The 72,089-nt window shown below is 43.4% G+C and overlaps 2 non-coding genes across 2 annotated transcripts; one reads left to right on the plus strand and one right to left on the minus strand.

The window, feature by feature from the left end:
• Positions 1 to 44,453: 44,453 nt before the first annotated feature.
• LOC119936055 lies at positions 44,454 to 44,581 on the plus strand. Its single transcript, XR_005453636.1, has one exon. It is a non-coding gene; the product is annotated as a U6atac minor spliceosomal RNA (small nuclear RNA).
• Positions 44,582 to 60,224: 15,643 nt separating this feature from the next.
• LOC119937557 lies at positions 60,225 to 60,362 on the minus strand. Its single transcript, XR_005454157.1, has one exon. It is a non-coding gene; the product is annotated as a small nucleolar RNA SNORA7 (small nucleolar RNA).
• Positions 60,363 to 72,089: the final 11,727 nt, after the last annotated feature.

Genomic DNA, 72,089 nt, shown 5'->3' on the forward strand with positions numbered 1-72,089 from the left:
TTATTAAAAGTTGAGGAACAGAGCAAAAAGATAGGCCTATATTTGAATGATGGGCCAATATTTGTCAAGAAAACAAAGATCATGACAACTGGAAGTTTTAACACATTTGTAGTGGATGGAGAGAAGATTGAAATAGTTAATGCTTTTTCTCTCCTGGGATTGATAATCAGTAATAAAGGAACTAGTAGCCAAGAAATACGCCAAAGATTAATGTTAGAAAGACTTGTTATGAAGAGCCTGGAAAAAGTCACGAAATGTGCTGATGTAACTATTGCCACAAAAATGCAAATTGTCAACTCTATGATATTTCCAGTGACAATTTACAGACCCTAAAGTTGGACAGTTAAAAACAGGATAGAAAGAACATCGACTCTTTTGAAATGGCTTTTGTGAATACCATGGACTGCCTGAAAGATAAACAAATGGAGTTTAGAGTAAATTAAACCAAACTGGTCTTTGGAAGGCCAAATGACTCGACTTAGATTAGCATATTTTGGACACTTAATCAGGAGGACAAATTCTCTGGAGAAGACACTAATACTAGGAAAACACGGAAGAGGCAGATGGGCAACTAGATGGATAGAGACCATAACAACAATAATGGAAGACCATTAGAAAGGTTGCAGATTAAGGCAGAGGACAGGACATAATGGAGACATTATATCCCTGGAGTTGCTATGAATCAGAAATGACTCGACAGCACTTGATAATAACCTCAGCACTTAGAACAGTTCTTGTCACATAGTAAGCACTTAACAAGTACTACTATCATTATAAGTTAATTGACTTGCCCAAGATCATCCAGCAGGCAAATGGCAGAACCAGGATTAGAATCCAGGTCTCCCTACTCCCAGTCCTGTGTGTTTTACAGTAGGCCACCCTGCTTCTCAAGCACTGGATGTCAACTGTATTTTTTTTTTTTACCATCCCTGTTTTTCAATAAATTACTGCATGCCTTGTGAGTGCCAAGTGCAAATCACTGGCCCCATAAGCACTCCCAAGAGTACAACAGAAGCAAGACATATGTTCCTGTCCCAAGGAGCATACAATTTAATGTGCAAGACAGACAAAAATACGTACAAATACAAGGAGCAGGAGGAAGAGCAAGGATCCAAGCAGATATTGCCCCATTTCCTTCCTTCCATTCCTCTCCAAGCTCCTTGAATGAGTTATCTATACCTTCTATCTTGTGTTTCTCTCCTCCAGCTCTCTCCTTGACCTCTACAATCTCCATCCCCTTCACTCCACAGAAACCATCCTCTCAAGGTCACAAATGATCTCCTTCTTACCCAAATCCAAAGGTCTCTACTCCATCTTAATCCTCCTCGACCTCTCAGCTGCCTTCTATACTGTCAACCAATCCTTTCTTTTGGAAACATTACCTAAACTCAGCTTTACTTTCACTGTACTCTCCTGATTCTACTATCTCTCTGGCCACTCATTCTCAGGCTCCTTCAAAGGTTCCTCCTCTGCCTTCCATCCCTCAACTGCGGTGTCCCTCAAGGTTCAGTTCTGGATCACTCTCAGTTTTCCATCTACATGTACTCCCTTGGAGAACTCATTCATTCACATGGCTTCAAATACCACCTCTATGCAGATAGTTCTCAAATCTACACCTCCAGCCCTGATCTCTCTCCCTCTCTGCAGTATCGCATTTCCTCCTGCCTTCAAAACATCACTACTTAGATGTCCTGCCGTCACCTCAAACTTAATGTGTCCAATACAGAACTCCTTATGTTCTGTTCTTATGTTCTTAGGCACTCAAACCCTGTCCTCCCCATGATTTTCCCATCACGGTGGACAGCACCACCCTTTTTCCTGTCTCACAAGCCCATAATCTTGAGGTTATCCTTGACTCTGCTCTCTCATTCAACCCATATATTCCATGTATCACTAAATCCTGTTGGTTCAACATTCATAACATCACTAAAATCTACTCTTTCCTCTCCATCCAAACTGTTACCATGTTAATCTAAGCATTTATCCTATCCAGTCTTGTTTTCTGCATCCTCAATGACCTCCAGGCCCCCTGTCTCCCCCCACTTCAATCCATACTTGACTCTGTTGCCCAGATCATTTTCTTCAGAAACATTCAGTCCATGTTTCCCCACTCCTGCAGAATTTCTAGTGCTTGGTTGGCCACCCACCTCCACATCAAACAGAAACTCCTTACCATTGGCTTTAAAGGATTCAATCACCTTGCCCCCTCCTACCTCACCTCACTACTCTCCTATTACAACCCAGTGCACACTTGGCTCCTCTATTGCCTGTCCATTTCCTGTATCTCTATCCTGTCTATCTCACACCCATTCTTTCAGCCATATCATGCCTCTGGCCCGGAAGACCCTCCCTTTTAATATTCAACAGACAATTGAAGGCCCACATCCTCCAAGAGGACTTACTTGACTCAGTCCTTATTTCGTCTTTTCCCATGCCCTTCTGTGTCACCCTGACTTGCTCCCTTTACTCACCACCATAGAATGTGTCAGATATATTGTTGTTTGGTACTCTTCCAAGCACTTGGTGCAGTGTGCTGCACACAGTAAGCACTCAGTAACTACAAGTGATTTATTAATAGGTACTGGACAGGGAAATTAACTACCAACGCTGTTATAGTTTACTCTCCCAGGTGCTTAGTACAGTATTCTGCACACAGTAAGTGCTCAATAAATACCACTGATTGATTCATTGAGGTAGCAGTACATATTTAGTGACTTGCTTAGTGGATAGAGCACAGGCCTGAAAGGCAGAAGGATGTGGGTTCTAGTCCTGATTCTGCCACTTGTCTGCTGTGTAGCTTTGGGCAAGTCACTTAACTTCTCTGTACCTCATTACCTCATTTGAAAAATGGTGTTTAAGACTGTTAGCCCTATGTGAGACAGGGAATGTGTCTAAATTAATTTGCTTGTATTCACCCCAGTGCTTAGAACAGTGTCAGGCACTTAACTAATGCCACAACTATTATTGTTATTATTATTATTGTTATTATTATTATGTCTCCATTCATTTTTGTTCCTACCAAAAAAATGAGTCCCTGCACCATGTTAACCCCAAAAGAGTGGTTACTGATAATAATAATAATGATGGCCTTTTTTAAGCACTTACTATGTGCAAAGCACTGTTCTAAGCACTGGGGAGGATACAAGGTGATCAGGTTGTCCCAAGTGGGGCTCACAGTCTTTAACCCCATTTTACAGATGAGGTAACTGAGGCACAGAGAAGTTAAGCGACTTACCCAAAGTCACACAGCTGACAATTGGCAGAGCCGGGATTTGAGCCCATGACCTCTGACTCCCAAGCCTGTGCTCTTTCCGTTGAGCCTCGCTGCTTCCCTGATGCTGAGAGAAGTGCTTCCAGGTTTCCTTTTTTTCCTAAATCTAAAATCTGAAAATATGGATTGTCCCCCAACTGGAAGTCAAAAAGATTTTCAATTTCTCAATTCCCACAGCCCTGCTTTACTGACACTGTTTCAACCCTGACACACAATTCTCCTAGTGGATACAAAAACATTCAGGTACAAATCAATAAGCAAAGAGATGTCTAGGGATCTTTTTAACAGTTGGATAACTATTTAGACAAGGTCTGTGGGTATTTAGGGTGGTCCTTTGTCCAGTCTATCCCCTCTGCCATCCTGATATAGCCTTTATGTCCAGAAATTTTATTTTAAGTGCCCAGCCTCCCTCTGCCTCAGCTCCTGCTGCCAATTCCCATGGCCCAGAAATGGTGCTTCTGCTTACAGGAAATGCAGTGGGTCCAGAACAATGTAAGAGGAGGAATCAGGTGCTCTAAGCTCTGTGGACTTCAGTGAAAGGTTCCACATTACATCATTACACTAAGTTGCATCTATATAACTGTTATTCTTGGTTGGCAAGGTGAATCCGGGATTACTGGAATCTATGGCTTCCTTCCTTCCTTCCTTCCTTCCTTCCTTCCTTCCTTCCTTCCTTCCTTCCTTCCTTCCTTCCTTCCTTCCTTCCTTCCTTCCTTCCTTCCTTCCTTCCTTCCTTCCTTCCTTCCTTCCTTCCTTCCTTCCTTCCTTCCTTCCTTCCTTCCTTCCTTCCTTCCTTCCTTCCTTCCTTCCTTCCTTCCTTCCTTCCTTCCTTCCTTCCTTCCTTCCTTCCTTCCTTCCTTCCTTCCTTCCTTCCTTCCTTCCTTCCTTCCTTCCTTCCTTCCTTCCTTCCTTCCTTCCTTCCTTCCTTCCTTCCTTCCTTCCTTCCTTCCTTCCTTCCTTCCTTCCTTCCTTCCTTCCTTCCTTCCTTCCTTCCTTCCTTCCTTCCTTCCTTCCTTCCTTCCTTCCTTCCTTCCTTCCTTCCTTCTTTCCTTCCTTCCTTCCTTCCTTCTTTCCTTCCTTCCTTTTCCTTCCTTCCTTCTTCCCTTCCTTCCTTCTTCCCTTCCTCCCTTCCTCCCTTCCCTCCCTCCCTTCCTTCCTTTCTTCCTTCCTTCCTTCCTTCTGAGATACAGAGCAGGCTATTAATTGTATCTCCACCTTTTCTCTGCCAACCTCTGGGCACTGTACTGGGAGAACTGCAGGAGTTCTCAGAAATGTGCTGTCTTCTTGTATTTCTCAGTTTTCCACTAATTGATAAAGGAGCTGCCACCAGTGAGAACCAAGGGAGTGAGGCTGCTGCCCAGGGGACTATTAAAATGTTCATAGCTTCTGAATGGACATTTCTTTGATCCACAGCACTGGAGATTTCTCTGGGCTGAGAAGGGCAATGTTTCCCCAGGGAAACACAATGTCGGAAGAGAATTGTGGATATTGAAGTGAGTCATATCCTACTGATACCTTAGGGGATGGGAAAATTAGCATTATTCTTTATTAATAAAGACACCTAAAAGTAAGCACTTAACAAATAGCATTATTATTAAAAGGAAAGGATAAATCCATACTATGTGGTACATACTTGAATACCACAACTCAAGAATAAATGAAAGTAGGCCAGATTACAGATGTTGCTTTACCAACAATGACCTGTAACTAACTCTAATTAGTATCCTTCTAGACTGTAATCTCACTGTAGACAGGTAATGTGTCTATTATATTATTGTATTGTACTCTCCCAAATATTATTGTATTGTACTCTCCCAAGCATTTAGTACAGTGTTATGCACACAGAAAGCACTCGGCAAATACTATTGACTGATCGACTGGTTAATATTAAATTCCCAGTACATGGAGCAATTTGAGTTCAAAATCAGAATTAATGGAAGAAGGGATAAAGAATGAACAAGCTGAAGCCAAAAATAAAATTCCTTTTCAAATCGTATATAGAAGCTGTTAGTGGTATGCAGTGTGGTGTGCAGATACTGTAAAAATAGACTAAAGCAAGCTACCATGTAAACTGAGGTTGATGAGGAGAGGATGATATAAGTAGGGAAGCAACACTTTAACTTTTATGATCAACCAATCATAAACCAATCAAACCGATCAAATAATGGAATTAACAAAGTGCTTGCTGTGTGTGGAGGATTGTGCTAAGTGCTTAGGAGAGTATAATAATAATAATGATGGCATTTGTTAAGCACTTACTATGTGCAAGGCACTGTTCTAAGGGTGGGGGGGATACAAGGTGATCAGGTTGTCTCACGTGGGACTCACAGTCTTCTTCTCCATTTGACAGATGAGGGAACTAAGGCATAGATAATTGAAGTGATTTGCCTAAAGTCACACAGCTGACAAGTGGGGAAGCCTGGATTAGAACTCATGACCTCTGACTCCCAATCCCAGGCTCTTTCCTCTGAGCCATGCTGCTTCTCCAATAATACAGTAGGTAGACATGGTCCCTGCCCTTAAGGAGTATATAGTTTAACAGAAACTTTAGGATGTGAGGAACCTGGCCTGGGGGACAGGGCATCGAGGCCAAGGCAGCCGGCTCCGGCACACAGAGGGACCCCAGGCCACGGGGAAGGCACTACACCAGGTCAGGGACAAAGGGAGAGACAGTCTCTGCCCCTGGACCAGAGGGATGGAGAGGGAGAAGGAGAGAGAAACAAAGGGACAGGCAGGACCCAGAGACGCAGAGGGACGGGCGAGGAGACAGTCCGAGAGCCAGCAGGAAAGAAAAAGCGTTGCCAGAGGAGAACACAAAGAGCGAGGCAGAAAGACATGGGCACCGGGAGATGCCAAAGATGGGCCAGAGAGCCACAGCTAAAAAGAGAGAAGCCATCCGATGTCTCTCCCAGCACAGGACCTGTAGAAGTTCAGGGGACAAAGGAAAGGTCTAGTGGCGGGGGGCAGGAGGGAAGAGCCAGGACACACACTGGTCGGAAAACAGCCTTGTTTTCCTCTTCCCCAGTCATCTTCCCCTCCCTCTTCCTGGCCTGGGGTCCTGGGGATAGAAGCTTCTCCACCCAGTTCATGGACTGACCATAATCCTTCACCTCCCGGAGCTGCCAGGGGGCACAGGGTGGGATATCTGTCTGTCCTTCATCTTGGTTCAGGTGTTCCAGTCCCCCTTGAGAAACCATGTCAGGGAAGGGGTTGGGGCCTCGAGAAGGGGAATCGGGAGAAAGACAGCAAACAGCATCAGTCCTTGGAGGTCTCCTGCCAACTCTCCACCCCAACCTGGTCCCCCGTCTCAACCCGGTCCCCCAGCTCAGCCTCCACTGTGACCTGGTGGGCGACACTCATGGCACTGTGAGGGGTCATAGGAAGCCAGCTCCCTGGCTCAGGGATGTGGAGTCACTTAATGAAGGTCTTGCCACCCCCTAAGGATGGTTTGGGAGCCTCCACCTCCTCCACAGGCCCTACCTGCTATTTGGCTTTGGCAAAACTCCTCTGGAGCTGGGCGCACACACCCTCCCACAGGTTCTTCTTGGCTGCCATGTACCCCAAGATCCTGGTGGAAGGGTTGGGGGGGTGTCTGTCAAGACCCTTCCGGCTTTCGCGACCCTTTCGTCCTGGCCCTCCTGTCCACCTGGTCATCCCTGCGGGTGCTTCCCCCCAACCCCCCACTCCAATCTCCTCCAGGCCCCTCCAGGCTTCCTCACCAGACATGGCCGAGTGCTTCCTGGGCCGTGATGCGTTGGTCCTGATCGATTTCCATGAGCCTCATCACCAGCTTCTTAGCTACGGATCTTGTGGAAGACAGTGCGGTTGCTGTTGCCGCCGCCGCTGCCGCCCTCCTCCTCCTGCTCATTGTAGGAAGGAGGATTCCCAGACAGCCTACGGGGCAGAGGGGAGTCCCAGGGGTCAGGTGTCCTCCAGGAGAGCCACCCATGGATCAGCAGGTTACAGTGGTCTGTGAGCAGGGAGGTCTCCAGGGTAGGTGACCAGCCCACCCTCCACTCCTCTGCCGCTAACCTCCTCACTATACCTCGTTCTCACCTGTCCCATCGTCGACCTGTGGCCCACGTCCTCCCCCTGGCCCGGAATGCCCTCCCTCCACACATCCGCTGAGCTTGGTCTCTTCCTCCCTTCAAAGCCCTACTGAGAGCTCACCTCCTCCAGGAGGCCTTCCTAGACTGAGCCCCCTTTTTCCTCTCCTCCTCCCCATCCCCCCGTGCTACATCCTTCCCCTCCCCACAGCACCTGTATATGTGTTTGTACAGATTTATTACTCTATTTTACTTGTACATATTTACTATTCTATTTATTTTGTAAATGATGTGCATCTAGCTTTAATTCTATTTGTTCTGACGACTTGACACCTGTCCACATGTTTTGTTTTGTTGTCTGTCTCCCCCTTCTAGACTGGAAGCCCGTCGTTGGGTAGGGACTGTCTCTATATGTTGCCAACTTGTACTCCCCAAGTGCTTAGTACAGTGCTCTACACATAGTAAGTGCTCAGTAAATATGATTGAATGAATGAATGAACTTGGCTATTTCTTGGACTTGGACAAGCGGAAGAGGTGAGGACAAGGAATAGCACATTGTTAGAATACTTATTTAGACGATAACTGGCTTATTGTTTTGGTGTGTGTCTTTTCCTACTAGATTAAACTGCTTCCTTGTGGGTGAAGTCTTCTATAATCAGTGTTCTCATGCTCTCTAGGTAGAAAATGGTTAGGCAATAAGGGGGTGTTTTTCCAAATCATATGTTCTCCCAAATCAAGTCACTGTCCACAGCATGTCTCTCTGTGGAGAGTGTGATGAAGAGGGGGAGAAGTGGTTATAGCCATGCCTGCAGCATCAATCACGAGGGGGTTTTATTACACTAGTCCTGCTACTGGTCCAGCGGCTCTGGGAGTCAGGACACCTGGGTTCTAGTCCCACTTCTACTGTTGGGGCTTTGCCCTCTGTGGTGAAAGCTTCTCAGATTTAGATTCAATCATTTATTGAGTGCTTACTATGTGCAAAGGACTGTACTAGATGCTTGGGAGAGTACAATACTAACAACAAACAGACACATTCCTGCCCACAATGAGCTCACAGTCTAGAGGGAGAGAGAAACATTAATATAAATAAATAAATAGATAAATAAATTACAAATACATACAGATACATGCGTGCTGAGGGGTTGGGAGGGAGGATGAATGAAGGAGCAAGCAAGAGCAGCTCAGAAGGGAGTGAGAGAAGAGCAGAGGAGGGCTTAGTCAGGGTAGACTTCTTGAAGGAGATTAATTCATTCAGTCATATTTATTGAGCGCTTGTGTGCAGAGCACTGTGCTAAGCCCTTGGGAAGTACAGTTCAGCAACAAATAGAGACAATCTCTGGCCACAGTAGGCTCCCAGTCTAGAAGGGGTGAGACAGACATCAAGTAAACAGGCATTAGTAGCATCTTTATAAATAAATAGAATTATAGGTATATGCACATGATTAATAAATATAAATAGAATTATAATTATAAATATGTACATATATACACAATAGCTGTGGGATGGGGAAGAGAGGTAGAGCAAAGAGAGCGGGTCGGCAATGGGGAGGGGAGGGAGAGCTTCGACTGGAAATGTGCCTTCAATAAGGGTTTGAAATGGGGAAGAGAAATCATCTGTTATGAGGAGGGAAGGCGTTCCAGGCCAGAGGTAGGATGTGGGAGAGAGGTCAGTGGTGAGATGAGATGGAGGTACAGTGAGAAGATTAGCGTTAGAAGATGAAAGTTTGTGGACTGGGTTATAGGAGGTTCTGAACGAAGGAACAGGGGAACAGGGGGTTCCACAAAGTGGACCAGTCTGATGGAATCCTGAAAAACTGCTGGCTAATGTGGACTGCAAAGACTGCAGCTGCTACCAAGGTAAGTACCTTCTCCCTGGTCACAGTACCATGCACTCACACACTCATTACCCGAGAAGCAGCGTGGCTCAATGGCTTGGGAGTCAGAGGTCATGGGTTCAAATCCCAACTCTGCCAGGTGTCAGCTGTGTGACCTTAGGCAAGTCACTTAACTTCTCTGTGCCTCAGGTCCCTCATCTGTAAAATGGGGATTAAGACTGTGAGCCCCACGTGGGACAACCTGATTACCTTGTATCTTCCCCAGAGCTTAGAACAGTGATTTGCACATAGTAAGCGCTTAACAAATGCCATTATCATTATTATTATTATTATTATTATTATTATTATTATTATTATTATTATTATTATTATTATTATTCAGGAACACCTGCAGAGAGTAAGGGAGGAAGGGAAGAGGAGCAGCATGGCCTAGTGGATGGAGCACAGAACTGGGACGCAGAAGGACCTGAGTTCTAATCCCAGCTTTGCTACTTGTCTGCTGTCTGACCTTGGGTAAGTGATTTCACTTCTCAGTGCGCTTATCTGTAAAATGGGGGCAATTACTTTCCCCACCTTCAAAACCTTCGGACAATTACTCTCCCCTCTTCAAAACCTTACTGAAGTCACATCTCCTCCAAAGGGCGTTCCCGGATTAAGCCTCACTTTTCCTCATCTTCCACTCCCTTCAGCGTCACCCTGACTTGCTCCCGTTGCTTTGCCCCTCTCTTTCCTCCCCATAGCACTTATGTATATATCTGTTATTTTATTTATTTATCTTGAGGTCTGTTTATTTGTATTGTTGTCTGTTTCCCTGCTCCCCCTCCCCCCGGGACTGTGTGCTCATTGTGAGCAGGGATTGTTACTTTTTATTGCTGTATTGTACTTTCCCCATCACTTAATATAGTGCTCTGCATACAGTAAGTGCTTAATAAATATGATTTAACTGAATGAATGAATGAATGATTAATCAATCAATCAATCAATCAATCGTATTTATTGAGCGCTTACTATGTGCAGAGCACTGTACTAAGCGCTTGGGAAGTACAAATTGGCATCACATAGAGACAGTCCCTACCCAACAGTGGGCTCACAGTCTAAAAGGGGGAGACAGAGAACAGAACCAAACATACCAACAAAATAAAATAAGTAGGATAGAAATGTACAAGTAAAATAAATAAATAAATAAATAAATAGAGTAATAAATATGTACAAACATATATACATATGTACAGGTACTGTGGGGAAGGGAAGGAGGTAAGACGGGGGGATGGAGAGGGGGACGAGGGGGAGAGGAAAGAAGGGGCTCAGTCTGGGAAGGCCTCCTGGGGGAGGTGAGCTCTCAGCAGGGCCTTGAAGGGAGGAAGAGAGCTAGCTTGGCGGATGGGCAGAGGGAGGGCATTCCAGGCCCGGGGGATGACGTGGGCCGGGGGTCGATGGCGGGACAGGCGAGAGCGAGGTACAGTGAGGAGATTAGTGGTGGAGGAGCGGAGGGTGCGGGCTGGGCAGTAGAAGGAGAGAAGGGAGGTGAGGTAGGAGGGGGCGAGGTGATGGACAGCCTTGAAGCCCAGGGTGAGGAGTTTCTGCCTGATTAAGACTATGAGCCGCATGTAGGACATGGACTGTGTCCAAAGTGATTAACTTGCATCTACCCCAGCGCTTAATACAGTACCTGACACATAGTAAGCATTTAGCAAGCACCATTACAAAATTGTGCTGTGCAGAAATATAGGGAAGTTTTAGAGTACAAAAAATAGGCCCTGCCCTTTGAAAGTTTGCAGTCAAAAAAGTTTAAAATCTTCTCATCACCATCATCATTGGCATTCCATCAACAATATTTATGGAATTAAAAGGACAGACACACAAAGGAGACAATGAGAGTGACCTCAGGGAAACCTGACAGGTCCTGAAAGCAGATTAACTGCAGGACAGTGCGGATTGCTGAAGGTTTTAGCTATTAAAATGTGTCTCTGGAGACCATAAGGTGCTGATGACAGACACTGTAGCCGAATTCAGAAATGAAGCAGCTAACTGGCCCCTGTGGGGGTTGGGAGGGAGGGAGGACAAATGAAAATCAATCTAATTTGAAAGGTTGTTGACATCATCAATATCAAAGGTCTTCAGAGATCAGTGAGAATAGGATGAATGGTTAAGCATTATGCCAAATAAAAAGGCATACAATTTAAAAATGAATATACTGCCCCTAATCTCTTCATGGACTATCAAAAAAGCAAGGGGCTCTGGGAAGGAAGTTGTTAACTGTTTCTAATGGTCTGAATGCATTAGGGTTATCTGTACTTTTTTTTAATATCTCTCCCCCTTCAAGTTGTAAGCTCCTTGTGAGCAGGGATTGTGCCTATCAACTCTATTGCATTGTACCTTCCAGAGTACTTAGTAGAATGTTCTGCTTACAGTAAGTGCACAATAAGTACAATTGATTGACTGATTGACTGACTGACCTTATATTAAAAATATAGAAGACCAATTATCTTTGGAGCCCAAGTATTCAGTTGGAGAGGGCGCGGTCAGTCACTCAGTCACTGAGTCAGTCAATCTTATTTATTGAACATTTACTGTGTGCAGAGCACTGTGCAAAGAGCTTGGGAGAGTATATTATAACAATGTAACAGACACATTCCCTGCCCTCAGTGAGCTTACAGTCTAGAGGGGGGCTGGACTGAGGATGGAGGAAGGGGAAGTAAGACAAGAAGCAGCATGGCCTAGTGGAACCAGCAGGGGACTGGGAGACAGGGCACTTGGGTTCTAATTCCAGCTCTGCCTCTTGCCATGTTGTTTGACCCCAACTTCTTGATGACTCAGTTTCCTCAACTGTAAAATAGGGATTCAATATCTGTTCTCCCTCCTACTTAAGACTATGAACTCCATGCTGGACAGGGACAGTATCTAACCTGATTGACTTGTAGCTACTCTAGTGCTTAGAACAGTGCTTAGCATACAATAAGCACTTAACAAACACCATCATTATCATCATCATCATCAGAATCTTCATCAGATCCAAGAAAACCAGGACTTGGAAGTGTAGGTGAATGTTGCCCTTGTACTGATGTCAGGCAACAAGGTCAGTGGTTCATTCATTCATTCAATCGTATTTTTTGAGTGCTTACGGTGTGCAGAGCACTGTACTAAGTGCTTGGGAAGTACAAGTTGGCAACATATAATGGTTGTGCCAGGACAGATTACTCAAGGAGTTAGAGGGCCATACGGCTTTTTCCCCTCTCTCTTAATTGGTTCAGGGCATCCGTGTCCTCCCTGCCACTGTGAGCCCATTGTTGGGTAGGGACCGTCTCTTTATGTTGCCAACTTGTACTTCCCAAGCACTTAGTACAGTGCTCTGCACACAGTAAGAGCTCAATAAATACAATTGAATGAATGAATGAATAAGGAGGGAAAACCTTTCTTTCAGGCAGAAGGTTAATTTATAAATCCTTGGTAAATCTGCATAGTGAAAGTTTGGGATGAATGCTCAAGTTCTTCCCTCGGAATCTTCATCCCATCTCTTTGCTGATGTACACATTTCAGGGGAAAAATTGCTTTCCTATCATCTTTGGACAGTCACATTTTTTCCAGTCTAAACTAGTGTGTATTTCTTTATAGACTTTTGAGTTGAAATCTACCCATTTCTGGTGTGCATTTTGGGGGTTTAGTATCTGCTCAGTGCCATATGGAATGGTGTTTTATAACAGAAATTTCAGACCCTACTGCAAACCATCAATGGATAGACTGTGTTGCTCATAGTGGCTGCAACTGAGCCTTAGGTCCACATTGAGAAGCAGCATGGCTTAGTGGAAAGAGCAAGGGCTTGGGAGTCAGAGGTCATGGGTTCTAAACCCAGCTCCACCACTTGTCAGCTGTGTAACTTTTTGCAAGTCACTTAAATTCTCTGGGCCTCAGTTACCTCATCTATAAAATGGGGATTAAGACTGTGAGCCCCACAAGGGAAAGCCTGATTTCCTTGTATCTACTCCAGTGCTTAGAACAGTGCTTGGCACGTAGTAAGCACTTAACAAATACCATAATAATAATTATTATTATCCAATCCTGTCTCGGGCCTACTGACTTCAACACAGTGACATGATTGAGCTGCAATATTACATTTGGCTATGGGCAACAAGAGTCAGATCCAGTAGGTATCCTGGCTTTGATGTGTTCACCTTCCTCTCAGAAGGGGCACCCAAGGGTGTCTTACACATTGAAGATGAACATAAGAGATGTGCATCAGGCAGAAACTCCTCACCCTCGGCTTCAAGGCTGTCCATCACCTTGCCCCCCTCCTACCTCACCTCCCTTCTCTCCTTCTCCAGCCCAGCCCGCACCCTCCGCTCCTCTGCCGCTAATCTCTTCACCGTGCCTCATTCTCGCTTGTCCCGCCGTCGACCCCCGGTCCACGTTATCCCCCGGGCCTGGAATGCCCTCCCTCTGCCCATCCGCCAAGCTAGCTCTCTTCCCCCCTTCAAGGCCCTACTGAGAGCTCACCTCCTCCATGAGGCCTTCCCAGACTGAGCCCCCTCCCTCCTCTCCTCCTCGTCCCCCTCTCCATCCCCCCATCTTACCTCCTTCCCTTCCCCACAGCACCTGTATATATGTATATATGTTTGTACATATTTATTACTCTATTTATTTATTTATTTATTTTACTTGAACATATCTATTCTATTTATTTTATTTTGTTAATATGTTTGGTTTTGCTGTCTGTCTCTCCCTTCTAGACTGTGAGCCCACTGTTGGTATATGTTGCCAACTTGTACTTCCCAAGTGCTTTGTACAGTGCTCTGCACACAGTAAGCGCTCAATAAATATGATTGATTGATTGATTGATTGATTGATAAGAGGGTTTGTAAATTCCAGGAAAAAGAATGTCAGGAATAAACCGTTTCCTATAAAGTCATCCTTTTTGGGGGGTAACAGAGAGTCACGGATGTTGGATATGCAGCATGGCTTAGTGGAAAGAGCCCGGGCTTGGGAGTCAGAGGATGTGGGTTCTAATCCCGGCTCTGCCGCCTGTCTGCTGTGTGATCTTGGGCAAGCCACTTCACTTCTCTGTGCCTCAGTTACCTCATCTGTAAAATGAGGATTAAGACTGTGAGCCCTGTCTCCCCCTTCTAGACTGTGAGCCCATTGTTGGGTAGGGACGTCTCTATATGTTGTCAACTTGTACTTCCCAAGCGCTTAGTACAGTGCTCTGCACATAGTAAATGCTCAATAAATATGGTTGAATGAGTGAATGTGGGACAACCTGATTACCTTGCTTAGAACAGTGCTTGGCACATAGTACGTGCTTAACAAATACCACCATCATCATCATATGGGCTAGTTTTGAACCCACTGATTTTCTGCTGTTAGACTGACTCGCTACCTTGGCTGCTTAGCTGGAGAAATGACATTTGGCAGCTGGGGAGAAATAGAAAGCCAAGGCACAACTCTTCCCTCACCAACTGGACACCCTGGAAACTATTAGGATGGTCAACAAATTGATCCCCTCTGACTGACCACATGTACTTCTCCGAGCTGCAGAGTCATTTCCAAACGAGGGCTTCCAAGGCATTCGGTCAGGCTCAGCATAGTCTAGTGGGAAGAAAGAGCATGGGCCTGGGACTCTGAGGACCTGGGTTCTGATCCCAGCTCAGCCATCTGTCTGGGCTACTCACACAGTAGTAATAAGTGTATTTATTAAAGCCTCAATGGGTGCAAAGCACTGTACAAATACTGGGAGAGAGTGCACAGAATTAGAGGCAGATCCTGTCTCTCAAAGCTTCCCTGTTCCTCAATTTCTTCATCTATGAAATGGGGATTAGACATCTCTTCTCCTTTCTATTTAGGCTGTGAACCCCATATTACATGGACTGTGTCTGATCTGACTAATTTGCATCTACACAAGTGATAACTAGAGTGCTTGTCACATAGTAAGCACTTAACAGAGCACTGTTAAGTAAGCACTTAACTCCCCCTTCTAGACTGTGAGCCCACTGTTGGGTAGGGACCTTCTCTATATGTTGCCAACTTGTACTTCCCAAGTGCTTAGTACAGTGCTCTGCACACAGTAAGCGCTCAACAAATACGACTGAATTGAATTGAATTGAACAGATATTACAATTACTATCAAGCAATCAAATAATCAGTCACATTGTTTGAGGGTTCACTGTGTAAAGAGCACTCTACCAAGTGCTAAGGAGAGTACAATATAGCAGAGTTGATAGACACATTCCCCGTCACAACAAGCTTACATTCTAGATCAGAAATAGACATTAATATAAGTAAATGCATTAGAAATTATGGATATGTACATAAGTGGGGTTGAGGAAGAGGTCAATAAAGTGTGCAAACCCAAGGGCAGGGGTGGTTCAGAAGGGTGTGGGAAAAGAGGAAATGAGGGCTTAGACAGAGAAAGCTTTTGGAGGAGATGTGCCTTCAACAAAGTTTAGAATATGGAGAGAATGTTCATCTGTCAGATATTAGGAGGGAGGGCATTCCAGGCCTGAGGCAGGGAATAAATGAGAGGTTAACAGCAAGATAGATGAGATTAATGCACAGGAAGTAGGTTGGCATTAGAGGAGTGAAGTCTGTGGTGTGAGTTGTAGTAGGAGAGTAGCAAGGTGAGGTAAGAGGGGGCAAGGTGAGTGCTTTAAAGCCAATTGTAAAGACAATTTCTGTTTGATGCAGAGGTGAATGTTATACTCTGTCAAGGGAGGATAATTCACTGGAGAAGAATAGTCCATGATTGTCAAAGACAGCCAAGAGATCACAGAGGATTACGACAGAGTAGAATTGCATAGATTTGGCCAAAAGGTGTGACCTTGGAAAGGTCATTTAAAGCAATTTTCTAGAGCACATAAATATTTGGAAATACATGTAATGGCATCAGGATATGAATTCTGGGTCAGATGTAAACAGAAAATCTTCACTGAGGTGTTGGAAAGTAAATTTACTTTTTGTTTCCTTGAAGGCCTTGGCCAGTAAAATTTGTGCTGGCTGATTGTTAAGTTAAACTCAGCAGTCAGGAAATGTATGGTATCACTAGAAGCATTTCTAGAGAAACAATCTGGGCAGTCACCCATCTTCTCAAAAATCTCCAATGGTTGCCTATCAACCTCGCATCAAGCAAAACCTCCTCACTACTGGCTTCAAAACTCTCCATCACCTCGCCCCCTCCTACCTCACCTCCCTTCTCTCCTTCTGCAGCCTAGCCCGCACACTCTGCTCCTCTGCCGCTAACCTCCTCACTGTGCCTCATTCTCGTGTGTCCCACTGTTGACCCCTGGCCCATGTCCTACCCCTGTCCTGGAATGCCCTCCCTCCACACACCTGCCAAACTAGCTCTCTTCCCCTCTTCAAAGCCCTACTGAGAGTTCACCTCCTCCAGGAGGCCTTCCCAGACTGAGCCCCCCTTTTCCTCTCCTCCTCCTCCCCTCCCCATCGCCCCCACTCCCTCCCTCTGCTCTACCCCCTTCCACTCCCCACAGAACTTGTGTACATTTGTACATATTCATTATTCTATTTAGTTTATTAATGATGTGCATATATCTATAATTCTATTTCTCTATTTTGGTGCTATAGATCCCTGTCTGCTTGTTTTGTTTTGTTTTTTTGTCTGTCTCCCCCTTCTAGACTGTGAGCCCATTGTTGGGTAGGGATTGTCTCTATCAGTTCCCAAATTGTACTTTCCATGTGCTTAGTACAGTGCTCTGCCCAGAGTAAGCGCACAATAATTGAATGAATGAATGAATGAATGAATGATTGAATGAATGAAATTGTATGGATTTGGGTAGCATAGGGTAGGGCATGCATGGATAGGGACAGTGTAAGATAGAGGGACAGGGTACAGTGGAGATTGGGTAATGAGGGAGAGCGTGAGAAGGGTAAGACTTGAAAGTGGGTATCTATAGAGATGTGTGAGTAAACGTGGATGAAGAGGGAATCTAGAATGAATCAATTGTATTTATTGAGTGCTTACTGTGTAGTGAGAACTGTACTAAGTGCTTGGGAGAATGCAGCAGAGTTGCTAGACAGGTTCCCTGTCCGCAAGGAGCTTACAGTCCAGCCAGGGAGAATGAACATTAAAATAATATGAGGATATGCCTATAAGAATCAGAAAGGAAAAATAAAGCAGGGAAGAAGATCGGAACAGCTCAGTGGGGCCATGAAGATTTGTGAAGAGTTGTGTAACCTGAAACAGTTAGTTCTGCTGATGATAGTTGAAATGAATAGTACTTAGAAGTACAGTTTTACAGTTGATATATTCTGTAAAATCAAAGATTTCATCTGTTGTTTCTACTCTTGGACATAAATTGACTAAAGGAAGGGAATATATCATTACAATGAAGCTCTGACATGAGGTATTTGGGGATTCTGGAGTTGTATGAATGCCAGCATATGAAGAAGATATATCTGTTACTTTGCTATGTCATTTTGTGTAAAATGCCCCATAATCATATTTATCAATTGGCACTGAGAAGAAGCATATTTATGATGAGCTTATTGAATATGTTAACATTTGCAAAAAGCCATATTCCACATTTCTGATGCAATGAGGGTGGCTTTCAGGATGCTCACTCATCCCCTGAGTACAGTGCTCTGCACACAGTAAGAGCTCAATAAATTCATTCATTCATTCATTCAATCGTATTTATTGAGTGCTTACTGTGTGCAGAGCACTGTACTAAGCGCTTGGGAGGTACAAGTTGGCAACATATAGAGACGGTCCCTACCCAACAATGGGCTCACAGTCTAGAAGTGGGAGACAGACAACAAAATAAAACATGTGGTCAGGTGTCAAGTCATCAGAATAAATAGAAGTAAAGCTAGATGCACATCATTGACAAAATAAATAGAATAGTAAATCTGTACAAGTAAAATAAATAGAGTAATAAATCTGTACAAACATATATACAGGTGCTGTGGGGAGGGGATTGAATGAATGAATGAATGAATGACACTAGAGCACATTTATAGGGTGGCTAAGTTTTTTGGCCCATGTAACAGAAAGGATTAAATCAAAGAATAATAGCATACTAAAAATGATTTTACGGAAGCAGATTTTTTTCAAATTTACTTTTTGAGACATTACTGGGGTTTAGACTGACATCTTCTACTTTCCAGTAATAATGTAGGAGTTTTTATTACTTAGGAAATCGGCAAGACATTTTGGTTCAAAGGGTCCTTAAAAATCGGCATTGTAAAATTTGTTTGATTTCATGCAAGCCTATTAAGAGTTGATTTGGAAAATTTACAGGTTGGCTGCGGACCTTAATTCGGCCAATGGCCTTGGGGCTCTGCGTTAAGGGCACAGCTGCTCTCCGGAGAGAGAAAAAGTCACTGAACATGAGGAATATTCCTAAAATCGGTACTCAAATCAAATGAATTAATTAATTTAAAATTGGGACTTAAATTAGGGTTGAGAACTATGGAGTTCTTAATCATTATTAAAGGATATCAAATAAATTTTAGTTTTTATGTATCGAAGTCAGTTGAGTGGAGAGAGAATAAATTGAATCTGGAATAGGTGAATTCCATTATTCCATATCAGAATACACCCGATAGTTCTGAGAAATCAAGCACTTTTATGGTATTTGTTAATCACTTAACTATTTGTTAGGCACTGTGGATAGAGCAGGGGCTTGGGTGTCAGAAGGACCTGGGTTCTAATTCTGCTCCGACACATGTCTGCTGCGTGGCCTTGGGCAAATCACTTAACTTCTCTGTGCCTCAGTTGTCTCATCTGTAAAATGGGGATTCAGACTGTGAGCCCATGTGGGATGTGGACTGTGTCCAACCTGATTACCTTGTATCTACCCCAGCACTTAGAGCAGTGTTTGGCACATAGTACCATTATTATTATTATAGTTATTAAGCACTGGAGTAGAAACAAGCTAAACTGGCTGGAAATGATTCAGGTCCCACATGGGGCTCACAGTCTGAATCGGTAACTGCAGCACAGAGAAGTTAAGTGACTTGCCCAAAGTCACCCAGCAGATGAGTGGCAAAGCCATCCCTGGAACCCAGATCCTCTGAGCCCCAGACCTAGGTGCTTTATCCACTAGACTCCACTGCTTCTCAAGTTAACCTAATCAACCTGGTTAATTATACTACATGAAGTCTGAATGTTTGTTAACCTTTATTTTCATTTATTCATTATTCATTTTTTCATGATTCATTATTTATTCAATCATAGTTATTAAGCCCTTACTGTTTGCAGAGCATTCTGAGTACTTGGGAAAGTACAATACAACAATAAACAGATACATTCCCTTCCCACAATGAGCTGATATACATGTTCTTCATACTCCAAGACACCACTCGTAGCAAAAGTGATGCATGGGTCTGAAAAGGCCAGGGCAGTAGCCACTCAATTAATTAATCAAGCAATCAGTGGCATTTATTGGGCACTTACTGTGAGCAGAACACTGTAATAAGTGCTTAGGAAGGTATAATACCAAAGCTTAGGGATAGCCCATCCCGAAGGAGCAGATAGACATTAAAATAAATTACACAGATTTGCAATAATAATAATAATAAGCACTCAATAAATACGATTGAATGAATGAATAATGCTGACATTTGTTAAGCGCTTACTATGTGTGAAGCACTGTTCTAAGCACTGGGGGATACAAGGTGATCAGGTTGTCCCACGTGGGGCTCACAGTCTTCATCCCCACTTTACAGATGAGGGAACTGAGACACAGAGAAGAGAAGTGACTTGCCCAAAGTCACACAGCTGACAAATGGTGGAGCCAGCATTAGAACCCATGACCTCTGACTCCCAAGCCTGGGATCTTTCCACTGAGCCACGTTGTACATACATCCTGTATAGATGTATATCCTGCATATATGTATATACGTTTGTACATATTTATTACTCTATTTATTTTACTTGTACATATCTATTCTATTTATTTTATTTTGTTAATATGTTTGGTTTTGTTCTCTGTCTCCCCCTTCTAGACTGTGAGCCCACTGTTGGGTAGGGACTGTCTCTATATGTTGCCAACTTGTAGTTCCCAAGCTCTTAGTACAGTACTCTGCACACAGTAAGCGCTCAATAAATACGATTGGTTTATTGATTGATTGATTGCTGAGGGGGTGGGGAAGGGTGAATATCAAAGTGCTTAAGGGGAAGTCCAAATAATAATAATAATAGTATTTTTTAAGCACTTACTATGTGCCAAGCACTATTCAAAGTACTAGGGTAGATACAAAGTAATGATGTTGGAAACAGTCCCTGTCCTACATGGGGCTCACAGTCTTAATCCTCATGCTGTGTGGCTCAGTGGGAAAGAGACCGGGCTTTGGAGTCAGAGGTCATGGGTTCAAATCCTGGCTCTGCCAATTAGCTGTGTGACTTTGGGCAAGTCATTTAACTTCTCTGGGCCTCAGTTACCTCATCTGTAAAATGGGGATGAAGACTGTGAGCCCCCTGTGGGACAACCTGATCATCTTGTAACCTCTCCAGCGCTTAGAACAGTGCTTTGCACATAGTAAGCACTTAATAAATACCATTATTATTATTATTATTATTATTATTTTACAGTTGAGGTAGCAGACACAGAAGAGTGAAAAGATTTGCCCAAGGTCACACAGAAGATAAATTGCAGAGCTGGAATTGTAACCCACATCCTTTGACACCCAAGCCCATGCTCTTGTCCCTAGGCCATGCTTCTTCGCTCAAATACACTGATCACTCAGAAGTGAGGGCTAAGAGAGGGAGGGCTAAGACAAGGTAGTGCCAGCTTAGTTGGGGAAGGAGATATGATTTTAGTAAGGCTTTGAAGACAGGAAGTGAAGTGATCTGTCTTGGATCCATCGGGCACGCAAAAAGGCTGATACTAATAGGGTTGACATGTTTGATGTTTTCAGAGTCTGAAACTGTTTTGTCTTTTGCTTCCGTTTCTCTCATTCCTTCTCACTCTCATTCCAAGAGAAGCAGCGTGGCTCAGTGGAAAGAGCATGGGCTTTGGAGTCAGAGGTCATGGGTTCAAATCCCAGCTCCACCACTGTGAGCTGTGTGACTTTGGGCAAGTCACTTCATTTCTCTGGGCCTCAGTTACCTCATCTGTAAAATGGGGATGAAGACTGTGAGCCCCCCGTGGGACAATCTGATCACCTTGTAACCTCCCCAGCTCTTTGAACAGTGTTTTGCACATAGTAAGCGCTTAATAAATGCCATCATTATTATTTATTTATTATTGTGAAGTCTTTGTGCAAATAGAGGTGCCATCATGACAGCATTATATCCTGTCCTCAAGAAACTGACTCCCAGTTTTCAGCTGGAAAGCATCATTGTCTGAAGCTTTGTTTTATCAGGTCCTTAGGATGCGTCCTCTGCCCTCCTTGTTTCAAAATTTCAGCACTTCACAATGCATGTGTTTGTGCATCCCACTGTCACTTATTTCTCTTCATCATCATCATCATCATCATCATCATCATCAATCGTATTTATTGAGAGCTTACTGTGTGCAGAGCACTGTACTAAGCACTTGGGAAGTACAAGTTGGCAACATATAGAGACAGCCCCTACCCAACAGTAGGCTTACAGTCTAAAAGGGGGAGACAGAGAACAAAACAAAACATACTAACAAAATAAAATAAATAGTATAGATATGGACAAGTAAAATAAATAAATAAATAAATAAATAGAGTAATAAATATGTACAAACATATATACATATATACAGGTGCTGTGGAGAAGGGAAGGAGGTTAGATGGGGGGATGGAGAGGGGGACGAGGGGGAGAGGAAGAAAGGGGCTCTGTGTGGGAAGGCCTCCTGGAGGAGGTGAGCTCTCAGCAGGGCCTTGAAGGGAGGAAGAGAGCTAGCTTGGCGGATGGGCGGAGGGAGGGCATTCCAGGCCCGGGACATGACGTGGGCCGGGGGTCGATGGCGGGACAGGCGAGAATGAGGCACGGTGAGGAGATTAGCGGCAGAGGAGCGGAGGGTGCAGGCTGGGCTGGAGAAGGAGAGAAGGGAGGTGAGGTAGGAGGGGGCGAGGTGATGGACAGCCTTGAAGCCCAGGGTGAGGAGTTTCTGCCTGATGCGCAGATTGATTGGTAGCCACTGGAGAGTTTTGAGGAGGGGAGTAACATGCCCAGAGCGTTTCTGGACAAACACAATCCGGGCAGCAGCATGAAGTATGGATTGAAGTGGGGAGAGACACGAGGATGGGAGACCAGAGAGAAGGCTGATGCAGTAGTCCAGACGGGACAGGATGAGAGCTTGAACAAGCAGGGTAGCGGTATGGATGGAGAGGAAAGGGTGGATCTTGGCAATGTTGTGGAGCTGAGACCGGCAGGTTTTGGTGACGGCTTGGATGTGAGGGGTGAATGAGAGAGCGGAGTCGAGGATGACATCTCTTCATGTGTTCCACACAGAGTAGCTGTGTGAAGGTGATCATGGCCTCGATACTGAGGATGACTCAACTGCAGAACTTCATTGTGATCCTGCATTGCCATTTGATGTTGAGCGTAGTTGCAAATGTCACTTTTTCATTATGGTATTTGTTAAGTGCTTACTATGTACCAAGCACTCTTCTGTGCACTGGGGTGGATGCAAGATAATTAGTTTGGACACGATCCAGGTCCCACATGGGGTTAAGAACTTTAATCCCTTCTAGACTGTGAGCCCGTTGTCGGGTAGGGACCATCTCTATATGTTGCTGATTTGTACCTCCCAAGCACTTAGTATAGTGCTCTGCACACAGTAAGTACTCAATAAATATGATTAAATGAATGAATGAATGAATACTTGTCTGACAGGGTTTAGCTCCACGATGCCAATTTTTGGTTGTGTGTGTGATTTAATTCATTCATTCTTTCAATCATATTTAATGAGTGTTTACTGTGTGCAGGGCACTGTACTAAGCACTTGGGAGAGTACAACACAGAAATAAAGAGGGACAATCCCTGCACACCACAAGCTCATTGATGCAGGCTAATACATGACCTTATTTCTTTTTTTGAGTTTATCGTCAACTTGAAGTAGCATGGCCTAGTGACTAGAGCATGGGCCTGGGAGTTGGAAGGACCTGGGTTCTTGTCCCAGCTATGCCATTTGTCCTCTGTGCGACCCTGTAATTTCTCTGTACTTCAGTTACCTCCTCTGTAAAATGAGGATTATGACTGGGAGCCCTATATGGGACAGAGACTGTGTCCAAAGTGATTACCTTTGATCTACCCCAGCATTTTGAACGATGCCTGGCACATAGTAAGCACTTAACAAATACCATTCAAGAAAAAACCCCAAAAACAAACTCGGAAAATTTGGCTAATTTAGGGATTGATTTACAATCCTGTGCCCGTTTTCTAGGGGGTGGATTTCTAAGGTACCATCATCTGCATCTAACTTTACTTCTATTTATTCTGATGACTTGATACCTGTCCACATGTTTTGTTTTGTTGTCTGTCTCCCCCCTCGAGACTGTGAGCCCGTTGTTGGGTAGGGACCATCTCTATATGTTGCCAACTTGTACTTCCCAAGCGCTTAGGACAGTGCTCTGCACACAGTAAGCACTCAATAAATATGATTGAATGAATGAATCTGCAAGCAGTGATTTTTGAGAGACTTATTCTAGGACAAGTACAGTGCTCTGCACACAGTAAGTGCTCAATACATACGATTGATTGACATGTGATGATGCGTGAAGTCTGTTTAGTTGGAAGAGTTTTCTGGGGGTGACAAAGCATATCCTAACACATGCATCTAGATCTTATGATGGAATTTACAGCATGATATTGAATGGATTCTGGTTAGCAACACATCTCTGTTTTAATAATAATAATACTGATGGCATTTGTTAAGCGCTTACTATATGTAAAGCACTGTTCTAAATGCTGGGGAGGTTACAAGGTGATCAGGTTGTCCCACGGGGGGCTCACAGTCTTAATCCCCATTTGACAGATGAGGTAACTGAGGCACAGAGAAGGAAAGTGACTTGCCCAAGTCACAAAACTGACAATTGGCGGAGCTGGGATTTGAACCCATGACCTCTGACTCCAAAGCCCATGCTTTTTTTACTGAGCCACGCTGCTTCTCTCCTCCACTGGCTGTGAAGAATGGATCAGCCCTCTACCTTTGGCTCTGATCTGGCCAGCCATGCTATCATGAAGTAGCCTCAGAATCTTGATAAACTGTTTCAGGGCAGTCAGATCTGCTAAGGAATTTTTGGAGTCCAGATCTACTGATAGTACCAAATTCTTTCATAATTTCTGAGAAAGCAATATAGAAATCAGCCTAATAACTGTGATGGATATAGTAGAAGTCCATAACCAACTTTGATTAATAGGGAGTATATGACAGATAAAGCAACGTACTGCAAATTGATTGTAGCTCCTTCACTAGCTTGTAGGCTCCTTGAAGTCAAGCATCATGTCTACCAACTCCAGTGTATTGAATCCTCCAAGCACTTAGTACAGTGCCCCAGACACAATAAGTCCTCAGTAAATCCCATTGATTGAATAAGGAGCCATACACAGGGTCAGGGGTGATTGAGTGCTCAAGGAGGATTAGAATAGAATCCATCAAACATGGCTACAAAAAGTCCAACGGTGACTGTAGGAAGCACTGTTTCTGGAGTCGGAAACCTGACGGAAGTTTGTCCAAAAGAGAGCTTGTGGAGTGGAAAGGTGGGCCCTGGGGGCATATCATCATCATCATCATTTATTGAGCACTTACTGTGTGCAGAACACTGTACTAAGCACTTGGGAAGTACAAGTTGGCAACATATAGAGACAGTCCCTATCCAACAGTGGGCTCACAGTCTAAAAGAATGGACATAATACTAATAATAATACTAATAACAATATAATATTATAATATACAATAATAATATAATATTATAATATACAATAATAATATAATATAATATAATATTATATTATATTATATTACATTATATAATATAATATAATATAATATAATATTATTATATTATATTATATTATATTATTTTATATTATATGTAATATAATATATTATAATTATAATATAATATTATAGTGGCATAGAACCCACTCTGAAACCTTAGATGGGAAGAGGAGTGGGGGGATAGTGTACTATGGGGTGAGGAGAGAGCTTTCTTGGAACAGGGGAGACTTGGGAATGTTTGAAGGCTAAGTGGAGGGAGCTGTCAGTCTGAGGGAGGCGAGGTGATTGGGAGCAAGGGCTTTTGGGAGGAGGGAGGGAATGGGGTCAGAGGTACAATTGGAGGGAGCGGGTTTAGACAACAGGAAGGTGACCTCTTGAGAAACAGCAGGAGAAGCACGAAGAGGAGGAGGAGAGGCAGCAAAGGCACTTACGGCTGCTGACCCCGGGACTGGGCCGGGGACCGTGTGGCTGGGTGGGGATAGAAGAGGATGGATGTGGATGGTGGAGGGGATGGGGCCAGCACAGGCAACTGGGAAAAAGACCCCGGGTCTCCGGGGTCCGACTGTGGGAGCCTCTGCCATCATGGACTTCATCAACATCCCACACTGGTAAATCAATCAGTCATCAATCAATCATATTTATTGAGCACTTACTGTGTGCACAGCACTGTCCTAAGTGCTTGGGAGAGTACAAACCAACAATATAACAGATACATTCCCTGCTCATAATGAGCTTACAGTCCAGAGGGGGAGACAGACATTAATATAAATACATAAACTATAGATATGTACATAAGTGCTGTGAGGTTGAGGTGGGGTGAATAAAAGGAACAAATCAGGGTGACCCAGAAGAATCAGCGTGGCTCAGTGGAAGGAGCACGGGCTTTGGAGTCAGAGGTCATGGGTTCGAATCCTGGCTCCGCCGCATTTCTGCTGTCTCACCTTGGGCAAGTCACGTAACTTCTCTGAGCCTCAGTTACCTCATTTGTAAATTGGGGATTAAGACTGTGAGCCCCACGTGGGACAACCTGATCACCTTGTAACCTCCCCAGTGCCTAGAACAGTGCTTTGTTCATAGTAAGTGCTTAAAAAATGTCATTATTATTACTATTATTATATGGGAGAAGAGGAAAAGAGGGCTTAGTCGGGGAAAAATTCTTGGAGGAGATGTGCCTTCGATAAGGTTTTGTAGGAAGGGTAATTGTCGAAAATGAAGAGTGAAGGTGCTCCAGGCCAGAGGGAGGATGTGGGAGAAACGTTTGCAGTGAAGTAGATGAGATGGAGGTACAGTGAGTAGGTTGGCATTAGAGGAGCAAAGTGTGTGGGCCGGGTTTTAGTAGGAGAGTAGTGAGGTGAGGTAGAAAGGAGCAAGGAGATTGAGTTCTTTGAAGCTACATTTCTGGCAGCAACACTCTGCAGCTTGTGCACAGGAGCGAAGGAAGAGGACTGTGGAAGTGATTCAGGGCTGTGGATTAGTGGTACGAGACTGACGAAGGGAGTGAGAGAGTTGAGTTCAGTTGAGAGGGTGGCATTGAGGGTGTCAATTTGATCATCAAAAGATGGTAGTTTGGGTTAAATCTGGCATTATGACAAGACAATTGGATGAGATAAAAAGATAGGAGGTCTCTGTCATGGAACAGGACAAATCTGTGGGAAGAAGGTGTGTGTGGGAGAGAAAGCAGGTGAAGAGCTTGTGGTCAAATGGACAGATTTCAGTGTTGGTGAGAGTAGAGATTGTACAGTGACTAAAGATGAGATCAAATGTGTTTCTAAATTGATAAGTCGTTGAAGTGAGGTGGATCAGGAGGTCAGTAGAGTTGAGGGGTGATAGAAAGTGGGCAACGAAAGAGTCATCAGGAACACCTATATGAATAGTGAAGTCTCCAAGGATCAATGTAGGAATGGAAAAAGAAAGAAAGAATGTGATAAAGGGATCGAAATGGCTCAGAAAGCTAGAGGAGGGGCCTGGGGAGTGGTAGATGGGTGTGGCTAGTATTTGGAATGGGTGGTAGAGGCAGATGATATGGGCTACAAGCAGCAGCGTGGCTCAGTGGAAAGAGCCTGGGCTTGGGAGTCAGAGGTCATGGGTTTGAATCATGGCTCTGCCACATGTCTGCTGTGTGACCTTCAGCAAGTCACTTAACTTCTCTGAGCCTCAGTTACCTCATCTGTAAAATGGGGATTAAGATTGTGAGCCCCACGTGGGACAACCTGATCACCTTGTATCCCCCTCAGCGCTCAGAACAGGGCTTTGCACATAATAAGCGCTTAACAAATGCCATCATTATTATTACAAAGGAAGAGAAATAGTGGGATGGGGGGTGTGGCATGGTGAGAGGGAATCTCTTTGGGGATAACAGGAAAGATCCCCAGTCAAAGTACTGATGGACTATAGCCCCGCTACCTCTCTTTCCTCCTCCTCCACCGCATCACCACCAGTCACACAGCTTTGAGCTTTCAAAGTAGAAAACATTCGCTTTGGAGGAACAAAAAAAAGATCAAAAACCCCAGAGTTGGACTGATTCTGATTCTCCCAGCTCTGTCAGTATTCTTAGCTTCTCTCAATCCCTCCGTATTTGCAGTCTCTTTTTTCTGCTTCTCAACAACCCCTTCCTCTCTAGTTGTCAGCCCACACCTCCCCGATGCCATGGAAGACCAGGTGTCCATTAGAGTGCTGGACACTTAGTCCTGCAGGGATTCCACCTTTTGCATTTTAGGACTAAAATGGGCTGTCCTGGAGCAGAGCTCCTCAGCAGTGCCCTCTCACAGCATCATAAAAGATTTGAGGGGAGGGGATGAAATGTTTAGAAGCTCTGTTGTCATGGTGACTGTTGCCAGGGGAGTGGCTTCATGAGGTGTAAAGGAGAGGAGATTCTAGAAGGAGGAAGGAGACTCCCACCTACCCAGCTTTTCAGAAGCTCTCATAAAACCCTTAATTAATCAGTCAATCAATCAGTCACCAATCAGTGGTATACACTGAGTGCTTACTATGTACAGCCCACTGTACTAAGTGCTTGGAGAATTACAACAGAGTTGGTAGATATAATCCCTGCCTTCAAGGAGCATTCAGTTTACAGGGGAAGGCCAGACATTGAAATAGATTAGGGATAGGGGAAATGGTAGAGTGATAATAACAATAATAATTATGCTACTTGTTGAGCACTTACTAAGCTCTGGGATAGATACAAATTAATCAGATTTGACTCAGTCCCTGTCTCACATGGAGTTTACATTCTTAATCCTCATTTTACAAATGAGGTAACTGAGGCCAAGATCACACAGCAGACATCTGGCGGGGTCAGAAACAGAATCCAGTACCTCCTTAGGCAAGTCCCAAATTTGGACTACTTTGGGAATATTGGCCATGGCCATGGAATAGTGTGGCCGTCAGCAGATCCTAGTCCACAGATTGCGCAGAGGTGATGGATTTCATGCTGATATGAAAATAGGAATGAATAAAATCTGGCCAGTACTCTGAGTTATAGCCCATCGGGTCCTGTCTGGAGCCAGGACACATATTCCCAACCCCACAGCCCTTATGTACATATTTGTCATTTATTTATTCATTTATATTTATATTGCCTCTCCCTCTAGACTATAAGCTGGCTGTGGGCAGGGAATGTGTCTGTTCTATTGTGTTGTTCTGTCCCAAGTTCTTAGTAAAGTGCTTTGAACACAGCGCTCAATAAATATGATTGGATGAATCGGTGGGTCCCGAGACTCAAGATTTACCACTCATACACAATTCTTTTTTGATAGGAGGGAGGGAAAAGGAGCTAGGGTTTGGATCATTATCGGCAAAGGGAGGATGTGGAGAAATTTCTAATTCCTATCATGGGTTTAGAGGGAGGAAGGGGCTTTCAGACCCTCCAGACTCAAGACCCTTCAAAGTGAACATAATAACCAGAGTCAAGGTCAGTCTAAGGTGTCAGTGGGCCCCATACTGAAGAAACCAGGGGTTCACTAGCTACATTTTTCCCCCTTCCCTAATCAGGCCAGCATCCAATCAATCAATTACTGGTGTTTATTGAGTACTTACTGTGTGCAGAACACTGAACTGAGTGTTTGGGAAAGTACAATACAATAGAGTTGGTTGATGCCATCTCTGCCCAAAAGAGTTTACCATCTACAGTTCCCCGGTTCTACTGTGGTGGTTCTCTGACTGACATGTGTGACATAATAACAACAACAATAACAATGATGGCATTTGTTAAGCATTTACTATGTGTAAAGCACTGTTCTAAGCGCTGGGGTAATAATAATGATAATAATAATAATAATAATAATAATGGCATTTATTAAGCACTTACTATGTGCAAAGCACTGTTCTAAGCTCTGGGGAGGTTACAAGGTGATCAGGTTGTCCCATGGGGGGCTCACAGTCTTAATCCCCATTTTACAGATGAGGTAACTGAGACCCAAAGAAGTTAAGTGACTTGCCAGCTGACAGTTGGCGGAGTCGGAATTTGAACCCAGGACCTCTGACTCCAAAGTCCGGGCTCTTGCCACTGAGTAGATGTAAGGCACTGGGTAGATGCAAGGCAATCAGGTTGTCCCACATGGTGCTCACGGTCTTAATGCCCATTTTACAGATGAGGTAACTGAGGCACAGAGAAGTTAAGTGACTTGCACAAAATTGCACAGCAGACAAGTGGCGGAGCCTGAATTAGAACCCACGTCTTCTGACTCCCCAGCTCATACTCTTTCCACTGAGCCACGCTGCTTCTCAATAATAAGCCTCTCATTTTCACTTAGATTTCAACCTGCTGCTACTCAGGTCATCGTCAGGTGTTTGTTTTGTCATGTTTCTAGCCAGAGTTACCATCACTGACACCTATAATAATAATAATAACGATGGCATTTATTAAGCACTTACTATATGCAAAGTACTGTTCTAAGCGCTGGGGCAGATACAAGGTGATCAGGTTGTCCCACGGGGGGCTCACAATCTTAATCCCCATTTTACAGATGAGGTAACTGAGGCACAGAAAAGTTAAGTTACTTGCCCAAAGTCACACAGTCAATAAGTGGCGGAGCCGGGATTCAAACCCATGACCTCTGACTCCCAAGCCCGTGATCTTTCCACTGAGCCACGACTTGTCAGTAACATCCGAGCCCATCACCTCTGCTGTTGTGATGTCCTTGGATTTACACCTTGGAAAAAAGAGCCAATAAATCTAATTTTTTGATGTCAAATTCCAAGGAATTCAGATTATTTTGCAAAACGTGTCTCATCAACAGTGCTGTTTTGAGGGTTTCATTTTCTTTCTGTGGAACATGTTGCAGCCTTGTGTTTGAAACTCCTACAGTATTAGATTTGATCAGTTGCTTCACTACTAAGCCTTTGGAGACTTTGGTGTAGTGTATGGGGGTATGTGATACCCACAAAAAAAATCATTTTTCCAGGATATTTTAAGAGAAATGACCTAATTAAACCCCCAAATCTATATTACTGCATTCTCAGAATGAATCCAGTGTCCATTATTCCCAGATATCTTTCAAATTTGGCCTGGCATCAGACTCTGAAAAAATGATATTTATCAATATACCTCCCAGGATTCAGCAACAGCTTTTCTTGTTTAGAAACATTATTTTTTAGTGACATTTGTTAAGTACTTAATATGTGCCAGACACTGTAGTAAACACTGGTGCAGATGCAAGATAATCAGATTGGATATAATGCTCATCCCACATGGGGCTCACAGTCTAAATTGGAGGGAAAAGGATTTAATCCCCATTTTACAAATGAGGTAACTGAGGCATAGAGAAGTGAAGTGATTTGTTCCAGGTCACACATCTGACAGTGGCAGAGCTGGGATTAGAATCCGTCAGTCAATCAGTGATATTTTATTGAATGTTTACTGAATATTGAATATTGAATTGAATATTTATTGAATGAGAGCTCTGTGTGCAGAGCTCTGTGCTAAGTGCATGGGAGAGTATTCATTCAATCGTATTTATTGAGCACTTACTGTGTGCAGAGCACTGTTCTAAGTGCTTGGAAAGTACAATTCGGCAACATATAGAGACAGTCCCTACCCAAAAACGGGCTCATAGTCTAGAAGGGGGAGACAGACAACGAAACAAAACAAGCAGACAGGTGTCAATACCATCAAGAGAAGACGCTTCTCAACACCATAGAGAAGCAGCATGCCTCCGTGGAAAGAGCCTGGGATTGGGAGTCAGAGGCCATAGGTTCTAATCCTGTCTCCATCACTTGTCTGCTGTGTGACTTTGGGCAAGTCACTTCACTTCTCTCTGCTTCAGTTACCTCATCTGTAAAATGGGGATGAAGACTGTGAGTCCCATGTGGGACAACCTTAAAACAGTGCTTGGCACGCAGTAAGCATTCAACAAATACCATTATTATTATTATTATTATTATTATTATTATTGTCAAAATAAATAGAATTATAGATATATATATATATATACATAATTAACAAAATAAATAGAGTAATAAATATGTACAAATATACGCAAGTGCTGTGGGGAGGGGAAGAGCGTACAGCAGAGGGAGGGAGTGGGGGAGTGGGGAGAGTACAGTTCAACAGAGTTGGTAAACATGTTCCCTGCCTACAAGGAGCTTACAGTCCAGAGGAGGAGACAGACACTTAAAATAAATTACAGATATGGACAAAAGTGCTGTGGGGCCGAGGGAGGGGTGAATAATAATACAACAATCAGGTCCTTTCACTCCCAGGTCTGTGTTCTTTCCACTAGGCCCTGCTACTTCTCAAACGTTAATAACTAATGGCATTTATTGGATACTAACTATTTGCAGAGTATTGTAGTAATAATGATGGCATTTGTTTAGTGCTTACTATGTGCAAAGCACTGTACTAAGCTATTGGGCATTGGACTACTGTTTATTCTTAGTTTTAGCAATATTATTGACAATGATGATTTACCATTGCATAAAATTCATTAAATTTGTGCTGGAATGGCAAGGCACTTGATCTTTCACCTGCCTTTCTCCCCACCACAGTGTTTATGTGCATTTCTTTATACTCACTTGCTTCCCCTCCCTGTAATTTATTTTAAAGTCTGTCTTCCCCACTGTGTTGTAAGCTCCTTGAGGGCAAGGATCATGTCTACCATGCTACTGAACAATCACAAGCACCTAGCTCAGTGTTCTGCACAGAGAAAACATTCAATAAATATCATTTAATTGGTTGATTGATCAGTCGATTGATGGAAGAAATAGTATGTATCCTGGATGCAAAATTGGATTCTGGTGGGGCAAAAAGGATGAAGAATTAATTCTAAGGACTAACGAGAGTCTTCATATGATTTGCAAAGGTTTGTTAATTATTTGAAAACGCTTAAGTTAAGGCTTTACAGAAATTGCTGACCTCTGCTGAACATAGATTTCAAATTTCTAATATTTGTGAGAGAGGTGTTATAAATTGACAATGTAAACTCAAAAATTTCTGTTCAATTTCACTAGTATGATAGATCATTTTTTTCTTTTACATATATTTCCATATGGATATATACTCATTAAATTGTTATCATCATCATCATCAATTGTATTTATTGAGCGCTTACTGTGTGCAGAGCACTGTACTAAGCGCTTGGGAAGTACAAGTTGGCATATAGAGACAGTCCCTACCCAATAGTGGGCTCACAGTCTAAAAGGTGGGGGGGGATATGGGTATATTATCATGGTATGATGCTATAGTTCTGAAGAAAAACAGAAGAAAATGATTTAAACAAGACTTAAATACTTAAATATCAGTTAAGCAAATGCGATTAGCATCATTTGACTGTGCTCTGTAAAGATGTTGGAAGACGTGAATTTGAGCTGAGAAATTTGTTTAAAATTTCCCCCACTTGGAAATTAAATTTTATGTATTCTAGAAACATACCTATACATTAAAGACTGGATCTTTCACATCTTCTTACATTATTAGTAGAAGTAAAACTACATTAAGCACCTACTGAATGCAATGCACTGTACCAAGCATTTAGGCTTCGCACATAGTAAGCGCTTAATAAATGCCATTATTATTATTATTATTATTTAGGGCATTTGATGACCAGTTCCACTGTCCTCACACTTAAGAGAAGGAGGAGGAAACCAGAAGAGCTGCTCTGTGTTGCCCCTACCTGAGGAAAGTGTTAAGGATCCAATTAGGAAGAAGAATTGTGTAGGAAGTATGGGTACCAGAGAGATGATAAAGGATAAGCTACACCATCTTGAAGTTGAGGGTGGGTGAGCTGTGGTCCTGGGAGAGAAGAACTTGGGAGAGCTCATGCTGTGGACTCCGGATGGACAAAGGCCCTTTGTTCTTCCCACTCTCAGCCCCAAAGCATTTATGTACTTATGTGTAATTTATTTATTTATGTTAATGTCTGTCTCCCCTGATCTAGATGGGGCTCACTGTGCCTGTTTATTGTTGTACTTTCCCAAGAGCTTAGTATAGTGAGCCAGTCCCACCTCCACAACATCGCCAAGATCCACCCTTTCCTCTCCATCCGAACCGCTACCTTGCTGGTTCAATCTCTCATACTATCCCGACTGGATTACTGCATCAGCTTCCTTTCTGATCTCCCGTCCTCCTGTGTCTCCCTGCTTCAGTCTATACTTCATTCTGCTGCCCGGATTATCTCTGTACAGAAATGCTCTGGGCATGTCACTCCCCTCCTTAAAAATCTCCAGTGGTTACCCATCAACCTTCAAATCAAGCAAAAACTCCTCACTCTCAGCTTCAAAGTTCTCCATCACCTCACAAGATCCAGCTCTTAGCACATAGAGCTTAATAAATGCCATCATTATTATTATTATGTGACCATTGGAGACTTTCTCTGAGCTGAAGCTGGTTTGGTTTTATCGGGGCCTCCTTACTGTGGGCTCCTTTGGGGGGCAGGGGAAGGGGAAGAGAGGACAGGTGAGGGGGCTGAGTTTCCATTCCAATTTCTCTCCCAGCAGGATTGGAACAGCGTAGCTCAGTGGAAAGAGCATGGGCTTGGGAGCCAGAGGTCATGGGTTCTAATCCTGCCTCCACCACTTGTCAGCTACGTGACTTTGGGCAAGTCAATTAACTTCTTTGTGCCTCAGTTACCTCGTCTGTAAAATGGGAATTAAGACTGTGAGCCTCATGTGGGACAACCTGATCACCTTGTATCCCCCTAGAGCTTAGAACAGTGCTTCACACATAGTAAGTGCTTAACAAATGCCATCATTACTATTTCTTAGCTACCGAAGCTGGGCCAAAGTTTTCTGAGCTGGGTTGACTGCTTATTTTTAATGGAATTTGTTAGGCACTTACTATGTGCCAGGCACTGTACTAAGTCCTGGGGTTGTTACAAGGTAATCAGGTTGGATGTAATCAGGTTGGACACAGTCCATATCCCACATGCGGCTCACAGTCTTAATCTCCATTTTACAGATGAGGGAACTGAGGCATGGGGAGGTAAAAGACTTGCCCAAGGTCATACAGCGGACAAGTGGTGGGATTAGAACCAGGCTTCTGCCCTATCCACTAGGCCACACTGCTCCTCTACAACCCTGGTTGTTGTGTTTCTCGCCTAACTGGTAGAGGACAGCGGGAGTTGAGGTAGATGTACTAAGCAATTAGTAAGGTGCTCTAGCACACAATAACCACTCAATAAATACAATTGAATGAATGAATGACGGTTGGATGTTTAAAATCAAAGTAACAGATGTATCCCTTCTCAGGGTCGCACCTGGAGAGTTTCCAGTTCTCTACTAGTCTTAGCTATCAGAGGGAGAGTCAAGTAGAGGCCTACCCATTCCATTCCCAGTTTAGGCTGTGGCTAGCGAGTGAAAGGCCATCTGCAACAAGTCAAAACTCACCTGCTCTGGGCATCACTGGCATGGGAGAGTTGAAGGCAGAGACTCAAGTTTACTGCGTGGAAGGAGGCTATGGTAAACCACTTCTGTATTTTTACCTAAAAAACTGTTTTACCTGTAAAACTGTAACCAGAATGATTGCAGATGGAAGTGGGGCATTCTGGGTGAGTTGTGGCCATGGTGTTGCTATGTATGGGATGGAGATGACTCATCATCATCATCAATCGTATTTATTGAGTGCTTACTATGTGCAGAGCACTGTACTAAGCGCTTGGGAAGTACAAATTGGCAACATATAGAGACAGTCCCTACCCAACAGTTGGCTCACAGTCTAAAAGGGGGAGACAGAGAACAAAACCAAACATACTAACAAAATAAAATAAATAGGATAGACATGTACAAGTAAAATAAATAAATAAATAAATAGAGTAATAAATATGTACAAACATATATACATATATACAGGTGCTGTGGGGAAAGGAAGGAGGTAAGATGGAGGAGTTGGAGGGGGGACGAGGGGGAGAGGAAGGAAGGGGCTCAGTCTGGGAAGGCCTCCTGGAGGAGGTGAGCTCTCAGCAGGGCCTTGAAGGGAGGAAGAGAGCTAGCTTGGCGGATGGGCAGAGGGAGGGCATTCCAGGCCCGGGGGATGACGTGGGCCGGGGGTCTATGGCGGGACAGGCGAGAACGAGGCCTAACGGTGAGGAGATTGGCGGCGGAGGAGTGGAGGGTGCCGGCTGGGCTGAAGAAGGAGAGAAGGGAGGTGAGGTAGAAGGGGGAGAGGGGATGGACAGCCTTGAAGCCCAGGGTGAGGAGTTTCTGCCTGATGCGCAGATTGATTGGTAGCCACTGGAGATTTTTGAGGAGGGGAGTAATATGACTCGACAGCATAAGACAAGAGAGCGGACATAAAGGACCAACTGGCCTGCACCTTCACCACAGGAGAGAAGTCCCTCCACAGGCATGAGGATTGTGCTTTAGTCCAAAGCCAGGGCACCAAGTGTTCCCAAGATATTAGGGCTCCCAGGGATGTTGGGAGCTTTTTTCCTGACAAGACATGCCTTCCCAATCCCACCGATCCCTGCAGGGATGAAGCATGGCTTCCCAATCATGCAAATGTGGAGAACTCTTCTCAGGTGTGTCACCAAGGATTTTGGCCTGGAGCGGTGAGAAGCCTGAAGCCCACTGTTCTACCTAGTTATTTTAATTATGTCAGTTTGGATTGTTGAATATTTTGAGATCAATCAATCAATCAATCGTATTTATTGAGCGCTTACTGTGTGCAGAGCACTGTACTAAGCGCTTGGGAAATACAAGTTGGCAACACATAGAGACAGTCCCTACCCAACAGTGGGCTCACAGTCTAGAAGATGATTTTCATTCTCCTTGTTTTGTGTATCTATCTTCCCCACTTATATAGTAAGCCTCTTGTGGGGCAGAGACCATTTATTTTATTGATTTTATCACATTTTTCCAAGGTAAGTACAATGCTTTTCTCAGTAAATATAATATTACTGCTATGACTACTACTGTTATTATTGCTGCTATGTTGTGTTGCATTCTCCCAAGTGCTTAGTAATAATAATAATAATAATAATGACATTTGTTAAGCACTTACTATGTGCAAAGCACTGTTCTAAGTGTTGGGGGGATACAAGGTGATCAGGTTGTCCCACGTGGGGCTTACAGTCTAAATCCCCATTTTACAGATGAGGTAACTGAGGCTCAGATAAGTTAAGTGGCTTGCCCAAGGTCACACAGCAGACATGTGGCGGAGCTTGGATAAGAACTCATGACCTCTGACTCCCAAGCCTGTGCTGTTTCCACTGAGCCACGCTGCTTCTCTAATGCTCTGCACCTAGTAGCACTCAGCAAATACCACTGATCGGTTGATTGATTGATTAATGCTACTACAACTACTATCTCCATTCTGGGCTGTTTAAGAATTTTTTCTCCGAGACAATGTGTCCTTCCTTAAGCATTTCCAGCTGTGTGGCTGAAGGTAGGTGAGGGAAGGTAAAGGAAAGGAGAGGAGATTTTGCCCTTTCTCTCCATTCTGGCATCTTGCCTTCTATCCCCTTCAGAGATCTCTCCTGGTTATCTGTGCAGTTTACCTTATATTCTTATTAATAATGATAAATGTGGCATTTACTAAGCACTTACCCTATGCTAAGCACTGTACTAAGCCCCCGCGGTAGATGCAAGATAATCAGATCCCATATGGGGCTCACAGAATAAGTAGGAGGGAGAACAGATATTGAATGCTTCATTTTACAGATGAGGGAACTGAGAAGTGAAGTGACATGGGCAAGTTCGCACAGCAGGTAAGTGATGGAGCCAGAATTAGAACCCAGGTCCTCTGACTTCCAGCCCCATGTTCTTCCCACTAGGTCACACCGCTTCTTGGCATTAGCAGCCGGTGGGGGACTATTTTGAGTGACTGAATGCCTGACTACATTCTGTGATGCGCTCTGGATGTTTGAGAGAAAGGAATTGTTTCTCTGAGAGGCATCAATTATTTATCAAAAAGCTTTCATCAATCACATTTCCAGAATGATAAGTTGTTTAAGTCTGAAGTTCCTGTTAAGCAAAGTGGTCTGGATAGAGTTTACCATCAAGGTTTTCCTGAATCGAGTAGAGATGTAAAATAGCAAGACAAGCTAGAGCTGGCACTGCAGGTCAAGTCTCAGGTCTACAGAGCTAATGCCAGTAGTACATTGGAGATAAATAAAGATTGATCTCTATAGCTATAGGGAGTCAGGAGAGATGGGAGGGCGGATGGATCATTTACCTGCTAATAAAAAAAATGTCACCCCCGCCTCCCCCCACCGCCCCCAGGGCTGGGAGAAGTAGGCCATTCTTCACAAGTCTGTTAATGGCAAAGTTGCAAGCACTTCCTGTGAATATTTTGATTTATTAATTCCCAGCAGCTTCACTGCTGTTAAATCTTCTTGAATTTTAGAAAGGAAAAAGATCTTACTCAATAACCGCTTTCCCAAGGAAAGAAGGCGAGAATGATGATTTCAAGATTTGAGTCTCTCTGTGCACCCAGCGAGTTTGTGGGCGGTTTTGTACCCTGGGAAATTTTTGTCACTAAGGCATATCCTAACTGGCCGTGAAGAATCTCTGACACTTGGCCTATTAATCGAGGCCTGTCTTTCTGTCTGTCTTCTTCCTTCCCTTTTGTAGTTTGGGAGGAATTTTTGGCATTTTGTAGTATTTCAGTGGCATTTGCACTTTGGGTTGTCTCTCTGCCGATGGATCAGTCAATCAATCACATTTATTGAGTGACTGCTGTGTGCAGAACACTTAGTAAGCACTTGGGAGAGTACAGTATAACAGAGTTGGTAGACACATTCCCTGTCAGCTAATAATCGCAGCATCGAGAATCTAGTGCGTGGAACATGGACCCAGGAATCAGTACCTGGATTCTGATCCTGGTTCTGCCACTTGACTGTTGTGTGACCTTGGACAAGTCCCTTAACTTCTCTGTACCTCATTTAACTCATCTGTAAAATGGGGATTCAGACTGTGGGACGGGACTGTGTTCAACCTGGTTAGCTGTATCTATCCCAGTGCTTAGAACAGTGTCTGATACCTAGTAAGCACTAAATCAATAGCATAAAAAAGTGGTCTTAATTGGTTGATTTGTTTCTATGAACTCTAAGGTGCTAATTTGGGCTTAGGCACTCATTTTCCATCCTATGTTCTGTTATAGAGTTTGTGACCTTCGATATCCATTTTGTGTTGATCTCTGTTGTACTTAATCCAGGTTTTCTAGAACAGGTTTTCCATATTGTTGTCACTTGGAGAACTATTCTCGGGCTGTCAACCTTGTCACATCCCTTAATTAACCAGAGATTCATAGACGCCTTGAGCTGGACATGAGATTTCAGAAATACTAGCAAGCTCGGAAATTATATCAGAAGTCAGGTAGCCAGCAGAAGCTGGGCCTGAAGCTATGTGAGTGGAAACTCTCTCGATATTGGTAGAGAAGCAGCGTGGCTCAGTGGAAAGAGCACGGGCTATGGAGTCAGAGGCCATGGGTTTGAATCTCAGCTCTGCCAATTGTCAGCTGTGTGACTTTGGGCAAGTCACAACTTCTCTGGGCCTCGGTTACCTCATCTGTAAAAATGGGGATTAAGACTGTGAGCCCCCAGTGGGACACCTGGATCACCTTGTCACCTCCCCAGCACTTAGAACAGTGCTTTGCACATAGTAAGCACTTAATAAATGTCATTATTATTATTATTATTATTATTATTATTAGTATTATTACTCCTTGAAGTGACCCACACAGGGCTGGGGGGCATCCCCCTGAGGCAGGGAAGACTGCCAGCCTTCCTCACTGTTATAGATCGTGAGCCCCAAGAGGGTCAGAGACTGTTTCTAACCTGATTAACTTGTATATCTCAACACTTGGAACAGTGCTCGACACAAAGTAAGCGCTTAACGAATAAAAAAAAACCCAATAATAATATTAACAGGGTGGCCCAAGTTGTAATAACTGGGAACTAAGACCACTGTGCTTTATCCTGTACAATAGAGAGAAGAGAAGAGAGCCGCGTGGCTCCGTGGAAAGAGCACAGGCTTGGGAGTCAGAGGTCATGGGTTCTAATCCCTGCTCTGCCACATGTCTGCTGTGTGACTTTGGGCAAGTCACTTAACTTCTCTGAGCCTGTTTCCTCATCTGTAAAATGGGGATGAAGACTGTGAGCCCCATGTGGGACAACCTGATCACCTTGTATCCCCCCCAGTGCTTAGAACAGTGCTTTGCACATAGTAAGCGCTGAACAAATGCCATCATTATTATTATTATGGGAACAGTGTGACCTAGTGGAAAGAGCAGGGGCCTGGGAATCAGAGGACCTTGGTTCTAATCTCAATTCTGCTACTTGATGCTGTGTGACTTTAGGCAAGTCACTTGGCTTCTCTGTGCCTCAGTTTTCTCAACTGCAAAATGAAGATTCAATTCCTGTTCTCCCTCCTATTTAGAACATGAGTCCCACGTGGGACAGGGTCTCTGTACAACCCGATAGCACCCCAGTATCGAACTCCAGTGTTTAGAATGGTGCTTGACACATAGCAAGTACTTAAATACAATAATAATAATAATATTTATAATATAAAACCTTAAGTCTGTTTGTAGCTATCGCTAGGGCAATTAGTGTTGTCTTATTCCCCTCGCAGGCTGAGGAGAGGAACAGAGAGAGTAACATGTAAATTGAGAGGTGCAAGAAAGTGGAGGAAAAAAGAGATAGGCTGATGAACCTAGTACAGAAGCAACATGTCCTAGTGAATAAAACATCGGCCTGGGAGTAAGAAAGATCTGTGTTCTAATCTTAGATATGCCACTCATTTGCTGTGTAACCTAGAGTAAGTCATTCCACTTCTCTGGGCCTCAGCTCCCTAATCTGTAAAACAGGATTAAGACTGGGAGCCCTACATGGGACAGGGATAGTCTCCAATCAAATTATCTTGTGTCTACTCTAGTGCTTAGAGCAGTGCCTGGCACATAATAAATGCTTAATAAATACCACTATAATCATTATTATTATTATTGTGAAATAACAGAAGAGTTTCGGGATACAAGGGAACAGGATTGGGGTAGCCACGGGAGATGAGAAGAGAGGATGGAGTGGAAGGGAGAAACAGTGTAGCATTCAGCTTATCCAGGCCAAAATGGGATGCTTCCCTTAGAGACTTTAGAATGATTGGCATCCAGAAACTGTAAAATTCAGTTTTCATTTTTTGGTTCCTAATGAATAGGTTGACTGAAATAACATTTATTGATCCATCCAGATTTACAGTGAATAAGCTATACCAGGGGGTAAATGTGTATTGATACACTCTGAAAAATGTATATACTTTTTTAGACCATTTTTGTAATCTGCTCCAGTTCACCAAAAATTCAATCACCTCTAAAATGTGAAGAACAATCTTTACTACACACACACACACACACACACACACACACACACACACACACACGAATAACTTGCTAGTTGCACTTTGATCTCTCCCATTACACCCACTTGGATAGATAGATTCTCTCCATTCATTGTGTCATCTTTAGACTAAGGGCAGCTGTGCATAAAGCATCTTCCTAGATATTAATTTTAATCCAATTGATTTATTGTTGATCTACACTTGCTCTGTAACACCCACATCACTGGTCGAGACTGAACTAACCTCCTCTTTTTTCACCATGCCTCTAGTCTCTTCTCTCTCCATACGTTACTGGTTTTCTCAGACCATCCTCCTAAAATGGCATTCTGCTTGTTTCCTCCCAGCTCTTCAAAAGACTTCCAGTAGCTACCCATTCCTCACCACATCAGGCACAAACTCCCCACCACTGGCTTTAATACACTCTCTTATTCCAGTACATCCCAGCTCTCACTCACCGTTCCTCTCAAAATAACAGATGTACTGTGCTTTGTTCCTCCATCTCCTGCTGCCAAATTCTTGCTCACATCCTCCTTTTTTCCTGGAACCCCCTCCCGCTTCACATCCAGCAGACCACTGCTCTCCCTATAATAATAATAATAATAATAATGGTATTTGTTAAGTGCTTACTATGTGCCAAGCACTGTACTAAGCGCTGGGGTAGATACACGCTGAGAAGCAGCATGGCTTAGTGGAAAGAGCACAGGCTTGGGAGTCAGAGGTCATGGGTTCTCATTCCAGCTCTGCCACTTGTCAGCTGCGTGATGCTGGGCAAGTCAATTAACTTCTCTGTGCCTCAATTACCTCATCTGTAAAATGGGGATTAAGACTGTGAGACCCACTGGGACAGCTTAACAACCTTATATCTACTCCAGTGCTTAGAACACTGCTTGGCACATAGTAAGCGCTAAAAAAATACCATTATCATTATTATTATTATTATTATTATTATTATTATTATTATTATTACAAGGTTATCAGGTTGCCCCACCTGGGGCTCACAGTCTTAATCCCTATTTTGCAGATGAGGTAAGTGAGGCAGAGAGAAGTTAAGTGACATGACCAAGGTCACACAGCAGACAAGTGGCTGAGGCAGGATTGGAACCCATGTCCTCTGACTCCCAAGCCCGTGCTTTTGACAATAGGCCACACGGCTTCTCTTCCCTATCTTTAAGGTCCTTCTGAAACCACATTTCCTCTAGGAGGCCTTCCTTGACTAATTTTTAATCTCAGTTCCTATATGCCCTTAGCTGCCATTTCAGCATTTCCATTCCACTTAAGCACTTAAATTCCCTCAATCTCCCAAAGCACTTATGTACATATTTTACAAATTCTATTACTTCCTCCGATCTTCAATTTAATTTAGGTTCTGTGTCCCCTGCTAGAGTCGAGGTCCTTGAAGGAAGAGATTATGATTCCTAATTTTACTTTACTTTCCCAAGTGCTTGATTCAGTACTCTGCACACATGGATATTCAATAAATGCTATTGTTTAATTATACTCCCCACCCCACCTCTCCTTATCACACACTTTCAAATATCATAGGCTCTGCTTATTTAAATAAATACAGTTCTTTAAAAAAAACTACCTTTTACTATTTATTCAATTCCATTTTCATTTAAAGTGTTTCACCTTTAGAAGGAGGGAAAATAACACACACGCTTGCTACCCTTACCATTTTGTCTGGCCGATTTTTTTTTATCGATTTTTTTTCACCACAAAATAAGCCATAAAATACAAATAAAGCCACTCTTAGGAGGAGAACCCATTCACAGTGAATAAATGGGCAGGCTGACAGAGGGCATAAATAACTTAAGTAGCAGGAATTTTTATAGGCTATTATTTGGTTCAGAGTTATTTCTTAGCTTAAGTAGAAATGATTCGTCGAGGTCTCAGACTCTGTACTTCTTTTATGATTACGAATTTGGGACTTTATTCAAGGTGCAGACAAAAATTGAGGCCCAGAGACTTCCTGAATGTCATCCTGGACTATCAGTCAATCAATCATATTTATTGAGCATTTACTATGTGCAGAGCATTGTACTAAGTGCTCTTGAGTATATAACAGAGCTGATAGACACGTTCCCTACCTAAAGCAAGCTTACAGTCTAGAGGGAGAATTGGGAAAATGAGGACTATTGGGGAATCACATGTCATCTCATCTCAACTCATCTCAGCTGGGCTACAGGTTCACATCCCAGATTCATGACAAGACCTGAGAGTTCCAAACAGAGCTGGAAAGACCCAAAATGAAGTGTTTGAAGCCAGTACCTTCCCATCTCCATCCCTCCCCATCCCAACTAAAATCCTTCAGCATGCCTTCTGGGGGACAGCATGGCCTAGTGGAAAGAGTGTGGGACTGGAGATCAGGATACTGGGATTCTAATTCCTGTTCCGTCATTGACCTGCTGAGTATGAACTTGGTCAAGTCATAACTCTCTCTCATTCAACCCACATATTTAATCCATCACCAAATTCTGTCGATCCCATCTACATGACATCGCTAAAATCCTCCCTTTCCTCTCCATCCATACTGCTACCAAATTAATGCAGTCAATCATCCTATCCCTCCTGAATTACTGCGTCAGCCTCCTTGCTGACCTCCCACCCTCTTGTCTCTCCTCACTACAGTCCATACTTCACTCTGCTGCCTGGATCATTTTTCTGCAAAAAATGTCCTGAACACAACACCTCGCTCCTCAAAAAACTCCAGTGGTTGCCCATCCACCTCCATATAAAACAAAAACTCCTCTCCATTGACTTTAAATCATTCCATCACCTTGGCCCCTCCTACCTCACCTCACTCTCTTCTTCTATAACCTGGTCCACACACTTCACTCCTCTAGTGTTAACCTTTTCACTGTTCCTCAATCTCACCTGTTTCACTGCTGACCCTTTGCCCATAGCTTGCCTCTGGCCTTGAACACCCTCCCTCCTCAAATCTGACAATTACTCTCCCCCTGTTCAAAGCCATATTGAAGGAACATCTCCCCAGAGGCCTTCCCAGACTAAGCCCTACTTTTCCTTATCTCACACTCCCTTCTGCATCACCCTGCCTTGCTCCCTTTGCTCTTCCCCTCCTCCTGGCCCCAAAGCACTCATGTAAATATTCGTAATTTATTTTAACTTGTATTGATATCTGTTTTTCCCCCTCTAGACCATGAGCTCATTGTGGGCATGGAATGTCATTGTTTATTGTTGTATTGTACTTTTCTAAGTGCTTAGTACAGTGCTCTGCCCACAGTAAGCACTTAATAAATGCAACTGAATGAATGACTCAGTGAACCTCTCTGTGCTTCTGTATCCTAACCTGTAAAATGGGGATAATCGTGACTGTCTCTTCCTCTTAGGGAGATTGTGAGGGATAAACAATGAGGTAAGTAGTATGAAAGTTGTTCGGTTAAGTAAAAGTCCTGTACAAAAATCCAGATATCATTCAATCATTTATTCAGTCTATTTATTGAGTGCTAAGAGTGTGCAAAGTGCTAAGCACTTGGGAGACTACAATATACAATATAACAATTAAAGACACATCCCTTGCCCACAGTGAGCTCACAATCTAGAGGGGGGCTAATTATCCCATTCCCTTTTCACCCCTGCATTCAAAATGAAAAATAGGTACCTCTGGCTAGGAGAAACACTGCTGTTTATTTTACTGGCTGAGGTAAGGAAAGATGAGTATGAAAGGAGAGAAGGTTAGCACTCCCCTTGAGAAGGATGGAAGAGGTCCTAGAGGCTTATACAACACATATATGGTTAAGGCATTGCCACCTACTTCGTGGCATCTAACCAAGTTTTTTTTATAAGCACTTACTACAGTGTTCTGCACACAGTAAGCGCTCAATAAATATGATTGAATGAATGAATAAAACAAGTTTAGTGGGGTGGGAATATTTTTTGTTATTTCCAAGGTAGGTTTAAACACTAAGAAGATTGATGCAACTGAAACCATTAGCCAATTGTAAAGCCCCAAGTTCCTGAAGAACACATAAACAATTCCAAGTATTCCATAAGAGAAGATTTGTCATATTTTAGGACAGTAGTTTTCTTTCTAGGTTTGAGTCATATCATATTCTGATTTTCATGTTCTAAGTACATCCCTGAATCTCAGCAGTTTTCTCTGAACCTATTTTGGGTTTTGTCGTTCTTGACGATTAGAAGCAGCGTGACCTAATGGATTGGCCTGGGAGTCAGAAGTCCATGGGTTCTAATTCTGGCTCCATCACATGTCTGCTGGGTGACCTTGGTCAACTCACTTCCCTTCTCTGGTCCTCATTTACCTCATCTATAAAATGGGTATTAACCACTACTTTGTTGGTTCAATCTCTCATCCTATCCCGACTCGATTACTGCAGACTCCTCTCTGATCTCCCATTCTCCTGTCTCTCCCCACTTCAGTCTATACTTCATGCTGCTGCCTGGATCATCTTTGTGCAGAAACGCTATGTATATGTTACTCCCCTCCTCAAAAATCTCCAATGCCTGCCAGTCAACCTACACATCAAACAAAAACTCCTCATTCTCGGCTTCAGGGCTGTCCATCCCCTCGCCCCCTCCTACCTCACCTCCCTTCTCTCCTTCTCCAGCCCAGCCCGCACCCTCCACACCTTTGCTGCTAACCTCCTCACTGTGCCTCGTTCTCACCTGTCCTGCCGTCGACCCCCGGCCCACGTCCTTCCCCTGGCCTGGAATGCCCTCCCTCCGCACAACTGCCAAGCTAGCTCTCTTCCTCCCTTCAAAGCCCTACTGAGAGCTCACCTCCTCCAAGAGGCCTTCCCAGACTGAGCCCCCCCTTTTCCTCTCCTCCTCCTCATCCCCCCCACCCTATCTCCTTCCCCTCCCCACAGCACCAGTATATATGCTTGTATAGATTTATTCCTCTATTTATTTTACTTGTACATATTTACTATTCCATTTATTTTGTTAATGATGTGTATCTAGCTTTATTTCTATTTATTCTGATGACTTGACACCTGTCCACATGTTTTGTTTTGTTGTCTGTCTCCCCCTTCTAGACTGTGAGCCCACTGTTGTGTAGGGACCGTCTCTATACGTTGCCAACTTGTACTTCCCAAGCACTTAGTAAAGTGCTCTGCACACAGTAAGCGCTCAATAAATGCGACTGAATGAATTAAAGAGTGTGAGCCCAGTGTGAAACAGGGACTGTCCAACCCGACTAACTTGAATTAATCCCAGTCCTTAGAACTGTGCTTGGCACATAGAAGCAGTTAACAAGTACCATAATAATTATTATTATGAACCTCATTCTCAAGACTGTAAACTCACTGTGGGCAGTTAATGTGTCTACCAACTCCATTATATTGTAATTATATAATATATAGTGTAATAAATAATTTACATAATAAATAATGTATTATACAACATAACATAAAATATAATATAATATAATATAAAATATAATATAATATAATATAATATATATTGATATATATTAATATATAATAATATAATATATAGAGAAGCCGCATGGCTCAGTGGAAAGAGCCCAGGCTTTGGAGTCAGAGGTCATGGGTTCAAATCCCGACTCCGTCACTTGTCAGCTGTGTGACTTTGGGCAAGTCACTTAACTTCTCTGGGCCTCAGTTCCCTCAACTGTAAAATGGGGATAAAGACTGTGAGCCCCCCGTGGGACAACCTGGTCACCTTGTAACATTCTCAGTGCTTAGAACAGTGCTTTGCACATAGTAAGTGCTTAATAAATGCCATTATTATTATTATTATATAATAATGATAATTATGGTGTTTGTTAAACTCTAGGCACTGAACTGAGCTCTGGGGTGGATGCAAAAAATCAGTTTGGACATAGAACCTGTCCCATGTGGGACTCACAGTCTTTAATCCCCATTTTATAGATGAGGTAACTGAGGCCCAGAGAAGTGAAATGACTTGCCCAAGATCATACAGCAGACAAGTGGTGAAGGCAGGATTAGAACCCATGACCTTCTGACTCCCATACCCCTAATCTGTTCACTACGTCTCCCAATCGCTTAGTACAGTGTTCTGGATACAGTCAATCCAATTGATTGGAGATTGAATTCTTAGAAAACCAACGGCTCCATAGAGTGTTTTGGTTAAAAATGTTGAGGAATGAAAGAGTTAAGGTTGAGATGCCTCCAGCGGGGTGCTTGCCATTTTTAAGGGGACCAGATCCCCAAGATGAAAAAAAATGATGGCATTTATTAAGCACTTACTATATGCAAAGCACTGTTCTAAACGCTGGGGAGGATACAAGGTGATCAGGTTGTCCTATTTGGAGCTCACAGTCTTAATCCCCCTTTTACTGAGGTAACTGAGGCCCAGAGAAGTTAAGTGACTTGCCCAAAGTCACACAGCTGACAATTGGCAGAGTCGGGATTTGAACCCATGACCACTGACTACCAAGCCCGGGCTCTAGTGGTAATAATGTGGATTTTCGCAAAGCACAGGGCTGCCTTGAGGCAACACCAGCACTAACTGAAAATTGAAGAGACGCTCCTCTGTGACTTAGACGGGCCTGTGGCCTCACCACGGCAGGCAAACATGAGCAGTGGATATGGTATTTTGATGCTATTGATGCCTGTCTACTTGCTTTGTTTGGTTTGTTGTCCGTCTCCCCCCTTCTAGACTGTGAGCCCATTGTTGGGTAGGGATGGTCTCTATCTGTTGCTGAATTGTACTTTCCAAGTGCTTACTACAATGCTCTGCACACAGTAAGTGCTCGATAAATACAGTTGAATGAATGATGATTTTAACATCACAAGAGGCTCGTTTGCATTCTCATGGCAAGCATACTTAAACATTCAAGCACACACTGAGTCAATCAGTCATTTTTATTAAACGCTTACTGAGTGCAGCACTGTACTCATTAATGATGGTATTTGTTAAGCGCTTAATGTGCTGCACTCTCTCCACCCTCACGAACTCTGAAATCCCTCTCTCTGATCATAATCTTCTCACCTGCCTCCTCACTCACACTCCTTTCCCCTGTACATCCATATTACTCCCTCACAGAGATCTCTGCTCTCTTGACCCTATCCATCTTTCTGAGCGCCCCACACCCCACCTCGCCTCCCTCTCCTCTCTATTTATTTATTTATTTTACTTGTAGATATCTATTCTATTTATTTTATTTTGTTAATATGTTTTGTTTTGTTCTCTGTCTCCCGCTTCTAGACTGTGAGCCCACTGTTGGGTAGGGACCGTCTCTATATGTTGCCAATTTGTACTTCCCAAGCGCTTAGTACAGTGCTCTGCACACAGTAAACAATAAATATGATTGATTGATTGATTGATAATGTGCAAAGCACTTCTAAGCGCTGAGCACTGGTAGGAAGCATCATGGCACAGTGGATAGAGCACAGGCCTAGGAGTCAGAAGGTCATGGGTTCTAATCCCAGCTCTGCCATTTTTTTGCTGTGTGACTTTGTGACTTTGGGCAAGTCACTTCACTTCTTTCTTTTAGACTGTGAGCCCACTGTTGGGTAGGGACCATCTCTATATGTTGCCAACTTGTACTTCCCAAGCGCTTAGTACAGTGCTTTGCACACAGTAAGCGCTCAATAAATACGATTGATTGATTGTAAAATGGGGATGGAAATGGTGAGCCCCACGTGGGACAGGGACTGTGTCCAACCCAATTTGCTTGTATCCACCTCAGCGCTTTGTACAGTGCCTGGCACATAATAAGCACTTGAGAATTACCAGTTATTATTATTATTATTACTAAGCACTTGGGAGAGTACAATCTAACAATAAGCAGAAACATTCCCTGCCCACAGCGAGCTTACAGTCTAGAGGGGGAGACAGGCATTAATATAAAGAAATTACAGATATGTACATAAGTGCTGTGGGGCAGCGAGAGAGGGATGAATACAGGGAGCAAGTCAGGGTGATGCAGAAGGGAGTAGGAAAGAAGGAAAGGAGGCCTTGGTCAAGGCATGGACAGTAGACTATGTGGACCAGAAAGGTAGTGACCAACATTGCTTCACCCTCTGGGTGGGCACTCACACAAAGCACAGGTGATAAAATATGACTTTGGAGGGAGGGACAGAGGTTGGTCGACAAAGAGAGGTCTGTGGGTAGAGAACACTATGTTGGTCTACAGTCTTGTCAGCAGAGAGGGTTCTTTCAGAGAGAAGTCTGCCCGGGGACCTCGGCAATAAACTCAGCTCTGTTCACACTGCAGATTTCTCAGTAACTGAATAACTGGAGGGCGGGAACTTAACAGAAAATCTGCTCCAAGCCGCTACCAAAAACTACAGACATTGTTTGTGATTGTCTCCAGACTGTGAGCTCGCTGTGGGCAGGAAGGTGTCTTTTTGTTATATTGTACTGTCTCAAGCTCTGAGCACATTGCTTTGTACACAGTGAGCCTGTAGCTTAGTGGAAAGAACCCAGACTTGGGAGTCAGAGGTTGTGGGTTGTAATCCCAGCTCCTCCACTTATCAGCTGTGTGACTTTGGACAAGTCACTTAACTTCTCTGTGCCTCAGTTACCTCAACTGTAAAATGGGAATTAAGACTGTGAACCCAATACGAGACAACCTGATTACCTTGTATCTACCCCTGTACTGAGAACAGTGCTTGGCACATAGTAAGCGCTTAACAAATACCATTATTATTATTATTATTAATAAATATGCAGGGAGCAAGGTGGGTGGGAGGAACTCCTTGGGGTCCTGAAAAAGAAAAAGATTTGAATAAATATCAACATTTTGCCTTACTATACTAATCTATGAACTGGAGGCGGGAGGGAAGTGAAATGTAATGAAATAATGAGTCCAATGCTGTCTCCCGCCTTAGAGTGACAGATTCTATGTAAATCTGTGAGGCATAGAGAATCCACTTTCCCTGGATCAGCTAACAGGAAAATGGGATGGAAGGTGTAGAATATGGAAAATCGAGCAAAACTGGAAGAATAATTCAACACATTAGAAAAGTTGCTAAATCATGCTACTATAACAGGTAGGGCTAGGTTAGCAGCTCCCACATATAAATTGAGATGTGGCAGACATTTTTGGTAAACTCAAGAACGAGAATCTATTCACTCCCGAAGGGGACTACTCCTAGAGAGAAAGCTGTTTTGCATGGGATGTCAGTCAGAAAGGTGGTGATGTCAGCTGGAGTGGAGACAATTATACTTGAGGAATTGACAAGGAGGAGGGACTGAGGAAAAACCGAGGAAAGCTCAAAGACTCACACATTTTCCAGAGGTTGAAGTGGCATGTGATTGCTGTTGTCCAGGAGGCTAGTATTTTAGCAGGGTGAACCGTCAGAAAGACCCTGTGGCCAGGACAGACATAGACCCAGAAGAAGCATCTCATAATAATAATAATGGAATTTATTAAGTGCTTACTATATGCAAAGCACTGTTCTAAGCACTGGGGAGGTTACAAGGTGATCAGGTTGTCCCACGGGAGGCTCACATTCTTAATCCCCATTTTTACAAATGAGGTAACTGAGGCACAGAGAAGTTAAGTGGCTTGCCCAAAGTCACACAGCCGACAATTGGCAGAGCCGGGATTTGAACCCATGACCTCTGACTCCAAAGCCCGGGCTCTTTCCACTGATCCACGCTGCTTCTCATGGCACAGAATCCCTATAAGACCCAGAGTGGTAGTATGTTTTCCCTTTAGGAATAAAGAGGTCATGGGTTCAAATCCCGACTCCACCAATTGTCAGCTGTATGACTTTGGGCAAGTCACTTCACTTCTCTGGGCCTCAGTTTCTGCATCTGTAAAATGGGGATTAAGACTGTGAGCCCCGCCATGGGACAACCTGATCACCTTGTAACCTCCCCAGCGCTTAGTACAGTGCTTTTCACATAGTAAGTGCTTAATAAATGCCATCGTTATTATTAGTAGTAGTAGTAGTATTTGTAGTAGTAGTACTAGTATTTATTAAATACCTACTGTGTGTGCAAAGTGCTCTACTAAGTACAGGTGAAAATTAGACATAGTCCCTGGACCAAAAGGGGCTCACAATCTTAGTACAATGGTATTTGTTAAGCACTCACTATGCACCAGGAACTGTACTAAGCACTGGGGTGGATACAAGCAAATCAAGTTGGACATCGTCCCTTCCCAGGTGGGGCTCACAGTGTCAATCCCCATTTTACAAATGAGGTAAACTGAGGCACAGGGAAGTGAAGTGACTTGCCCAAGGTCAGACAGCAGACAAGTGGAGGAGTCAGAATTAGAACTCATGACCTTCTGACAACCAGGCCTGTGATCTGTCAACTCTGCCATTCTGCTTCTCTAAGCACAAGAGCACTTAATAATAATAATAATAATAATAATAATGGCATTTATTAAGCGCTTACTATGTGCAAAGCACTGTTCTAAGCACTGGGGATGTTACAAGGTGATCAGGTTGTCCCACGTGGGGCTCACAGTCTCAATCCCCATTTTACAGATGAGGTAACTGAGGCCCAGAGAAGTTAAGTGACTTGCCCAAAGTCACACAGCTGACAATTGGCGGAGCCGGGGTTTGAACCCATGACCTCTGACTCCAAAGCCCGTGCTCTTCTCCACTGAGCCACGCTGCTTCTTGAACAAGTACTAGAGGAGAAGAGAGGGTTGGCAACGCACATATACAGAAAGATGAAACCATTAAAGTACTTTGCACGTAGTAAGCACTTAACAAATGCCATCATTATTATTATCAAAGCACAAACCAACATCAGAGGCAAAGACAATGAGAAATAAGTGCTCAATAATAATAATAATGGTATTTTTAAGCGCTTACTATGTGCCAAGCACTGTTCTAAATGTTGGGGTTAATACAAGGTTGTCAGGTTGTCCCACGTTTTATGAGGTAACTGAGGCACAGAGAAGTGAAGTGACTTGCCCAAAGTCACACAGCTGACAAGTGGCGGAGTTGGGATTAGAATTTATGACCTCTGACTCTCAAGCTCGGGCCCTTTCCACTAAGCCACGCTGCTTCTTGATTTCTTCAATAAATGCCATTGATTGATTGACGGGAGAAAGGGAGTAGGGGAAGTGAGGGCCTAGTCAGGGAAGTCTCTTGGAGAAGGTGTGATTTTAAGAAGGCTTTGAAGATGGAGAGAAGAGGGGAAAAGGAAGGTTTCAGACAGGATGGATGTTCTTAGCCCTGGTTCATGATTGTACAGAAATAAAGCCCACCATTTGAACTTCCAGGCGAGAGCCTCCTCAGATTCCAATAGAGACATTTTGATGTAAAATTTTTCTGCATTTCTCTCAAGAAGCTGGGCAATGTCCAGGCCATAAAGGGCTAATTGGCAGTGCCATAGCAACGGCTGCTGCCACGAGGCAATACAGATCCATGCAGCTGGCACCTCTTTGTTTTTCTCTCACATTCTGCTCCTGGGAGTGATGAAAAACAGCCCTTATCCATACACGCTTGATGAAGGGTTGCAGTGGGAATAGTAGCTGTTGCGATTCACAGGGGAGAATTGCTGCAAGAAATCACAAAACAGCCTCTTTAGCAGAGGGAACCGAGGTCTCCAAAGGAGCCTTAGCAAAATTAGGCAACCACTCAGAGACATGTGTCAAGGAACTTGCAGTTCTTATTTTGAGGCATGGGAACTGTAATAAATATTGAGCCACAGATATTGATGGGCACCCAGAGAATTGCAATAAATAAAAAGTAAAAGAAACTAACAACCCCACGCAAAGTTGTGTTTCAGTCCTGGCTGATCTTGCCAACTCAACTTCCTGAGATATGCATAAATACATATGTATATAGCATAATAATAATAATGGCATTTATTAAGTGCTTACTATGTGTAAAGCACTGTTCTAAGTGTTGGGGAGGTTACAAGGTGATCAGGTTGTCCCATGGGGGACTCACAGTCTTAATCCCCATTTTCCAGATGAGGTAACTGAGGCCCAGAGAAGTTAAGTGACTAGCCCAAAGTCACACAGCTGACAATTGGCGGAGCCACAATTTGAATCCATGACCTCTGACTAAAAAGCCTGGGCTCTTTCCACTGAGCCATGCTGCATATATATATATATATATATATATATATATATATATATATATATTTATATGATGTGGATATTTCTAGTTAGATGAATGCATTTAAATCTATTGTACATATAGATGTATTGATCTCAGACTGTTTTGGGAACCTTTCAATTATACTTGGTGCCTTGATATTTCTAAATTCTGGGCAATACTTTCAAAAGGATGGTTGACGTACATCACTTCCCTCTGATGAAAATAAATTAGTGCCGCACTGAAAACTAGACTTTCTCTCTAACAATTTACCCCTCTGTCATTAGTAATCCATCCAGGCTTTCATAATGAGAATGATAACCTTAATAAATCATTCACATATACCACTGTCTCTCAGTAATCAGGATGCATAGAAAACGTAGCATGAATAGAGCACCTCAAAGAACTTGACTGTGAATGTCACTTTGAATGTCACTGGTTACCATTGCTAAATATATCCTACGTGCTATTGTCCTGTAAATCAAGTGAATTAGAGTAGTTAACAGTGATGACTGTTTTTCCCTATTACTGCATAAAAGACCTTTAAGAGAATTCAGATAGAGTCAATTTACCAGATGAGAAATCCTTTTGTTGGTATATAGGTAGTCAGGCATGTGTTAAACATTCTTTGTGCTTTTTGCAAAAGTGCATCAAGAACTTGGATCATTTAGGTGATGAAATTAAAAGCTGATGGCAATTTTGAGGATGATCGGTGGGCAGGGCATGTGTCTACTGGCTTTATTATAATATACTCTCCCAAGTGTTTTGTACAGTGCTTTGCATACAGTAAGCACTCAATAAATATCACTGATTGATAATTATCTAAATCCTCCTATTTTATTTCTATTTAAACCCTGTGATATTTACTGATCAAAATTTTGTTCAATGGTTTCAGATTTCTCTTATAAAATTCCCACATTGCTTTTACTTGTGTTTCTTGGCCTAAGGAGAGTAGTTCATAACTTTCCAACTCTTTGGTTCCAAATACTGAACTATCAGTTCATCAGCTAATCTCTTCCCTTGCTCCTATTAATAATAGTATCTGATTTCACAGTTATTCAATTCTATGGAACTCAAAGAAAGAAAAAAATTCTTCACCGTGGTTGACCCTGTTCCTGAATGTGCTTCTTTTTGTTTCTTGACTCTGACACCAAGAATGCTGCTCCTTCCCAAGTATTTTCTTTCATAGTCTTCCAGCTACCAATCGAGCAAATCAATCAGTGGTATTTATTGAGCACTTACTATGTGCGGAACACTGTACTAAGCACTTGGGTGAGTACAATACAACAGTATTAGCAGGTACATTCCCTGCTGATAATGAATTTACAATCTAGAGGGGATTGAAACTTTTTAGTCTTCATTTTTAAATTTCAACCTAACTCTTTTTACAAAGTGCCACCTCTTATTTTTGGATGACTTTATATAGTGAAGCATGAAGAAATGAAGTGCAAATCCGGGCAGGACCTAGAGATGCAAAGTTGAAATCTATAACTATTGTTTGAATTAAGCAAACCAAAATACTGCTACTGGAATGATATTTTGGTGGGGAAAGTTAAGGAAGGAAGGGTATGAATTATCCAGAATGACTGCCTACATTTAACAGATTCATCAAAGAATTGCATAATTCTCCCTTTACCAGAAAAGTTTCTAGTAAACTACTGGTGCACAGTGAATATTAATAAACTGTCTCTATACTCACTCTTTTAGAGAGCTAACGTGGCATTAACTACTATCTTTGATTACTCTATCCTCAGCACCACAGCATTCATGTACATATCCATAATTTATTTTAACATCTTTCTTCCCCTATAAACTGTAAGGACCTATAGGCAGGGAACCTACTTACCAATGCTCTTATATTGTACCTTCCCAACCACTTCAAATAGTGCTCTGAACACGATAGGTGCTCAGTAAATTAGAGAAGCAGCATGGCTCAGTGGAAAGAGCATGGGCTTTGGAGTCAGAGGTCATGGGTGCAAATCCCACTCCACCACTTGTCAACTGTGTGACATTGGGCAAAGTCACTTAACTTCTCTGTGCCTCAGTTACCTCATCTGTAAAAGGGGGATGAAGAGTGTGAGCCCCATGTGGGACAACCTGATCACCTTGTAACCTCCCCTGTGCTTAGAACAGAGCTTTGCACATAGTAAGTGCTTAATAAATGCCATCATTATCATTGTTATTATCATAAATACCATTGATTTATTGCTGGATTGGTTCAGTCATTCATTCAATCATATTTATTGAGTGCTTACTGTGTGCAGAGCACTGTACTAAGCGCTTGGGAAGTACAAATCGGCAACATATAGAGACAGTCCCTACCCAACAAAGGGCTCATTGGTGACTCTCAAATGTACCTCTCCAACCTAAACCTCTCACCTATTCTTATATTTTCTGCTTCCCCTTTTCTTCAGGACATATCTACAAGGATGTCACACTGACACCTCAAATTCAATATGGACGATAGTAAGCCTCTTATTTTACCTCCCAAAACAAAGCTTCCTAGAAGTAATAGTATTAGTAATAGTAATAGTTGTGGTAGTAATAATCATATTCAAATAATGCTGCACACAGAGCATTGTACTAAGTGCTGGGAAAGTGTAGAAATGGGAATTAGACATGGACTCTGTCACTCAAGGGGCTTTCAATTTATGAATTAAGGTGGGGGAGCAAATTTGAGACAGATGTTTGGGGAACAGTGAAACAATAAAACGTTAAAACAGCATATGAGAAAAGGACAAATACATAGTATACAAAATAAAGACCAAAGTCAGGGGGTGGTTTTGGCTAAGGGAGGATAATTTTAGGATCCTCATGATTCTGAATCCACTGATTGATTACCTGAAGTCACAGTAATTGCTACCATGGCCACTAGACACTAGACTGTATGCTCATTATAGGCAGGGAACATGTCTACCAACTGTTTTATACTGTACTCTCCCAGAAGCTTGACAGCATTCTGCACACAGCAATAATAATAGCAATAATAATAATTGTGGAATTTGTTAGGTGCTTACTACGTGGCAGACTCTATACTAGTGTTGGGATGGATACAAGCAAATTGGTTTGGTCCCAGTCCTTCTCCGGCATGAGGCTCACAGTCTTAATCCCCAGTTTACAGGTGAGGTAACTGAGGAACAGAGAAGTGAAGTGACTTGCTCAAGGCCACACAGCAGGCAAGTGGCAGAGGTGGGATTAGAACCCATGACTTTTTGACTCACCGGCTCACACTCAATCCATTATGCCATGCTGATAGATGCTCAAAAATTGACTGATAGCCTTCCTGCTGTTTTAAGGAGGCCTTATGCTGCAGATGCTATTCTCTTTCTAGCTGGGGTGGTGGCAAGCAGAATTCATTCATTCATTCATTCAGTCGTATTTATTGAGCACTTACTGTGTGCAGAGCACTGTACCAAGCGCTTGAGAAGTCCAAGTTGGCAACATATAGAGACGGTCCCTACCCAGCAGCGGGCTCAGAGTCTAGAAGAATGGGATGGGGTCTCTTCAGTGGTGAGGGGAGCCAGTGCCAGTTCTTGGGGCAGACAGCATAGCTAACACAAAAAGCATTCCGAACTGTCCCATCGCTTTTGAGAACACCAATATCCTCCCGGTCAAGAAGTGTGGAAACTTGTCATCCCTCCAGAATCCTCACAGCCTTTAGCCTTCACATCCAGTCAATGGCTCTTCTCTCCAATTGTTCCTCAATAACTTTTCCCTTTTCACTCAGACAGACGCCACCTCGGTTCACGTGCTGATGGATGCTTGGCTAGGCTACTGCATTGAGTTGCTCCACTGGTCAACCTGCCTTTAACCTCTTTCCCCTTTCAGTGCATATTTGTCTGTTGCTGCCCTTATCAATTACTGCCAATCAGCACACATCTCTCTATTTTTCAAAATCTTCCAATGAGCATCCTTTCCCTCCACATCAAGCAGAAACTCCTGACCCTTGACTTCATGGAGAAGCAGCCTGGTTCAGCGGAAAGAGCATGGGCTTTGGAGTCAAGGGTCATGGGTTCGAATCCGAGCTCACCCGCTTGTCAGCTGTGTGACTTTGGGCAAGTCACTTAACTTCTCTATGCCTCAGTTACCTCATCTGTAAAATGGGGATTAAGACTGTGAGCCCCATGTGGGACAACCTGATCACCTTGTAATGATGGCATTTTAATGATGGCATTTATTAAGCGCTTACTATATGCAAAGCACTGTTCTAAGTGCTGGGGAGGTTACAAGGTGATCAGGTTGTCCCTCAGGGGGCTCACAGTCTTAATCCCCATTTTACAGATGAGGTAACTGAGGTACAGAGAAGTTAAGTGACTTGACCAAAGTCACACAGCTGACAATTGGCAGAGCCGGGGTTTGAACCCATGACCTCTGACTCCAAAGCCCGTGCTCTTTTCACTGAGCTACGCTGCTTCACCTTGTAACCTCCCCAGCGCTTAGAACAGTGCTTTGCACATAGTAAGTGCTTAATAAATGCCATTATTATCATTATTATTATTATTATCATTATGGATCTCCACCAGCTATTTTCATCTTACATATCTGCTCTTTTTACTCACTATTCCCTGGCTCACCCTCCTCATTCCTCCCAAGATCATCTTTGGACTCTACCTTGTCCCTTCTTTGTAGATTCCAACCCTAGAGCATGCTTCCCCCTAGCCTGGAACTATCTTCACCCCCAAATCTGTGGGAAGTAAGCAATTATCTGTACCCATAATCCCACCCCACCAGGAGGTTTTCCTTGATGTCCCCCTTAGATAACCATTCACTCATAGCACTTGGGTACTTTAATCAATCAATCATATTTATTGAGTGCTCAGTGGGTGCAAAGCACTGTACTAAGTACTTAGGAGAATGCAATATAGCAGAGTTGGTAGACATGTTACCTGCCCACAAGAAGTTTACAGTTTAGAGGTTTCAACAGATTTTACAGTCCACTTTAATCCCAGCTCAGAACTTGTAAACAGAATTTTTGAAGCAGCATGGCGTAGTAGATAAAGCACAGGCCTGAGAATCAGAAGGTCAGAAGTTCTAATCCTGCCTCTGCCACTTGTCTTCTGTGTGGTCTTGAACAAGTCACTTCACTTCTCCGTGTCTCAGTTACTTTACCTGTAAAATAGGCATTAAGACTTTGAGCCCCACATAGGTTAGGGACCATGTCCAACCCAATCTGCTTGTAGCCACCCCAACACTTAATACAGTGCCTGATACATAGTAAGCACTTAACAAATAATAATAATAATAATGATGTTGGCATTTATTAAGTGCTTACTATGTGCCTAGCACTGTTCTAAGTGCTGGGGAGGTTACAAGGTGATCAGGTTGTCCCACTGGGGGCTCACAGTATTCATCCCCATGTTACAGATGAGGTAACTGAGGGTCAGAGAAGTTAAATGACTTGCCCAAAGTCACACAGCTGACAGGTGGCAGAGCCGGGTTTTGAACCCATGACCTTTGACTCCAAAGCCTGCGCTTTTTCCACTGAGCCATGCTGCTTCTCAAATACCATAATAATAATTATTATGACATATATTTTTATTTATTTCAATATTGCTATGTATATTCAACTACTTGTTTGGCTGTCCTGTTTATTCAATTACTAGTTTGGCTGTTTTGTTCCAAAATGTTGATGCTGCTTCCTGTTCCTCCAACAGCTTTCACTCTCTGTAGATCGTTCTTTTCAGTCCCCCCCATTAGACTGTATTCTCCTTGAGGACAGGGAATGTGTGTCTCACATCTGTTGTACCCTTCCGGGTGTTTAGTTCAGTGCTCAGCCCTCAGGAGTCATCCAATAAGTGCCTTTTACTGATTGCTTGAGGCCATAGCTTCAGGACGCAATAGTGTTACACTGCACAACTGAACAGGTGACTTGTCTGTCAGTCTGTTGAGCACTTACTGTGTGCCAAGCACTGTACTAAGCACCTGGGGGAGTGCAATATAACAAACACATTCCCTGCCCACAATGAGCTTACCAGTTTAGAAGCAGCTTATAGTCTTTCAGGCTCCAATAGTGGAGACCTGCAGGGTCAGTTGTTCTCTGTGCCAGGCAGGTTCACTGTCTGATCTGTTTCAATCGTATTTCCTGAGTGTTTACTGTGTGCAAAGCACTGTACTAAGTGCTTGGGAGAGTACAATATAACAATAAACAGAAGCATTCCTGCCCACAGCAAGCTCACAGTCTAGAAGGGAAGACAGACATTGGTATTAATAAATAGATAAATAAATAGATAACTTACAGATATATGCAGATATATACATATGTGCTATGATTATCTTGTATCTTCCCAGAACCTAATTCAGAATCCTTGAGGCCAGCAGAGCTTAAGGGACCAGCAACATGGCTCCTGGAGACAGTTCTAGTACAAGCGGCACCAAGGAGAATGCAAAATCCTGAGCACGTGCCAAAAGATTCTGGGGTAGATGGAGAGCAAAATGGCCCAGCCTCTTTTAGATGTCGGTTCTATAAATTATGGACCATCTTCTTCCTTTGTTAATGGCACAGGGCCTTGTTTAATAACGATGGTATTTGTTAAGCGCTTACTATATGCCAGACACTGTTCTAAGCACTGGGTTTAGCTGATGAACTCCAAGTAAAGCAAAGGTTGGAAGACCAATTCCACTGGACTTTCTGCTGCTGGTATATCTGGCAGTGAGGGGCAGAAGCAAGGAATTCCTTAGCTCTCTGACCCCAGGCAAAGGTCCAGAGATGGGAGTGGAATTGTTCCTCTCTCTCTCTCTCTCTCTCTCTCTCATTTTTCCTCTCCCAAATGGATGGCAGTCCCCCTTAATATCGCCTTTTTTCCTTATCTGTGTCTATTGACCAGGCCTAGGAAAGGGACGAAAGCTCATCCTGAGAGACTGCAACAAGTTCTCAACAATGACAAAGCTAGTCCCCAGTCTGCACTACACTCTAATCTACTAACAGAAAATGTCTGCTCTTGGCAGATATCCTTTTCTCCGCAGAAACTAAATAAGACTACTGAATTGGGACCATTATATCCTTTCTGTTTTTCTCATTTCCTTTATTCACTTTTCATCACCACCTCTCAAAGATTGCCTTCTTATCTGCTTAACAGAGCCACATTCTTCGCTAAATGTCTCCTTTCAGGAATACAGTCTATATGCAAATGATCTTTTTCAAGAAATCATTTAGGTTTAAGACGCTTCCCATCTAATTTCCTTATTTGGAGGTTATTTCTTGTGGGTTGTTTCTTCACTGTTTTGATGACACTGGAATGTCTTGTCTTACGCTGTCGGGTTGTTAAAAACCCATAGAGGCTCCATGGACACATCTCTCCCAGAATGACCCACCACCATCTTCAATCATTCTGGTCGTGTGTCCGTAGAGGTTTCTTAGTAAAAATATGGAAGTGGTTTACCACTGCCTTTGTCAACGCAATAAACTTGAATCTTCACCCTTGACTTTCTCCCATGGCGCTGCTGCCCAGCACAGGTGACTTTTGATTTGTAGCAGATTGCCTTCCACTCGCTAGCCACTGCCCAAGCTAGGAATGGAATGGATAAGCCTCTGCTTGACTCTTCCTCCTGTAGCTGGGACTGGTAGAGAACCAGAAACTCTCCAGGTGTGATCCTGAGAGGGGATGTTCGTATGGGATGTGTGAACCTGTTCATGTCTCCTGATCCCCCAGATGGCTTGGCTAGGTTAAAAACCTAGCCAAAGTTCTTAATCCTGCTTTTCAACCCTGGCTAATTCGAGAATATAATAATGGCATTTATTAAGCGCTTACTATGTGCAAAGCACTGTTCTAAGCGCTGAGAAGCAGCATAGTCTAGTGGAAAGGGCATAGGCCTGGGAGTTAGAGGACATGGCTACTAATCTGCCCATCCGCCAAGCTAGCTCTCTTCCTCCCTTCAAGACCCTACTGAGAGCTCACCTCCTCCAGGAGGCCTTCCCAGACTGAGCCCCCTCCTTCCTCTCCCCCTTGTCCCCCTCTCCATCCCCCCGTCTTACCTCCTTCCCTTCCCCACAGCACCTGTATATATGTATATATGTTTGCACATATTTATTACTCTATTTATTTTACTTGCATATATCTATTCTATTTATTTTATTTTGTTAATATGTTTGGTTTTGTTCTCTGTCTCCCCCTTCTAGACTGTGAGCCCACTGTTGGGTAGGGACTGTCTCTATATGTTGCCAACTTGTACTTCCCAAGGACTTAGTACAGTGCTCTGCACACAGTAAGCGCTCAATAAATACGATTGATTGATAATCCTAGCCCTGCTACTTTCTGCAGTCTCACCTTGGGCAAATTATTTAATTTATATGTGTCTCAGTTACCTCATCTGTAAAATGGGGATTAAGACTGTGGGGCATCTTATTTCTACTTCATCATTTAGTACAGTGTCTGGCACGTAGTAAGCACATAACAAATACCATTATGTATAAAGAACACAGTAGATAGTCCCCTCTTAAGTCTACATCCTTGCCTGGCAGAAGCGGGGAACGAGTGGAGCAGTTGGTCAGCCCTCAAGCAAGATCCCATGGTGCCCCCGAGAGCTCTGGGTGTTGGGCAGCATGTTGTAGTGGTTAGAACACGGCCCTGGAAGTCAGAAGGTCATGGGTTCTAATCCCGACTCTGCCACTTGTCTGCTGTGTGACCTTGGACAAGTCACTTTACTTCTCTGTCCCTCAGTAACCTCACCTGTAAAATGGGGATTGAGACTGTGAGCCCCATGTGGGACAAGGACTTTGTCTAACTAGATCTGCTTGTATTCACCCCAGTGCTTAGTACAGTGCCTGGCACTTAGTTAAGCACTTAGCAAATACCATTATTATTATTATTATTATTATTATTATTATTATTATTATTATTATGCTGTCCCTGGTTCAGCATGTGTGCCATCTCCAGGGACCTGGGTTCCTGACAGGAAAATTATCTGTTCTAGATATGAGGTGGATGAGCAGTGATGGAGGGAAGCTGAGGCAGACTGGAGCCATCTACGGGGAGCTGTCCGAGGCCACTGACCTCCAGACCCAAAGTTTGTTTAGGCTCCTGCTAAGCCTCCATTAACCATTACAAAACCTAGAAAGGCCCAGATTGTGAAAGTACATGGAATTCACCCTGCCTCTAGGTGACAAGGAGCAACCTTCTAAGGAAGAATTTGCCTATTGCTTCGGTTGGCAGAAAGGCAGACCGGGCCTGTCTGGCATCATATGAACCAGGGACTAAGGGATGGGCTACTAAGAACAGACCAAACCTGAAAAATCTTTGCAGCTGAAACTGCGAGGATTCTCCCACTGGTCTGGAATCCTGGATGTCTGTTTGGTGTTGGGGAATCCCTCAACGTGGCTGCCAAGACGACAGCCAGGACCTTGATGGGCTACCTTGGGTAGCAAAAGAGAAATCGCTCCAAGGAATGGAGATATTTCGTATTGGGCCAGGAATTTCTTGCTCTTCCCTCCATGCAAACTCTAGTTAGAAATCAAGGGTGTGTGCTGGTGGTTCAGATGTAGCAGATAGTAAATATAGCTTTTCCTATTAAGGACTTTAACTATTTTGTCATTCCCATAAATATTGCTCACAGAAATCCCAAAAACTCCTCACTGTCAATAGCCCGCCTTCCTCCCTGTCCTTTGTAGCTGGATTGGAGGAGGAGTAGCATCCATTGGCATGGGACCCAGAACTGAAAGGTGAGAAGCAGAGTGGCTCAGTGGAAAGAACACGGGCTTGGGAGTCAGAGGTTATGGGTTCAAATCCCGGTTCTGTCCTTGTCAGCTGTGTGACCTTGGGCAAGCCACTTAACTTCTCTGTGCCTCAGTTATCTCACCTGTAAAATGAGGATTAAGATTGTGAGCTCTACATGGGACAACCTGATCACCTTGTATTCCCCCCAGCACTTAGAACAGTGCTTTGCACTTGGTAAGAACTTAACAAATACCATTATTATTATTATTATAGTTATTATTATTATTATTATTATCTTGGTCTGAGGGAGGTGGGTAGAATTCAGTCAGTTAGTCAATCATATTTACTGATGGAAAGCCCAGCTCTGTGGAGAGAGACTGAGATCTTTCCTAGCCTCCGAGAGGGGTTTCTTACTGGATCTGCCCCACTGTCACCTCCTCAACCTGCAGCAGCATAGGCAGGTATTCTACCATTTCAGCTTCCCTCTTGCAGCCCCGGAGCTCCTCTCAGACATGGTTGTGATAGGATCTATATATTTATTTATTATGGCATTTGTTTAGTGCTTACTACGTTCCCAGCACTGTACTAAGAGCTGGGAAAGATATAAGCTAAGCAGGTTGGACATAGTTCCTGTCCCATTTTGTGCTCACAGTCTTAATCAATCAATCAATCATATTTATTGAGCACTTACTGTGTGCAGAGCACTGTACTAAGTGCTTGGGAAGTACAAGTTGGCTATAGAGAAGGATCCTGAGGCACAGAAAAGTTAAGTGACTTAGGGTCACACAGCAAACAAGGGGATGGAACTGAGATTAAAACCCAGGTCCTTCTGACTCCTACACCCATGATCTTAATCAAATAATTAAATAATAATCATTAAAATAATATTAATTTCACTAGGCCAGGCTGCTTCTAATAGGATCCCAGAGAGGGTGGTGATGCATAATGAAAGTTCTCCTGTTATCTCACCACAGACCCAAGGCTCCATCTCTCTATGGGAAATCAATCAATCAATAAAGAGTATGCATTGAGCATTTACTGTGTGCACAGCACTATACTAAGCACTTAGGAGATTACAATACAATTGGAGTTGGTAGAATTTGTCAAGTAGCTAGATGGAGAGACAAGAGTAATATGAGTAAATAAATTATGGATATGTACATAGGTGCTGTGGGCACCTTCCCTTTGGTATCTTTAATACTTGAAAAGCAGCATGGCCTTGTTATTCACTCATTAAATTGTATTTATTGAGCACTTTCTGTGTGCAGAGCACTGTACTAAGCAGTTGAAAAGTACAACCAACATTACTGAGGAAGCATCTTTACATTCTCCTTGTCTCCTACTTGACCCCGTTACCTCAGTGAACCTTAGACCCAGAAGACAACAGTTCCCAGAAACCATCGCTTATAGAATCTTTTTTAAGAAAAAAAGTCAGTGAGTATAGCTATTGATTAAGTTATTTCTTGCAAAAAAAGCAAATTTCCTGTAGTAAAATGATTTTTCAAATGGACATAAATGTAATTGTTGGACACCATTTAAGGCTATTGGAAGGAAAGAATAACAGAAAAGAACTATTTTTCTCTGCTTCTTTCCCTCATCAAAAATTTAAGTGATACCACAAAGTGCATTCAACACTTTCAGAGTTTTAGCATGAAAAACGATGTCTTTCTTTCTTCATTTTCCCTGAAAATGCTATTATATAGCTCCCTACGGTCAAACCTCTGCCCAAGCTCAACTTTTATCTGGGCATCTTTCTGGAGTCTTGGCAAAAGACATTTCTTCCTTGGAAGGTTTGTGTTTGCTATATTATGTCTTCTAACCTCTCTTCTGAGGTCTTATTTTTCAAAATGAGATCTAGGCTGAGAACTAAGACCTTCCAAGGAAGGTTAAGAAAATGGACCCTGTTCAATTTGGAGAGAGAAAGAGGGAGAGGAAGAAATGTTAACCATCTGCCAAAGTGCAAAAACAGATTAGACATAAGACAGAGGCCAGTTTTCCCAGTAGACAACAGAAGCGAATGCTAGCTGGGAAAGTAAATTCTAAGTGAAGCTTTATCAGGAAAGTAATTCCCAGGAATACATCCTAATGGAAGAGTGGAATCTGCAGTTAGCCAGTATTAGCTAGGGAATTAATGACTATGTGTAAATATTGCTGAAAAAGATCTAGGGGTCAGAGTGTATCACAAACTGAACATATATCAACAATATGGAACTTTTGAATAAAAGCAAACAAGAAATTGGGAGCAAAATATATATATGCATGTATGTATAGTGACCAAAGAAACAGGCCCTGGCCTAAATGACTAGTTTCAAGAAGTAATGTGTAGGCCTAGTGGAAATCAGATAGAAGAGCTTATAAAAATTGGCAAGCCAGTCTTGAAGGAACTGAATAGGCTTTACTCACCTGTACATTACTTTCATATTTGCTTTTCAAGGAAATGGGGAGTAAATGACTCCAGGCAGATGCATGTCTTCTCTGAGCTTATTAAGGATGGAAGATTGTTGAAATTGGCAAACTTAGTAGATTGGAAGTGATCAATTTAAAGTTTGATGGTCCAAATGTTTTTGAACACTAGCAAATTTGGCCTAGAAATTATCATTCTGCCTTTACCCTGAGCAGTAATCATATTCTTAATAGTTAATAATAATAATAATAATTGTGGTATCTGTTAAGCACTTACTACAGATACAAGCAAAGTGGGGCAGATACAAGCAAATCGGGTTGGACACAGTACCGGTCCAACATAGGGCTCATAGTCTTAACTTTCATTTTACAGATGAGGTAACAGAGGCAGAGAGAATAGAAGTGACTTGTCCAAGGTCACACAGCAGACAAATGACAGGGCCAGGATTAGAACCCAGGTCCTTCTGACTTCCTTTCTCATACTATACCATTAGGCCACACTGTCCAGAAATTGTTAGGGCTGGGTGGCTCTTCCAGGCCATGTCAAATTTTCTACTGGGTAGAGGTGGTTCCCCAAAGCAGAAGTAGGTTTTCTTCATCGTGGATACAGATCCCCAAAGTGGCCTAGGGACAGGCAAATGACACATAGGTTTGCTCACTTTAGGCAGCTGGGCAGGTTTAAACCACTGGAAGAGGCACCATGGAAATACTCTATCTGTATTTTTTTGTAATTTCTGTGAATGAGTTCACATGACTGGTGGTAGAATCTTTTTTCTCTGGTTGTTTTCAAACTCAGGATATATTAATTTCTATCTGGGACAGTTTTATCAGAAAGGAGGGGATGCTCTAGCTCAAAGAGATGCAAAGAACCTCATGATGTTTGCCTGTTTGGCACACTATCTCTAGGCCAGAGTATGTTTTAATCTCCTGGGTAGATGATCATCTATTGTTGTGCTGAGAATCAGCGAGTGAGACCCAAGTAGAAATTTAGAAGTGGATTTTATTAGCACGCGGCTGCAAGGGGCCAGGGACCCAGATCAAGCAGCCCTGATCCCATTCTCACTGCGTCTTTTATTCAGTTACAGCAACATGGGAGGGAGCATTTAGGAATTTCAGGAATCCAATTAGGACCAACAGGATGCAGTAAATTCTGTTTTTACTGCCTTGTAAAGGTTGTTGTTATCTGCCATATGGCCTTGTATAGATAGGTGTGTAAATTCTGTTATCTTCTGTTGTCACTGTCTTGTCAGGATGTCATCTGACCTAGGACCTTACATAGATAAGTGTTACTTGTTTAATGGCCTTGAAGGCATCTGTTGCAGACAATACAAAAAGGAGTTGTTCTCTCAGCCTGCACAAAATGGAGTCAGTCATGTCAAGTCCGCTAGAGGACAACAGGGATGGCTTTTGTCAGGCAGGTCAGGGTGGGGGAGGCCTTGGTTAGGCAGGTTTTGTGGCGGGAAGTTTTTGCGGGCATTCTTCTTCCGTGAAGAAGGGTGTACAAAGGGATGGGAGGAAGGGATGGGAAAACAAAATGGATATCAGACAAACCCGATCACAACATTATCACTTCTAAGGATAGCTAATTCCAGTGTATGAACACCCTTGCAAGCAACTTCTCTCCTTTCCTAGTATTTCCTCTCAAAATCTGTCTCTTCCCCGAAGCCCATCCTGAACCATTAAGTTTTATATTTACTTAGTTCTTACTGCATGCATGGGGAAACTACAATACAACAATAAACAGTCACATTCCCTGCCTACAACAAGTTTACAGTCTAGAGGGGAGACAGACATTGATAGAAATTAATAAATTACAGATACGGTCCCTGTTAATGACCTTGTCAATGATGAAGAGCCACTTACCAGACCGAGTTTTGAACTCTCTATCACACTGACCCCACACTTGCTCTTCAAAGGAAATTCGGTCCTCATTTCACATCTGCATATCTTCTTGATCTACCGTATACTGACCAATCAGTCAATCATTGCTTAGTGGAAAGAACACAGGCTTGGGAGTCAGAGGTAATGGGTTCTAATCCCATCTCCACCACTTGTCTATGGTGTGGCTTTGGACAAGCCACTTAACTTCTCTGGGCCTCAGTTACCTTATCTGTAAAACGGGGATTAAGTCCCCATGTGGGACAAGCTGACTACCTCGTATCTACTCCAGTACTTAGAACAGTGCTTGGAACACAGGAAGCGCTTAACAAATATCATAATTATTATTATCAATGATATTTAATGAGCACTTATTGTGTGCAGAGCCCTGAATTAAGGACTCAGGACAGTACAGTACAATACATTGGTAGTCATAATCCCTGCCCATAAGGAGCTTACAGTCCTGTGAGCCCAAAATGTTCTTTGTGGATGCTCAGTGGAAGTTAAAAAGGACCAATAGCCAATTCCCCTGTAATAGTAAACTCTCATAGTTTATCCTCCTTAATCTCACCATTCATAAAGAAAACAGTCATAAAATCCTGGCATTTGGCTAAAGAGAATTAAGAAGCCCAGTTGGATTGCCTTAGGTTCTTTTCAGGCTTCTCTCCAAAAGAAATAACCTTGCCATAGTCTCAGAATTAGGTGAAACCCTCTGGTATTAATGCATGCTAGCGGCAATAAGTTTTTAGAAAAAGCAGGAAGTACAACTACAGTGCTTAAAATCAGGAAAAATACCTTGTCTATGTCCTTTGTAGGGTCAATGATCACATCCATTAAAATTCTGACTTTAGCGAGATGAGTTAGAATTGTACTCTAGATTGAAATGCTAGATGTCAAACCCTAGACATAAGGCTTAACAAAGGGTTGATTATATCCAGTCCAGTTCCTCCAGATTGAGATATGCAGAATGGTATCCAATTCTGAGCTTGAGACTTTGTTTTTGATGACTCTGCGAGACCTGAAAACAGCTCAGTGTTCAAAGACAGAATATTGGCGATAGAATGATCTTTCGTGACCTGGACAGAGTAAGACCTTGTGCTGAGCTTAAGGTGAACTAAGATCCCTCACAGGCCCCAGGCCAACTGTTATCTCTCTGTCATCAATCGTATTTATTGAGCGCTTACTATGTGCAGAGCACTGTACTAAGCGCTTGGGAAGTACAAATTGGCAACATATAGAGACAGTCCCTACCCAACAGTGGGCTCACAGTCTAAAATATAATATTTAATGTGGTATTTGTCAAGCACTTACTATCCATTAGGTCACTTACTAGGTGCCAGACACTGTACTAAGCGCTGGGGTGGATATACAAGCAAATCAGGCTGGACACAGTCCCTGTCCCACATGGGGCTCACAGTCTCAATCCCCATTTTACAGATGAAGCAACTGAGGCACAGAGAAACCAAGTGACTTGCCCAAGGTCACACAGCAGACAAGTGTCAGAGCCTGGATTAGAACTCATGACCTTCTGATTCCCAGGCCCAGGCTCTATCCACTAAGCCATGCTGCTAAGTCTCTGTGTCTATGTACTTGCAATTTCCCAGCCCACACTGGAGCTGGGGGCTGGGGAAGTAGGGGATTGAGGATATTTATGTTCCCCATGTCTATGGCATAACAGTAATTAATAATGAAAATAACTGCTTTTTTTGTTAAGCACTTACTATATGCCAGACACTGTACTAAGTGCTGGGATGGATGGAAACTGATTGGGTTGGACACAGTCCCTGTCCCTCATGGGGCTCGAAGTCTTAATTCCCACTTTACAATGAGGTAATGGAGGCACAGAGAAGTGCAGTGACTTCACCGGGCAAGTGAAGCAAGTGCTTAGAGAAGCAGTATGGCTCAGTGGAAAGAGTCCAGGCTTTGGGGTCAGAGGTCATGGGTTCAAATCCCGGCTCCGCCACTTGTCAGCTGTGTGACTTTGGGCAAGTCACTTAACTTCTCTGTGCCTCAGTTACCTCATCTGTAAAATGGGGATTAAGACCGTGAGCCCCACGTGGGACAACCTGATCAGCTTGTAACCTCCCCAGCGCTTAGATCAGTGCTTTGCACATAGTAAATGCTTAATAAATGCCATTATCATTATTATTATTGTTATTATTAAGTGGCAGAGCAGGGATTGGAGCCCATGATCTTCTGGCTCCCAGGCCTGTGCGCTACGCACTAGACTAGGCTGTTTCCCTAGACTTCCCTGCTTCCCTGCTTCCCTGCTGGAATTTGAGAAGCAGCATGGCTCAGTGGAAAAGAGCCCGGGCTTTGAAGTCAGAGGTCACGGGTTCATATCCTGCCTCCGCCAGTTGTCAGCTGTGTGACTTTGGGCAAGTCACTTCACTTTTCTGTGCCCAGTTCCTTCATCTGTAAAATGGGATTAAGTTTGTGAGCCCCCCCATGGAATGACCTGATCACCCTGTTACCTCCCCAGTGCTTAGAACAGTGCTTTGCACACAGTAAGCACTTAATAAATGCTATCATTATAAGTGTCATAAAACCTTTAAATTGCCATGGCTGCTTCTAGCGATCTTTGTGTCCCCACATTAGGGCCAGATGGCAGCTGAGAACATGTCCGTCTTTGTCCGATAGAACTATTTGATGCCCGGAGCCCTGGGACACATAGGCTTTTGCAAACCCAGTTGATGTTTAGTCCCCGAGACCTAGCAATCACTTCCTGGGGCATTCAAGCTCAGATAGCCCCTGGCATGGCTGGCTTCCAAATGACCTGTCCTCTAAGGCACAAATCTAGAGGGTTGTCACCTCCATGTGACCTGGCGGTGTCCTCAGACTCATCCCGTCCCTTGGACCTGGTAGTATGCTGAGCTGTATGCTGCATGACATTATGCAGGCACCATCTCCCGACCCTTGGGACCCATGGTAACTCATTTGCGCTACACGCTCCAGTCCTGAGGAAGATGGAAAGATGGGGTAGGTGGCAAGCTTGGGGGCAAATGGGGGTCGAGGTAAGTGCTCTTACTGAGAGCTCACCTCCTCCAAGAGGCCTTCCCAGACTGAACCCCCGTTTTCCTCTCCTCCTCCCCATCCCCCCGCCCTACCTCCTTTCCCTCCCCACAGCACCTGTATATATGTTTGTACAGATTTATTACTGTATTTATTTTTCTTGTACATATTTACTATTTATTTTGTTAATGATGTGCATTTAGCTTTAATTCTATTTGTTCTGACGACTTGATACCTGTCCACATGTTTTGTTTTGTTGTCTGTCTCCCCCTTCTAGACTGTGAGCCCGTTGTTGGGTAGGGACTGTCTCTATATGTTGCCAACTTGTACTTTCCAAGTGTTTAGTACAGTGCTCTGCACACAGTAAGCACTCAATAAATATGATTGAATGAATGAATGAATGAATGCTGCTGAAGGCAGGAAAGTGGCAGTGTCAAGGAGCTGGGTTGGCTTCCTTTCCTCAACATCGCATAGTGGATAGAGCACAGACCTGGAAAACAGAAGGTCATGGACTCTAAATCCAGCTCTGCCACTAATCTGTTGTGTGACCTTGGGCAATTCACTAAATTTCTCTGTGCCTCAGTTACCTCATCTGTAAAATGAGGATTTAGTCTATGAGTCCCATGTGGTTCAGGGACTGTGTCCAACCTGATTTGCTTGTATCCACCCCAGGGCTTAGAACAGTTCCTGGCACATGGTCAGCACTTAACAAATACCACTATTACTATTATTAACACATTGTGAGTCAGCTCCCGGCTGCCTGATTCCTAAGCAAGTTGCAGGCCCCAAGGAGTCAGGACCACCCACCCAGCTCTGAGTAAAGCTCCAAGCAGTAAACATTGCTCAGCCAAGGGAACAGAGTGGCCCCCTAGCCTCATCTTGCCCCAAGCCTCCACTGAGCAGCATGGCTCAGTGGAAACAGCACGGGCTTTGGAGTCAGAAGTCATGGGTTCAAATCCTGGCTCTGCCAATTGTCAGCTGTGTGACTTTGGGCTAGTCACTTCACTTCTCTGTGCCACAGTTCCCTCATCTGTAAAATGGGGATCAAGACTGTGAGCCCCACGTGGGACAACCTGACCACCTTGTATCACCCCAGCGCTTAGAACAGTGCTTTGCACATAGTTTAGACTGTGAGCCCACTGTTGGGTAGGGACTGTCTCTATATGTTGCCAGTTTGTACTTCCCAAGTGCTTAGTACAGTGCTCTGCACATAGTAAGCGCTCAATAAATACGATTGATGATGAGTAGGCACTTAACAAATACCATTATTATTATTATTATTATTATTATTATTATTATTATTATTATCCTGTCCCTTTGCAAAAGGCTGAGTCCTCCCTGCTTCCCTGGACTGGAAGGCAGTGGCTGTGATCCCTCTCCAGTGTCATGCTGAAATCCATCTGTGCTTCATGGATCCATGCGCCTTCCGGCTTCCAGCCTCCTGAGATGGTCTACCTGGCTTTAAAGCTACACTCTCATCACCTTCACCAATCTGCTGCTACCCTCATCCCAGCCCCATGGCTTCCCACTCTCTCTCCCAGGGAGGTGGGTTGGAACGGGGCTGAAGGGAGGGAAATCAGAGACCCTACAGCGATTTAATAAATGAATAAATAAGGGCCTGAAAATCAGAGGACCTGGGTTTTAATCCCAACTTTACCACTGTGACACTGGGCAAGTCTGTGATCTTCCCTGGGCCTCTGTTCCCTCACCTGTAAAATTCAGTCATTCATTCAGTCATATTTATTGAATGCTTACTGTGTGCGGAGCACTGTACTAAGCACTTTTAGAAGGTGAGCCCCTTTCAGACTGTGAGCCCACTGTTGGGTAAGGACTGTCTCTATATGTTGCCAACTTATACTTCCCAAGTGCTTAGTACAGTGCTCTGCACACAGTAAGTGCTCAATAAATACGATTGATTGATTGATTGATTGCGAGAGTACCATATAACAATAAACAGGAAAATTCCTTTCCCACAAGGAGTTTACAGTCCTACGAGCTCAAAGTGTTCTTTGCAGATGCTCAATAGAAGTTTAATGAAAAAAGGACCAATAGCCAATTCCCCTGTAATAGTAAAGCCTCATAGTTTATCCTTCTTAAATAAATGAATGATAAATGAATTACATGAGGATTCAATACCAGTTATCCACCTTACTTAGACCGTGAGCCTCATGAGAGTATCTTGTATCTCCTCTAGGGATTTATACAGGTCTTGGCTTTTAGCCAGCATTTAGAAAATACCACAATGTAAGTTATTATTATGATTACCACAAAGGCCATATTTCAGGGGACAGTGGCAGAGCTGTTAGGAGAGGGAGTGGGGGAACTGGAATGAGTCCCATAACCTCAAATTTGGGGGCTGGAGGAGTGGGGTTGCTTTAAGGGATG

This window comes from Tachyglossus aculeatus, chromosome 1, assembly GCF_015852505.1.
Source record: "Tachyglossus aculeatus isolate mTacAcu1 chromosome 1, mTacAcu1.pri, whole genome shotgun sequence".
NCBI lineage: Eukaryota > Metazoa > Chordata > Mammalia > Monotremata > Tachyglossidae > Tachyglossus > Tachyglossus aculeatus.